General features: G+C 35.2%; 2 protein-coding genes across 8 annotated transcripts; both read left to right on the forward strand.

Annotated features, from left to right (window-relative positions):
* Positions 1-6394: 6394 nt before the first annotated feature.
* Positions 6395-36713, forward strand: LOC110660366 (secretory carrier-associated membrane protein 4). Of its 7 annotated transcripts, none has more exons than XM_058137314.1 (13): positions 6395-6586; positions 8997-9107; positions 9195-9257; positions 9470-9503; positions 9615-9737; positions 13678-13740; positions 13837-13930; positions 16561-16606; positions 16701-16768; positions 16907-16955; positions 22882-22947; positions 26058-26127; positions 27352-27973. In XM_058137314.1, exons 1-12 carry the CDS (start codon positions 6527-6529, stop codon positions 26097-26099), a joined length of 819 nt encoding a protein of 272 aa, XP_057993297.1. In that variant the 5' UTR covers positions 6395-6526; the 3' UTR covers positions 26100-26127; positions 27352-27973. The 7 variants fall into 7 exon arrangements, with proteins under 7 accessions (XP_057993297.1, XP_021674351.2, XP_021674352.2 ...); XM_021818659.2 differs by lacking the exon at positions 27352-27973 and adding an exon at positions 26305-26623; XM_021818660.2 differs by lacking the exon at positions 27352-27973 and adding an exon at positions 26357-26623.
* LOC131174021 (uncharacterized) lies at positions 33526-35249 on the forward strand. The gene is made up of 3 exons (XM_058137049.1): positions 33526-33773; positions 33864-34095; positions 35205-35249. The coding sequence occupies exons 1-3, from the start codon at positions 33526-33528 to the stop codon at positions 35247-35249; spliced, it is 525 nt and encodes a 174-aa protein (XP_057993032.1).
* Positions 36714-72089: the final 35376 nt, after the last annotated feature.

The raw sequence follows: 72089 nt of genomic DNA on the forward strand, positions 1-72089 counted from the left end.
TCCTCTACTAGTGATGGATTTCGATGTAATCTTAGGGATGGATTGGTTGGCAACTCATTATGCCACTTTAGACTGCAGGAACAAAAAGGTGTATTTTCACATACCTGGTGTGGAAGAGTTTAGTTTTGATGGTGACAGGAGCGTGGCTCCATATAATTTGGTGTCAGTAATTAGTGCTAGAAAAATGTTGAGGCGCGGATGTCAAGGGTATTTAGCATTGGTAAGAGATATATATGTAGAGGGTGTCAATATGGAAAATATTCCTGTTGTTAGAGAATTCATGGATGTCTTTCCTGAGGAGCTTCTAGGGTTGCCACTGGAAAGGGAAATAGAGTTCTGCATTGATATTGTGCCGGGTACAAATCCCATATCAATGCTGCCTTACAGGATGGCGCCAGCAGAATTGAAAGAGCTAAAGGAGCAACTACAGGAGCTTTTGGACAAGGGTTTTATACGTCCGAGCACTTCACCCTGGGGTACTCCTGTTCTATTTGTGAGAAAGAAGGATGGGTCATTGAGGTTGTGTATCGACTACAGACAGCTGAATAAGGTGACTGTGAAGAACAAGTATCCACTTCCTCGGATCGATGATTTGTTTGATCAGCTCCAAGGGGCCAGATTCTTTTCCAAGATAGACCTGCGATCAGGCTACCATCAGTTGAGAATCAGGAATGAGGACGTGTTCAAAACGGCATTCAGGACAAGATATGGTCATTATGAGTTCTTAGTGATGTCTTTTGGACTCACTAATGCACCAGCAGCCTTCATGGACTTGATGAATAGGGTGTTCAAGCCGTTTTTGGACCGTTTTGTCATCGTATTCATAGATGACATTTTGGTATGCTCTCGGACTGAGGAGGAACACTTGTGGCACTTGAGGATGGTGTTGCAGACTTTGAGGGAGCAACAGCTATATGCCAAATTTTTAAATTGTGAATTTTGGCTAGAAAGCATCTCATTCTTGGGACACGTGGTTTCTAGTGAAGGTATTCAAGTGGATCCCATGAAAATTGAAGCTGTAATTGATTGGCTTAGGCCTACAACAGTCACTGAGGTGCGAAGTTTTCTGGGTCTGGCTGGCTACTATAGGCGATTTGTGCAAGATTTTTCCAGGATAGCGGCTCCCCTAACTAAGTTAACACGGAAGAATGTTCCATTCATTTGGACAGATGACTGTGAGAAGAGTTTCCATAAGCTTAAGAAGTGTCTAACCACCACCCCTATGTTGACACTACCTATGAGTGGTGAAGGATACACCGTGTACTGTGACGCCTCCAGAGTTGGCCTAGGGTGTGTTTTGATGCAAAATGGAAAAGTAGTGGCTTATGCTTCAAGACAGCTAAAGAGGCATGAGCAAAACTACCCCACCCATGATTTGGAAATGGTGGCTGTAGTCTTTGCACTAAAAATCTGGAGACACTACCTGTATGGTGAAGTGTGCGAGATATACACCGACCACAAGAGTTTGAATTACATCTTCCAACAGAGGGACTTGAACTTGAGACAGAGGAGATGGATGGAGCTTCTGAAAGACTATGATTGCACCATCCAGTACCACCCTGGGAAGGCCAATGTAGTAGCAGATGCTTTGAGCAGAAAACTTCTGGTAGTTTGGTGCACATTTCAGCAGAGAAAAGACCGTTGATTCAGGAAATAGATGAGTTGATGGATCAAGGTTTAATCCAAGATCTTTCAGATGACGGGGTATTGTTGGCTCATTTTTCAGTGAGGCCAGACTTGCGAGACAGAGTCAGAGTTTCCCAGCACAGAGACCAACAATTGATGAAGATCATAGAAAGAGTACAACAAGGTGAAGGTGGTGAGTTTGGATTTGCCAATGATGGCGCCCTAGTGCAAGGTTCTAAGTTATGTGTGCCCGATGTGGACAATCTCAGAGATAAAATCATGCGAGAGGCACACTATACACTGTACAGTGTCCACCAAGGCTCCACCAAGATGTACCATGATGTGAAGGATAGCTATTGGTGGAATGGCATGAAGAGAGACATAACAGACTTTGTGTCCAAGTGCTTGACTTGTCAGAAGGTGAAGTTTGAACATTAGAGACCGTCAGGGAAGCTGCAAGAGCTCCCTATCCCAGAATGGAAGTGGAAAATGATTACTATAGATTTTGTGACTGGGTTGCCTCGTACCACGCGAGGATATGATTCGATATGAGTAATTGTAGACCGTCTAACCAAATCAGCTCACTTCTTGCCTGTGAAGACTACATATTTTGTGGCACAGTACGCCCGACTCTACATTCAAGAAATAGTCAGATTACATGGAGTTCCGGCTTCCATAATATCTGACAGAGGGCCCCAGTTCACTTCTCAGTTTTGGAGAAAGTTGCAGGAGGCACTTAGCACACAGTTGAACTTTAGTATGGCTTTCCAACCTCAGACAGATGGACAGTCCGAAAGGACAATCCAAACACTGGAAGATATGCTTCGCATGAGTGTTTTGGATTTTGGAGGTCAATGGGATGATCAACTAGCTTTGGTGGAGTTTGCCTACAACAACAGTTACCATTCCAGCATAGGGATGGCACCCTATGAGGCACTATATGGAAGAAAGTGTAGGTCTCCTCTATGTTGGACAGAAATGGGAGAAGCGAAGGTGCATGATGTAGACCTAGTGCAGTACACTTCAGAGGTAGTTCCTTTAATCAGGGAACGATTAAAAACAGCTCTCAATAGGCAGAAGAGTTATGCAGACCCCAGACGGAGGGATGTGGAGTTTGCAGTAGGCGACTATGTATTCCTGAAGGTTTCTCCAATGAAGGGAGTCATGAGATTTGGAAAGAAGGGCAAATTGGTACCTCAGTATATTGGACCTTTTGAGGTTATTGATAGAGTTGGAGCAGTTGCCTAACGGTTGGAGCTACCACCCAACCTTTTTCATGTTCATCCTGTGTTTCACATCTCCATGCTCATGAAATACATTACAGATTCTTCTCATGTACTACAGCCGGATGTAATAGAACTTGACATTTGAGGAGCAACCTGTAGCCATAGTGGACTACCAAGTGAGACAGCTAAGATCAAAACAGATCCCTATAGTTAAGGTTTTGTGGAGGAGTCAGTCAGTGGAAGAGTGCACCTGGGAGTCAGAACGGGACATGCGTAGCAAGTACCCTTATCTGTTCAATGTGTAATCATGTACTTTATTCTGCCTTGTGTAAAATTTGAGAACGAATTTTCTGTAAGGGGGGAAGAATGTAACACCCCAAAAATTTTAAATTTATTATTTTATGAGTGATATTGATATTTTAATTTTATTTAAATTTTAAGAAAATTATTTGAGATTTTTCAGATTTTAAAAATTAGGTTCGATTTTCCGAAAATATAACCTTTGATGATTTTTAAAAAATTAATTTAAAGACTACGTGGCAAAACTAAAAATATATTTGGAGTCTACGAATTTTTCTGAGTTTTCTAAAATTTTTTTGAAATTTTTGGACCTCGTTTTCGATCCAAAGGCAGAGTAAAAATTCAAAATTTTGTATTCTGAATCGAACCGGTCGAATCGAACCGGACTGGATCGGACCGGTCGAATCGGACCGGCCTTCTTCTTCCTTTTTCTTCCTCTCTCGCGCGCGTTTCTCCTCCTCTCTTCCTCTCCCGTTTTCTCTCTCCTCCCTCCTCCCCTTGCCCCGCCGCCGCCTCCTCCCCAGCCACCCCAGCTCACCGGGGCGCCGCCCCACCCCTTCCCCACGGCCGGCCGACGCCCCAGGCTGCCGGAAAACGCGTGCGAACGCCCCCTTACGCGGGTGCGACTTTTCGTCTTCCGAGCCGAAATCCGGCCACCAATCGAATCGGGTCTTGTGTCTAAATCCATCTACTCGTCGAGAGCTTTCCATAGACACCAAGAACACCGAAATCCATCAAGCGGTTTGTCCAATTTTTGCTCGGGAAGTTTTAGCCCATTGTGACTTTTGGGCTAAATTTCTCGCAAACTGTGAACCCCACGAGAAAACCGAGAGTACTAGAGCGCTCCACTCGTCGAGAGCTTCGTGATGATATAAATTTCAAATTTTTTCGACAACGTTTTTCGGTGGGTCCCACGGAACTTCGCAGAGTTTTTCCGAGTATTTAATGAGCTTAGAAAATTTCGTAAAATTTATGTACTAACCCCCGTGTTGTAGGTTTCGTGTAGGTATCTTCAATTCGCGGAAATTCGACAGTTGTCCGGGTCTGTGAATTTCCGGCCAGACAGATCGGCTGCAGGAAAAAAATCTCCGAATTGAATCGAGGTTTTGGCTACCCCACCATTGTCAGACGTCCCGAGCGCGTCCCCTGAGTCGGAATCGGCAAAGGAAACCCGAATATTGCTTTTTCGTAATTTTCTAGTGCTTAAATAGGATTAAAAATTCATAAAATATTCGTGATAGTTCAGAAAATTATGATTCTTTTTACAATAGCCTAGTAATATTGCTAAGGACCGCGGGGCAAAGTTTTAGAATTTTTAGAGCTTATTTGGGCAGTTTTTGCAAAAATGATCAATTATAAGGACTAAATTGAAATTTTACATATTATGATGGATGACTAATTTGATGGGCCCAGGAGGGGCTGTGTGATGTGATTGAGTTGTGGATATATGGATTGTGAATATAGAAGTGTGTTTTGAGCCCTTTTGCAGGTTGGGTAGGTCCTAGGTATAGGGGAGACTCTGCCGGATTTTCGGCACAACTTAGGACGAATTTGGTCTTTTATTGATTTGTATTGAGTCAATTGTATTAAATAATTGTAATATAATAGTGAGCCGGGAAAGCCTTCTTCCTCCGCCCAGCCGCCACAGTGATCGCTGTCAAGTCTGTGAGTAAAATATTAATTTTAATTGTAATTTCGATATTATTATATGTTTAAGCATGCCCATGCATCACTTATATGTATGTATCTATGTAGTTAAACTCTAGGCATGTTTTATGTTGCATTCATAACTGTTAAAGTGCCATGGATGTTGTTGTGGTAATTTAGAGTAGTGTATGTGTGTTGGCGTGCGTGTGATGTGGTGTGTACTATGGATAGGACGAGTAGTCACGGCTTGAGATCTTCGCTGGGACCCGATCCTTCGGGGGTAGTCACGGCTTGAGTTATTCGCTGGGACCCCGATTTGGTTTATTAAGCGAAAGTCCGGCTTGAGTTCTTCGCTGGCACCAGGTTGGATTTAAGAGAGCTGTATAGGGATCAACTCCCATATATTATGATTGATATTACTGGGTGTGTGAGTGCTCCAAATTACCTTTTTGCTGTTATGATGTGAATTTGTTGCTGATGTTGCATTTTACTCTACAGGATGCATTAGTTTTAGATAGTTATAGAGATTATGGTTAAAATTGATATTTTACTATCTGAGTCGAACGCTCACTACTGTTCAATATTTTTCCAGGCCACAGGAGGATATTTTTGAGGTTAACCTGCTTTTCTCCCTCGCAGGTCATCTATTTATGTTTATGTAATTTTATAAACTTCTAGAATTTCTGCATGTATTGGAAATATTCATGTGAATTGGGTTTGTAATATAAATTGCTATTTTAGACCTGTAAACTTATTATTCTATGCATGTTGATGGACTGGATGAGGGAGCAGGGCTCCCATTTATTTTATATTGTTATGAGTATGTGGAGGGTGAGCTGAGCTCCCCAATTGATATATATTGTGTTTACAGGTCGGGTGAGTCAAAAAATCCCCGTTGAAGGGTCCATTTTATGGCCGGACTCTGTCCGGTTGAATTCTTGAAATTGGGCCCAAATGGGCCTTAGAGTTGGATTAATGAATAGTTAGGCTTACTACGGGCCTCGGGGGTTTTAGGCTGGCCCAGGTCCTAATGCCGGTCCGGCTCATAGATTGGGTCGTGACACGAATCTAGGAATTTCCAGAATTTTCAAGTAAAAAACCTGCAAAATCCTTCTCCCATCAATACCCAAACTCACTACAAAGTTTCAAAACTCACCTAAAACACTTAATAATAAAAAACATAAAATTAATAGGCTTAAAAATGAAAATTTCCAATTTATTATCGATAGTATCGCGAGGTGTACCGACTTGTTTGCTACAGACGAGAGTATTGAAACATTTAAAAGGCCTTTATTCTTAATTTTGGTAATTTATCGGCTTCCAACTTAAATTTCTATGCAATTTTGTAAAAGCCTTTTAAAGTAGCTTCACCAGTGGGAAGCTTAAAACCCTCCACGAACCGAGAAATTACAAGAGCACCTGTCCATCGGGTGACAGCAATCATGACGTGGTAGTAGTCACTTGAAGCACCAAACGCTGTGCCGCCCACAGATACGGCCACTCCAAGCAAACCAGCAAAAGTGTAACAAATTGAATTTCGAGGGGCAAATGAGGAATAAAAAAATTCCAATTCATATCCCGCGTTAAATACAAGCCAAGAGAAAAATACAGAAAAGACCACTGCCCAGGCGCCACTGTCTCACTCTCTCTCTCTCTCTCTCAACTGTTGCGTTCAATTTGGCAAAATTTGGTGCAATTTTTAGGGATCTGAAGAAAAAGCAGAGAGCATGAGTCGGTACCATCGCGATCCTAATCCATTTGATGAAGAAGAGGTCAATCCCTTCTCGGTAATTTTCTCTTCCATCTTTGGTCCTCTCAGATCTATCTATAATTTAATTTCGGTGTTCGATTTCAGTGTTGTAATGGTTTTGTTTATTGATCTGGATCTAGAAAACTATTTGATGCATTTCAATTTTTAAATTTAATTATGTGATTAGATTAAGGTGGTATTTGGTTTGGATTCCTGTTAATTTGCTTTTCTCTAAATGCTTGGAATGTGATATAAATTGATTAAGATGAAAATGCTCATAGTTTCAATAAAAATAATTGATTTTTCCCTCAACCAATTTTAAATTGTTGTCAAGGAATTTTTTTGTGTGGGACTTTGGTCCAAAGTGACAATTATAGTAATTAATAACAGATTTTAAATATAAGGATATAATGTTAATCTTATTTTTCTAAATATCATAATGTTTTCAAAATTAAATGATGTAATTTTGTAATGTCAACTGAACACATTTTTGATACATTCTGAGGAATCTCATTCTCTAGTAAGTGAGAGAGCAAACTAAAGGTTGCTTTATACAACTCCTTTATCTTTTTGGGTTTCTCTTGTTTTCTTTGTTGTTGTTGTGGTTGTTTTTTAAACGCTACAAATTCTCAAGATAAGTGAAGTGGATTATTTTGGCTTTGTAAAGCTCAAGATATGTATGCTTGTGCTTGGTTGAATACCCACTGAAATTTTATGAGATTTACATTTTAGTCCTTTTTATTATTTTTTTTCAATGCTTTCATTTTAAGAACTTAGTTCTTACAAAGTTTGCACCCTTGCTTTTAAACAGTATACCTTTTTTTTGTGTTTCCTTCTTTTTCTTCCTTTTCTTTTTAGTAAATGCCTTTTGCACCATTAACCCTTTTCTTTTCTTTTTTTTTTTAAAAAAAAAAAAAAAACTCTGCTTCCTGTTCTGTTTGACTTAGCATTTCATTTTGTCATAGTTGATATATACTCATGAAGTTGTTGTGTGGAGGATAAATAATAAATTGATTTTATTTTTTCCTGATAAGTATGATAAGTAGCTGTGTAAAAGTGGAGTGTATAGCTGTAGCACTGCTCTATGTTTCCTTTTATTTGGACAGCCAAGAGACAAGGATTCCTAAGATATTAGATTTCTGTGTCCTGCATACAATGAAATTTGCTAAGATGCTTCTCAACTGTATTTAATCCTTTGTTCGGATTCAATGCAAAAGTCGCCATCCATTTGGCAGCCCTTTTTACCTTATGTACCGAAAATATTCCAATCTGCAGTCTATATTTAGCAATTAGTTAAACACTGTTGAAGAGGGAAGGGTAAGGGAAGGAAAGGCGCGGAAGCGGGGAGGGGAGGAGTAAATCTTTACTTCGTTGTGTTTGGGAAGTTAAAAATTAGATAAGAAGGGATAGAGAAGGGAATTGTTTAATTTTGTTTGAATAGGTGGGAAGAAATGAGATTTTAATTATAAAAAAAAGATAATGGTAAAAGGGGAAAAAGAGTAAGTAGGTTATTCCTTCCAATTAGGTGAATTTTTTTACTTCCCAAATCGTGTGTAATAGATTTTACCCTGTAGAAGAGGATGGTTTCCTTCTTTCTTCTTCCCCTTTCTAAAATTTTGAAACCAAACAAGAGAGGATGTGGATTCCCATTTATTCCTCATAATCAAGCTTCTAGGCATGTTAGTATGACTGCTTAATGGAGAGTATAACAACAAATACTTAAAAGGTCAGCATAACTTTTTTTACATAAAAACCATTTTGGAAAATTTAATTTTTTTACTTGTTTGAAGTGGGATTTAAAGGATTGGGGTTTCGATCTAGTTAACTTAATTTTGCCTTAAGTGGGATGCCAAATTAATATGATGGTTTATTAGACACTAATTTTTGGAGGGGTTTTTAAGTATCTGCCATATCAAATGAATTTTAGAAGTTTTCTGTTGGCCTACCTGACCTATACTAGCAAATTTGGTTACTGAAGGTCATAATGTTAATATTTTGAGGTAATTAATGTCATTTTCTAAGAGTCTTATTTAATTCAGAAATTGAATGAAATTTTATTGGATGCAGATAATTTGAAACTTGGAATGGTGAACCTTGCTTCTGTCCTCTGTGAGGTACTGAGGTTACAGGGTAATCTTGAAAAAGGGAAATGTCGCCTAGAATACCTTAGCTAACTGTAATTTGGTTACTACGATGATTTTGAATACCGTGAACTTATTTTATGGATACTGCAAAAATGGATGTATACTCAGAGCTGTGTCTGATTAGGCTGACGTCTGTTTTCCATATGCCATTGATCAAATTGCATCTTCCTAGATCATAGCTGACTGCTTTTGTATGATTTGTAGTTTTTATATATATGTGTGTGTTAGCACACCCAAGCCTATGTTTTCTATTGTTCATGTTTCATTGTGCCCAGTGATGCCACTTACTGAGGATCTTTGCAGAATGGTGCTACTGCTCCTGGATCAAAGACGCGTATACCTCCTTTGGGACCTGAACCTGTTGGATTTGGACACAATGATGCAACAGTGGATATTCCACTTGATACAATGAATGTAATTAAGTTGCTCTTTCCTCTTCATTATCCTATTTTTACATTCTTTCATGAGCTTCTGATTTCTGCATTCTATTAAATAATACAGGATCCAAAGAAGAAGCAGAAAGAGCTTGCAGCTTGGGAAGCTGATCTTAAAAGGAGGGAAAAGGTTATTTTTCAATTCCATAATGAAGCAAATAAGCAAGCTTATCATGTGATTTATTATCTTGTAAATATTGTTTTCGTTGCTGTATGATGAGCATGAATTGCTGCCTGATTGTGAGTGTCTTAAATAGTTGTTGCCTTCACTTTGTAAGATACTTTTTATGTGCAACCTTTAAATCTGGTATTGAGTTTTACGCTTTGCTTTGTCCTCTCCAGGAAATCAAAAGGAGAGAAGATGCTGTTGCAAAAGGTAAGCAATAACATTGGAACCTGCAAGATTTGTTGTTTATATGGTTGTCCATATATGGTCTTTTGCAATGTTTAGTTGCTTATTGTTTTTGTCTTCAACTCCTCCTATCAGCCGGTGTTCCCGCGGATGATAAAAATTGGCCTCCAATTTTTCCCATAATCCATCATGATATAGCGAATGAAATTCCCATTCATGCTCAAAGGCTACAGTATTTGGCTTTTGCAAGTTGGTTAGGTATGAGATTGTGGTTTTCTCCTTGGATGAAAGTTTAGTAATGATATTTTTGTGCTAAAAATTTCCTCCATGGAATCATATGGTTCTTTTTGGAAGTATCAATTTGCAAATTCAAGTTTTGATTTCTAAGTTGTTGTTGTTTTTTTTCTTTATTTTATTTATTTGTTTATTTATTTTTCCGCATTGAGGTAGAGGATAATGTTTTCAAGAGATGGATCTTTGTTTAGGGTTCTGGAACATTTGATTTCATGGCTACCTAGTCTGCATATTGTTGTTTTAAATAATAGCCGTTCATTTGTGTAATGGCCATGTAAAGGTAATATGTTACTATGTAACCCATTGTTTATTATGGGGCAAAAAAAAAAAATTAAAATAATGGTAATGACCAATATATAAAGTCTTTTCAAACTTAAATGCTCCAATATTTTACCATTATTTTAAAAATGATTTTTATGCTTCTCTCTTAGATTTTATTCATGAAACTCCTAGTTCTGTATAACTTTGAAGATCCAACCTGATTGTGCTTGCCAAGAGATAGGTCAAAAGCGACACCTTTTAGGCTATTTAGGTTTTTTGCTCTCTCTCTTTTTTTTTTTACGTTTTTATTTTTTTATTTTTTTTTAGCGTCAATTGTTTCCAGTCTAATTGTGATTGGTTGTGTGAATTGTTTTTATAATTTTTACAAGAGTTAAAGTGTACACCTTCAATGGTTGTTGAGAGTTGTGATGCTAAGTCCTTGTTTGTCACTTCAATTCATTTCATTCTTGCTTTACATTTCTTCTCAACTTCATGACTTGGATGCTCATTCATTCATGCCATGTTCTTTTTTTTCGGTGCGCACAATACATGACAAACTTATACTTAACCTTACCTTACCTTACCTTACCTAAGCTTTTCCTTAATGGATGTGACTTTCACCGTTTGTGAGTGTACATCTTTTACATGTATTCATACCATCTTTGATGTGTGCATATTTCTTAACAAAATGCAGTTTAAAAATACAATTCTTCAGGTTCTTTTACCTTTCTGCAAATTGTTTTATGAATCACAGCATTCCTTTTGTTGGTGATGTGAAAAGGCTGAATTTTTAATGCTTTTAGTATGCTTTCTGACTTGATTGATTAAGGATTAATTAGTAATAATGAAATGAGATGGAAGGAAACTGAAATTGCATTCCTTCTGTTTGAATCCCATCTTAGGTAAAGAATGGATGCTAAAGTTTCTGTTGTTTGAGTTACCATTATCAAGCCCTTACTAATTTCTAATGTTCATAACTTCAGAAAATAAGGGAATACTCGTAATATGAAAATATTTTGTTATGATTAAGGAAGTAGAGTAGTTAGTAAGTTGTGAAGGGAAATATAAGAATTAATAGAAAGGGAGGAAGTAGGTATAGAACTGTTAGAAAATCTGTTGTAATCAGTGAGTGTGTCTGTTACAGTTATATAAGGGGACCAAGTATAAAATAGGAAAAGTACTTGTATTTCTCATTTAAAAATCAAATACAAAGAGTTAGCTCTCTTCTTGTCTATATTCTTTCTAAATTATCTCCCCCTTCTTCTTTTCTGAACCAAGTCTTTTTCTAGCTTCCTTTCTCTGTTTCTGGATTAAGTGTAGGTCTGATACATAACAAATTGGTATCAGAGCATGGTTCCGAGTGGGCTTTAGCTAAAAAATTGTTCATTTGAGTTGCACTTAGGCCAGAATCAAGTTTCTTTATGATCTCTCTCTCTTCTTTCCCTCTAAATTTCTTCCCCTTCTTCCTTCTTACCCTGAATTTTCTTCTTCCCTTTCTTTCCCTACTGCTTCTTGCTCTGTTTCTTCTTCTCAGCAGAACCTTGTTTCTGCTCTTTTTCTTCTGAGAATCCAAATTCCCTTCTCGTTCTCTGCCTTTCGTTTTTTTTTTCTTTACTCCTTGAAATATAGATTTCTTTCTCTCAATATTTCTTTCTTCCTTTTCTAATTTTTCCTGTCCCAAGAACCCTGAAATTAGGGTTTCTTCCTTCAAATTTGGAAACCCATCTTTCTTCCTCAAATTTCTAGTTCTTTTCTTGAAATTTTCCATTATTTTCTTGAAATTCTTCTCTATTCTTGATTTTTCTTCAATCTTTTCTTTTCTTCTATTCTTTCTCTTTGTTACCAATTATTAGCTTTGAAACTCTGTTAGGGTTTCAGATTTGATATGTGGAGAGATTGATTCAATTTTCTGCTCTTGTGAGTTGGAAATATGACTAGATCTGTGATAGTAAGTCAAGAAATGGTTAGGATTGCTGAGCTAGAAGAAAAGATGAGGGATTTCCGAGAAGTGTATCGGGGCCTAAAGGAGGAAGTGAAGAAAACTTCTTTGGAACTCAATTTTTTTAGGAAAGAATTTTGAGCCTTTATGAATATTATGATGAAAGATAAGGGTAAAGAAGTCTGCAGCAATGAGGATGAATTGGCCAGATCTGAGAACAAGGTTTTTGAAAACAGAGGACTGTTGCCTACTTATTTAATTTTCATTCAAAGGATGAAGCTGGAAGAGCCAAATGAAGACCAAGATGCCTCAAGTGAAGTTTTCAATAAGAATGGCAAGGACACTAAGACGGAACATGATTTCATGCTAATGCATTTAGTGTGAGTGAGGATTCTAAGGAGGAAAACACTGAAGAGGGTGATGAGGGGGAAGCAGATTATGCAAGGGAAAAACAGGAGTTGAATATGAAATGAAAGTCCTTTGTTCAATGGCACAAAGGATGATTTTGCCTCAGTTAGAAATGGAAGAAGTGTTTGAGCATAAAATTGCAATATTAGAGATTCAAGTTGCATAACCCAAAGAAATGTTGGATTGGAAAATATCATTGGAGATTAAAGCTGCACAACCCACAGTCTGTAAACCTGAAATCTCTTGCAGCTATGGGGATGGATTGAGCTTACTAATTCAAGAGGACCATGATTTTGAGTTCTATTCTTGTGTTTTCCTAATTTCCATGGAGGATAAATGGGAAAAATCAAGAAGGCTGAAGAAGAAATTAATCTTTAAGGGAGCTACATATATAATTCTTGAAGAAGATTGAATTTGAAAGATGGAGAAGGTAGAAAAAAAAAGGCAAATATGAAGAACTAGTTCTAGTATGCCGTATTTTAGATTTGCACATTAAGATTCAGTATAGGTCCTAGTAGTAGCATGTGGTCTATAATTGTAATATGTTTTTGCTGATTGTTGTTTCTTCCATCATTCTTGAGGTCAAGAATGATTTCAAGGAGTAGGGAATGTTATGATTATGGAAGTAGACTAGTTAGTGAGCTGTGAGGGGAAATATAAGAATTTATAGAGAGGGAGGAAGTAGTTAGAGAACTGTTAGAGAATCTGTTGTAATAAGCTGAGTGTGTCTGTGACAGTTATAGGAGGGGAACGAGTATAAAATATAGGAAAAGCACCTTTATTGCTCATTCAAGAATCAAATACAAAGAGTTATCTCTCTTCTTCTCTATTCTCTCTAAATTTTCTCTCCTTTCTCCTTTTCTCAACCAAGTCTCTTTCTAGCTTCCTTTCTCTGTTTCTGGATGAAGTGCAGGTCTGATACATAACATATTTCTTTTCATTTACATTGTTTTTACTTCATTCTGAAGGACATTATAATTGTCCTGTTTTCCCTTGACATCTTTCCTTCCTATTTTTGTAGTCAAATAGTGGATATTATTGCTGGTGCTTTATTGCTGTTGTTAAAGTTTCTGTTGTTTGAGGTGATCATTGTGAAATGTGGGTTGTCTGGTGCTTTATTGCTGTTGTTTTGTGGTAGCGACATCATGCATCTTGCTATTTGGTGCATTGTTCTCTTGTCGAATCACTGGTTATATAATTTTATTTGAGATTTGTTTAAAGGTTTTTTCGGTTCTCATATTAGCTCACAACTACTATGCAGTAATTACTTGCCTTCTTCTCTTTCTGCATTTGCAGGTATTGTTCTTTGTCTTTTCTTTAATGTAATTGCTGTGCTGGTGAATTGGATTAGAGGCGGGGGTAAGCTTTTTCAGTTGCAGCAGCATATTCTTGATAAGTAAATCTTCCAGGATTGCCATGCAATTTGAATTATCTGATGGGGATCATATTATGCAGGAGTCAAAATTTTTCTCCTTGCATCAATCTATGCTCTATCTGGCATTCCTATGTCATATGTGTTATGGTATAGGCCTCTTTATCGTGCAATGAGGCAAGTGTTTAGTAATCCTTTCTTTATTTTTATATGATTTATAGTGTCCAAAGATATTGTGCTATCATAATCTATACGGAGCAAAAAATAGAAAAGGAGATTGTTGCCATGAATGAAAGGGAAAGTTAAAATGGTCAGGCTAGGATTTATTGATACCATAACCTGACATTGTCATACAAGTTTATTATAAAAAAGAAATGGAAGTCATTGGTTCTTCACCATGTGTGCTTTTTCTATGAGCTTTATGCCCATCTCGAGTTGGGAAATTTGCAGAAAACTTATTATGGCATTCACTATTAATGCCACCTTCTTTCTATTCACTATTGTAATTGATTTCCTCCTGTCTGATGCCTAGGATTGGAAAAATAGTGTTTCTTAGTTGAACATGCCATATGAAAGTGGCTACAGGAAATGGTACTGAAACTGTGGTAGAATATATAATTGTGTTATGCTGTGCCTGCTAGCCCAATTATTAGTCTTTGCATTAGGAGATAATTGTTCCATCCTGATTTCAAATTGCACAACTTCAGGCTTCAGCAGTTTCAGTGCAAGCTCTAATGACATTTTATGGTGTGGGAATTTGGGGATTCTGCTTAATCATTAAAAGTAGAGTAACCTCACCAATGCAACAAGACTTGTCTTCTTCATTTGTTTGTCATTTAAAAACTTAAAATCTTAAGAGCTTCTTCATTTAAATTAGCAACAATTCCAAGATGAGTAATTTTCTGAATAAACCCTAAATATTGATTTTGTTATGAGATCATCATATTTGGTTTTTCTTGTTTCTGTTAAGCCAGGGTCTGTCTTTTATCCGACCAGTAGTGGTGTATATGGGTAAATTGATACATGTGATCAAGGTTGCTAGACTTGCTTTTTTTAACTTAAAAGATTAAATTTTGTGTGTGCGTGTGTTCGAACATTCAAAACGATATAGCCTAGCTTTCAGTCACATTGTTAAACATGATATTTCAATTTAGGGAAAATTACTATATAGTCTATCGATTATGTTAAAATTAATGACTTGGCCTCGTATTTTAAAAAATACATGATTTAATCCCTCACATTTGATTCCGTTGACTATTGGGTCTTTCCTTCCATTTTTGTCAATTTAATCGCAAGAGACTAAAAGGTGGTTAATGAGGGACAAAAGTGTTAATAATTGTAAAAACTTAGGGACAAAAATGTTCATAATGTTAAAAACTAAGGGATGGTGTAAAGTTGAAAAAAAATAGATGAAGGGATGAAAGTGTGTGACGGAATCACAATTTAGGGACTAACTAATGTGTTTTTCAAAGTATGTGGACTAAGTCATTAATTTTGATATATTATAGTGACTAAATAGTAATTTCCCCTTCAATTTATCTTGTTCCTTTAGTAGCTTCTTCACTCATTGAGGGGGATTAATGAACTAGCTAGGTTAGAAGTGGATGATGACAGTAGATGCTTAAGGAAATGAATGGGTTAAAAATATTATTAGAAATTATAATCAGGCTATGTTGTCAAAGGGGAAAAAAACCATGTATTATATTTGAGACAAACAGATCAATCCACATCCACAATAATAACATAAGCTTCACAAAGTTTGATTAAAGTTGCGAAAGTTAAAAACCACATGTCATCACTGAATCTTTTTCTTAGTTTCTAGCATTTTATGTTTCCCCAATTTTTATTTTTCCTTTTTAAAGAAAGAAATCAATCAAGGCCATTTAAAATGAATCCTTTACCCAGAATACCTAAAGTTCATTTTTTTAAAATGAAACAACCAAATTTGGTAAAAGACTAGAACCAAAATAGTAGGGAGAGAGAGAGAGAGAGAGAGAGAGAGAGAGAGAGAGAGAGAAAGAGAGAGAGAGGATGTACTTACCAGAAATTATTGATACTGCTGCTTCTGTTTTTGATCAGAGATGCCAAAATAGCGAAGAACTAAAATCCCCATTTGAAATCCCTAGCTATAGCATTTAGTTACTTTGGTAGGTGGAACTCAAGATACGAAGTTGAAAGAGGTACCTAATCATTTATCATTCTATAAGCAAACCACTCTATTTAAATAAATAAAAAAGAATTAGGTTTTTGATTTTAGACTTCAAAAGCACCTTAGAATCCTGAGTGCATGGCTAAATAAAAACCTAAAATGGCAATGTTTGGACATGCTAAATTAGCGATGGACTTGCTTGCAAATGATTTTACTAACTCAAAGATTTTACCTTGACTGATCTGATTTTGTGTCTCTGTTGAAACATTTATGTGGATTTAACTTGTAGACTTGTAAAATTTTATGAGGTAATGCAAGTATAACAGCAATACATCTGCTAGCAATCTGTGGCGTCATACAGTATTCTAAACTTATTTTTTTTGGTAGTGATATAAGTAATTTTAATTAGTTTATATCTAAATGCAAATGTTTTTCTTCGCATGAATTAGGATTTACCATGCTGAGGTGATGTCAACTAGGAAAATGCTAAACCTTATAGAATTCTTTAAATATTCCTAAATAATAGTATAATTCCTAATAATAGAAATACTCTTTCCAATTTTACAACGAAAAATTAAATCAAAATAATTTCTAATTCTAGTCTTCCTTGGCTGCATCATGATGTTTCTTAAAATGGCTCTTTACTTTAAACCTGCAGGACAGATAGTGCATTGAAGTTTGGCTGGTTCTTCCTATTCTACCTAGTGAGTTTTATCCACTGCCGTAATTGGCTAATGCATCAATCTTCTGATCATTGGATTTTCCTGGTTACCTTTTAATGAGTATGCTCCAATGCAGCTTCACATTGGGTTCTGTATATTTGCTGCTATTGCTCCTCCAATTGTCTTCCATGGGAAGTCATTAACGTAAGTTTTAAATGTTGCAGTTTGCATTACATTTGGATAAACTTATGAAAAGTTAACCATAATTAATAATTTATCTCAATTGATTGCGACCAATTGTTTTCTGCACGCTAATTTTTGTTTTTTTGTTTCCAATTGCAGCGGCATACTTCCTGCATTTGATCTCATCTCTGACCATTTGTTGGTTGGGGTAAGTTGGAATTGTTCGCACTCACACATATATGTATATTTTTCTCTATTTTATTATCACTGCAGCATTTCAAATTTCATAATATAGGGTTATGGTGAACCACCTAAATTTTTATATTTTCTTGTAAAGGACTTATAAGTCATCATTGATCATTCATTACTATATTTTCAAAGATCAGAAAGTTCATCTTTCAAAATATTTTTATTTTTGCCAGAATGTTATTATTGTATTTATGATTGCCACAATACAATAAGGTTTCTTTGATCATCCTTTCTTTTTCGCCTACTTTTTAATGGAAGTTCTTCCATTTCTCAAAAGAGTTAATTTTCTTATTTGTGTTGGTAGTTTAAATGAACAATGAATGCCTATGCTTTCATTGTCACCCTTGGTTTTCAAGGATTATTATGACATCAATTCGAGAATATGGTGGTCATAATTATGCTTGTGTAATTTGTAGTTCAGGAATAGTTATGTTCGTTTAAATAGTGTAATTTGTACCTTTTAAGGGCTGAAGTAGGTATATTTGTAGGTATGAGATTTACCCAACTAAGGGTTGCTATTGGTGTTAGTTTAAGGTTGCCAGAACCCGTAGTAAGTCTAAAACATGGCAAAAACATTTCTTTGTTTCATTTAAACTAAAACCCAAAGCAACTCATGAACAACTATACTTTAGCATTTCCATTGTAACATAAATCCTTTCATTTAAAAAGGAGCTTTGAATTTTGAGCCTTATAAAAACATTCATAAATGCTAAAGTATAGTTCATCCATTCATATATAATCATGAAAGAGTGCTTAGGGTTTAAGGCAAACATACAAGCTATTCTGTTCTTGTATATTACATGCTTATGATAAATTGAAGCTAAGCCCAATAATTAACAGTTTACAATTACAAGTCCATTACAAAGTTCTCAAGTCATACACTAAAACTTGCTAGACCACTGCAACTTTCTAGCCTTTCTGTTAATATCTCTAATCCTGCAACACTTCATCTATGGTTTAAGAGAAAGGGGTCAGCTTTGGAAAGCTCAATGAGTAGGCTAACAATTATTCATTATTAATTTCATTCATCTCATACATTGGAAAGCATACAACTCAACTCAACTCAACTCAACTAAGCCTTTATCCCAAAAATTTGGGGTCGGCTATATGGATTCGCTTTTTCCACTCTGAACGATTTTGGGTTAAATCCTCAGAAATGTTTAATGCTTCTAAGTCATGCTGTACTACTCTACTCCAAGTCAATTTAGGTCTACCCCTTTTTTTCTTTCTATCCTCTAGCCTAATGTGCTCTACTTGTCTAACTGGAGCCTCCGTATGTCTACGCTTCACATGACCAAACCACCTCAATCTCCCTTCTCTCAACTTATCTTCAATTGGCACCACTCCTACCTTTTCTCTAATACTTTCATTACGGATTTTATCTAGTCTAGTATGGCCACTCATCCACCTTAACATTCTCATCTCTGCAACTCTTATCTTAGATGCATACGACTCTTTCAGTGCCCAACACTCACTACCATATAGCATAGCTATGGTCAGACGGTAAAATTTTCCTTTTAATTTATTGGGAATCTTACGATCACATAAAACTACAGACGCACGTCTCCACTTCAACCATCCGGCTTTAATCCTATGACTAACATCCTCCTCACATCCCCCATCTACTTGAAGAACTGAGCCTAGATATTTAAAGTGATTACTTTGGGACAATGCCACTCCATTCAAACTAACTTCTTCCTTATCACCAGTTTGGCCTTCACTGAACTTGCAATGCATGTATTCTGTCTTCGTTCTACTTAACTTAAAACCCTTTGACTCTAGAGTACTTCTCCAAAGTTCTAGCTTCCTATTGACTCCTTCTTGTGTCTCATCTATCAGAACAATATCATCCGCAAACATCATGCACCAAGGAATAATCTCTGGTATATGTTTCATATAAAACTAAAGTAAAAAGGTAAGGGCTTATGGCTGATCCTTGGTGTAATCCAATTGAGATCGGAAAATCTCTTGTGTCCCCTCCGCACAATAGTAGTTGCTCCTTCATACATATCTTTCAATACTTGTATGTACCTAATAGATACCCTCTTTTGTTCTAACGCATTCCATAAGACCTCTCTTGGAACACTATCATAAGCCTTCTCCAAATCAATAAAAACCATGTGTAGATCTTTCTTCCCATCTCTATATTTCTCCATCAAGCTTCTAATGAGAAAGATCGCTTCCATAGTTGAACGACAGTGCATGAAACCAAATTGATTGAGAGAGATAGAAGTATCATGACGTAGTCGATGCTCCACAACTCTCTCCCACAACTTCATAGTATGGCTCATGAGTTTAATTCCCCTATAGTTTGAGCAACTCTGTATGTCTCCCTTATTTTTAAAAATAGGTACTAAAATACTCTTCCTCCATTCATCAGGCATTTTCTTTGAGTTTAGAATCTTATTAAATAATTTAGTTAACCATGCCACTCCCATATCTCCCAAATACTTCCACACTTCAATTGGTATTTCATCGGGTCCACAGGCTTTACCTACTTTCATTCTCTTAAGTGCTTCCTTTACTTCTAAAGATCTAATCCTTCTAGTATAATTTACATTCTTTTCTATTGTTCTATAATCTATATTCACGCTATTTCCATTTTGACTATTATTAAAGAGATCATTAAAATAATTTCTCCATCTTTCTTTAATGTCCTCATCTTTCACCAACACTTTTCCTTCTTTATCCTTAATGCACCTAACTTGATTGAGATCTTGACATTTCCTTTCTCTACTCCTTGCTAATCTATAAATATCTTTCTCCCTTCTTTAGTTCCAAGTTTCTCATATAACTTTTCAAAGGCTGTGCTCTTGCTTGGCTAATCGCCTTTTGCCTCTTTCTTTGCTATCTTGTACTTCATATGCCTCATTATTATCACATTTAGGTAATTTCTTATACCATTCCCTTTTTCTCTTCAACGCCTTTTGTACTTCCTCATTCCACCACCATCTCTCTTTGAGGGTGGTCCATGTCCTTTAGACTCCCCAAGTACTTTTCTAGCTACTTCTCTAATCTTTGATGCCATCTGTATCCACATATCATTGGCCTCCATATCTAGCTTCCATACTTCGGACTCAAGAAGCTCATTTTTGAACGTCACTTGCTTTACTCCTTTGAACTCCCACCACTTTGTTCGAGCTACACTATTTCTTCTGACCTTACTTGAATTGTTCCTAAACTTGACATCCAAGACCACCAACCTATGTTGACTTGTTAAAGCCTCTCCTGGAATGACCTTGCAATCCTTGCATAGAGCTCTATTTGTCTTCCTGGTTAAGAGGAAGTCGATTTGACTTCTATGTTGCCCACTTTTGAAAGTCACTAAATGTGACTCTCTTTTTATAAAGTAGGTATTTGCTAGTATTAGGTCGTATGCCATAGCAAAATCCAGGATGCTTTTTCACTCCTCATTTCAAAACCAAAACCTCCATGAACATTCTCATAACCTTGCCTATCACTTCCTACATGTCCATTCAAATCTCCACCAATGAAAACATTCTCTTCATTCGGTATGCTTTGCATTAAATCATCCATATCTTCCCAAAACCTTTGTTTACTCTCACTGTCTAGTCCTATTTGTGGGGCATAAGCACTAACTATATTTATTGTTTCTCCGTCTAGTACTAGCTTTACTAGTATAATTCTATCTCCTACTCTTTTCACAGCTACTACTGCGTCTTTCAATGTCCTGTCTATGATTATACCCACTCCGTTCTTGTTTCTCTCCTTTCCGGTAAACCACAATTTGTACCCTGAATTACCCACTTCCTTACTTTTCTCTCCTATCCATTTAGTCTCCTGAATGCAAGCAATATTCACCCTTCTCCTTTCCAAGGTATCCACAAGCTCCATTAATTTTCCTGTAAGTGATCCAACATTCCAAGTACCAACCCTGATCCTCCTCCTATCCTGCTCCTTCCTAATTGGTCTCCTTCTATGATATCTTCTATTATTTTCTATGTCTATCTTGTGTTCTGCTCCACTATTTGTTCTATTATCTGTCCTATGGACTAACTTCTTTACCCACACCCGTCCATGATGTGGGAACCCTTGCTCACTTAACACCACACCAGGGCGCCGGCATGGCGCGTCGCTTTCGGATTGGAAAGCATAAAGTATATAATTTTATACATTACAAACAATTCACATAAGATATACTTGTCACTAATGATTTCTCATAACCAATTTGCTCGGTTCATAAAGATACTCCGTAGGACTTTCTCTTATTACATATTATAATCAATATGCTGGCTCATAAAGAAACTCTTCAAGACTTCCTCCATCATAAATAGTGAGTTAGGGGCTTATTAGGCGTTTTATGGTCTTATCATATCATATCATGCATGATAATATCATATTCATATCATAGAGAAAATCAGTGGGTCATCAAACATTTATCGAGCATCAACAACTAATCATACAATAATGTAGTATATTCGCGTTTTAACTTCAAGTGCCTTCGGAAGGCAGTGGTTACTTTGGCTGCCGAAATAATGGTTCAGCAACTGAGCCTGGGAATTTACGGAATTCCCAATCCGCATTCTGCAGCTAAAAAACAAACCAAAACTTGACCACAATACTTTCTAAGCTTCCTAAACATTATGCAACTATACTGCTTGATACACATCCTATTGATAGACTCATAGTCACTTAAAATTTCAACATGCATTCACAAATTCCTTAAAATCCCTAACAATTTCTCAATCCATCATCAAAGTTTTAAACAATTAAAACTCAATTTCAAATGCATAAAACTTCTATTCAACACATGTATTCTAACTCTTAACATTACAACTAACTTTCAGAAACCTAAAATATAACATGCGTCAACCAAGAACAACCTAAATTTGTTACATGCATAAGCTAATTGACAAAGACCCATTCGACCCATTCTTTTTGAAAAGTTAAAACCTTGTACTTTTCTTTGCTTAAGCATATCAAATCAAGCTATGAAGGGAAGATTTATCTCAACTGCATATGCAAAAGAAATCGTTTACCTCTTTGAAGCTTTGACTCCTATACTTGAGATTTAAAATTTATACACTTCCCTTTGGAAAGACTTTAACTTTCACTTAACTCTAGCACAAAAGAAATCATTTAAAATTATCTAAATTTACTCAAGAAGAGAAAATCACATAAGAGAGTTAAAGTTTGAAGTGTAAACTATACCTGAATAGAGAAAAATGGAGAACTTTTTTATTCAATTTTCGTCTATATAGGTCTATAAATACTCATGTTACCCGAGGGGCTTTTGTTAGCCGCAAGTTCTTTCTTCTCTTCCATATTTAACTCTAAAATCTCAAGTCTCAACCTTCTAAGCCTTCTAACAAACACTTATAACACACTTAAAACTCTTACCACTATTCCACTATCCGCAAAACCCTAAGTTTCACCGGAAATTCCAATTATCGGCAGAAATTCCAGCATTAAAAATGATGGATGTAACAAGAATCATTTTCAATACAGGGAACAAAAATAGTTACTATTGGATCATCTAGCGTTAGTCAACAATTATTTAGGTACAAAATGCTCTTGACAAGGTATTATATTTCCTGATTCATGCCAATGTCTTAAATTGTTTTTCTTGTTAATTTACTTATTGTATTTGAGGCTGATTGTGGGAGATTGAGTTCAACATCTTCAAGTTGGAAATTTGAATTTCTTTATTATTGTGATTTTAGAAGATACAAGCAATGCATTTGGAAAATAATATAGTATAAATTTAAATTTATGGTTATCATTAAGTATGCTGTCATATGGGTTTATTTGGGGCATAAGATCATTTTGTAGGTTCACTGGGGACATAAGATCATTTGGTTTGGTTTCTTCTATAAGGCTTTTGAATGTTCAGGTCCAACTAATGTTTTTTGTTTATCATGCAGATTTTCTACTTGGTTGGTTTCGGCTTGTTTTGCTTAGAATCTCTTCTTAGCTTGTGGGTTCTTCAGGTTAGATGCTAAACTTTTATATAATCTTTTGAATATCTATCATGACTGTCCCACCCATTAGCACATGTTGAACAGAAATCATAGTTTACACCATCTTACCAAATCAATTATAAAGATTAGATTAGGGAGTTGATTAGTATTGTCTTCACTTGGTTATGATTTCTGGCCATTTCAGTTCAAGAGGTAGATAAAAGTTTGTTCATTTCTTTACCTAGTAGGGAAATGGTATATCATCTTTCCTTTGTAGAGTTGTTTTGTATTTGAATTATTTGCTTGTGGGGAGTTTATAATACATGAATTTTACTTTTGTGGATTTTTCTTAAAATTTTTCCCCCTTCTTGATTTTGACCAAAATGAGTTGCAATCATGGAAGAATCAATATAAATATTGCATTAGCAAGTGTAGTGGGTTGTGTATATGCAACTATGTTTTTGTGTATTCCTTTTATAACTTGAGTTCTAATGGATTTTTTTTTTCCCCTTTGTTTAAAGCTATAGCGTCTAGTGGCCTCTCTTTTAAGCTTATATTTGGTTTGTTACTTCGAGTAGATTTATAAATAAAGGGGGTTGCTAGCCGATTATGTAAAAGCATGATTTTTGTATCAAATAATTTATAATTTATTAAATGATCTTAATATTTTTATTTAATTTTTTAAATTATTATTTATTTGTAAGATTTATGTCTAAATAATTTAATGGGTCCATGAATAGAAAACTATTTAGTTAAATATATTTGTTAAACTGCAAATTTGAATAATTATGCTAAGTTTGAAAATAAAAGTGTTGGTGAAAGATGAGGATATTAAAGAAAGAGAAATTATTTTGATGATCTCTTTAATAATAGTCAAAATGGTAATAGCGTGAATATAGACTACAGAGCAATAGAAAAAAATGTGAATTATACTAGAATGATTAGATTTTTAGAAGTAAAGGAAACACTTAAGAGAATGAAATTGGATAAAGCCTGTGGACCCGATGGAATACCAATTGAAGTGTGAAAGTGTTTGGGAGATATAAGAGTGACATGGTTAACTAAATTGTTTAATAAGATTCTAAATTCAAAGAAAATGCTTGATGAATGGAGGAGTATTTTAGTACCTATTTTTAAAAATAAGAGAGACATACAGAGTTGCTTAAACTATAGGGGAATTAAACTCATGACTCATACTATGAAGTTGTGGGAGAGAGTTATGAAACATCGACTACGTCATGATACTTCTATCTCTCCCAATCAATTTGGCTTCATGCCTGGTCGTTCAACTATGGAAGCGATCTTTCTCATCAGAAGCTTGATGGAGAAATATAGAGATGCGAGGAAAGATTTACACATGGTTTTTATCGATTTGGAGAAGGCTTATGATAGTGTTCCAAGAGATGTCTTATGGAGAGTGTTAGAACAAAAGGGAGTATCTATTAGGTACATAAAACATGTATGAAGGAGCAACTATTATTGTGCGCACAATGGGAGGGGACGAGATTTTCCTGTCTTAGTTGGATTCAGCTGTAAGTCCTTACCTTTTTACATTAGTTTTAGATGAATTAACGAATCATATACAAGAGAGTATCCCTTGGTGCATGATGTTTGCGGATGATGTAGTTATGATGGATGAGACGCAAGAAGGAGTTAATAGAAAGCTAGAGCTTTGGAGAAGTATTCTAGAGTCAAAGAGTTTTAAGTTAAGTAGAACGAAGACAGAATACATACATTGCAAGTTCAGTGAAGGCCGAACTAGTGATAGGGAAGGAGTTAGTTTGGATGGAGTGATACTGTCCCAAAGTAATCACCTTAAATATCTCGGCTCAGTCCTTCAAGTAGATGGGGGATGTGAGGAGGATGTTAGTCATAGGATTAAAGCCGGATGGTTGAAGTGGAGACGTGCTATGGGAGTTTTATGTGATCGCAAGATTCCCAATAAGTTGAAAGGAAAATTTTATTGTACAGCCATACGACCGGCTATATTATACGGTAGTGAGTGTTGGGCACTGAAGGAGTCATACATGTCTAAGATAAGAGTTGCGGAGATGAGAATGTTAAGGTGGATGAATGGCCATATTAGATTAGATAAAGTCCGTAATGAGAGTATTGGAGAAAATGTAAGAGTGGTACCAATTGAGAATAAGTTGAGAGAAGGGAGATTGAGATGGTTTGGTAATGTGAAATGTAGACATACGGAGGCTCCAGTTAGACAAGTAGAGCACATTAGGGTAGATGATAGAAAGAAAAGAAGGGGTAGACCTAAACTGACTTGGAGGAGAGTAGTACAACATGAGCTAGAAGCATTACACATATCGTTTAGAGTGGTTTAGAGTGGAGAAAGAAAATCCATATAGCCGACTCCAAATTTTTGGGATAAAGGATTAGTTGAGTTGAGTTGTATGCTAAGTTTGAAAATAAAAATTTCATAATAGTACATGTGAATTTCTGCTGTTTCTAAGCTTCTAATTCTCAAATCAACTCAAAACAAATCATAATGAGTCTAACCTGCAAGCTGTCCTATTCACATCCCCATATATTCTCATTAATTCATGTATAAATTTTTTAATTTTAAATTCATGGCTCATGAGAGCTGAAAGAGTTAGAATTATATGTGGCCGCTCCCCTGCAAATCCCTTGAAAGGAAGTGCACGATGCATTTGAAGGTTTCTTTTACACAACTTATTTGCAAGTTGGTATGAATGCTGAAACTTATATATTGAAAATTTATAGAGGAAAAGGGGGATGGGGTGTTGGGTTTTGAACCTGGAGCTCCTGCTGTAACTGGCAAACATTTGATCACTTGGCTACTAGCCAAGAAGCTCCGTAGAAACTATTTTGCTATATTTTATGTGTTCCTTGAACATGTTTGTGAAATTACAGCTACCTTGTTATTATTGTTGTGTTGGTTACTATTAGTCCAATATTAGACAGTATTGTCTTGCTCAACTTGCTCTGTACCCAGTTCACAACTGTGGTCACTGTTTAAAATATGATTGGACATCCCTACGTGCTCTTAAAAGGATTCCAATGTATCAATATTTGCTTGGATAGCCATACAATAACAAGACAATTTGAATGCGCATTGTTGGATTTATATAAATGTCTTTGACATTGTCATGTTTATATCTGTGCAGAAAATTTACATGTATTTCAGAGGGCATAAAGGAGACAATTAAGGTTCCGTGATCCAAATTCAGATTTTAGGTATTGCTGTGCCTTGTTGTGGTTTCGGTATATTCTTATCATGTCAATTCTTGTTGTGATGATTGTTTCAAGTTTATACAATTAGACTGCTTAGTGTAATATAGGAATTAATCTATTCAACTTAAACATGAAGATTTGTTATCGTTAATTTTGTTATTATGTAATATTGCATTGTAGCAATAAAGTTTTTTTAAAGTTCTTGGAGGTTGGAGCTTCTGTTGAATTGCAGTGTCAAGTATCCATTGCAAAAATACGGAGTAGTTTTAAGCACCTAAGACCTGAATTTCTACCTGCCTGCCATCCAAGGCGTTGATCATAATTTATTAAGATACATGGTTTTTAAGCAGGCAGGATCCTTGTGTTGTTTTCAAGGAACTGTGGAATTAAAGGCCTTAAGTCAGAAATCTCTAATTTGATCCAATTAAAACTACTTGTATCTTATGGATGTGATTCAAATTTAATTTAGTTATAAATATTATATACTTTGTATGGATTATTTAATTTCAATAATATATGCATTTTAATTATGTTGGTGAAATTGGTTGGATCTAGTCATATGTAATGTCCATATATTTGGTTTTCATTCGACTGGATTTTTAAATGTTTTTAAACAGTCGGTTAATGACAGTTATTAATAAATATCACCGTCAAATGTTCAACATAGAGAGGCGAAGCTAATCATTGTTTTGCAGTCAACCATTAGCTGATTCATTAATTCTGTATTTCCTATCTTATTGCCTTAATCTGTCTGATTGTCTAAGAAATTTGAAACTTGTCCTGAACCTTGAACATATAGGATATGTTTTAGATTTAAATGTTCCTGGTCCCTTATCTCCAGAGGCCACTCAAGAGGAACATAAAACTTTGGACAAGTGGAAGGAGCATGATATGAGAGCTAAGTGTTACATGCTTGCTTCCATGAGTAATGAGTTATAGAAACAGCATGAGAACATGCAGAGTGCGAGTGAGATCCTTCTTCACCTACAAGAGTTGTATGGTGAGCACAGTAGGAATGCTAGATATGAGATATCTAGGTAGCTGTTCCGCATGAGGATGTCTGAGGGACAAAATGTTGGGGATCATGTGCAGAAGATGATTCGGCTAATTGAGCAGCTGGAACATCTTGACTTCAACATGGATTTCTAACTACAGACGGATTTGATCCTTCAGTCCCTTCCTGAGTCTTTTGGGAATTTTGTGACAAATTTTCATATGACTAAACAGGAATGCACCTTAGCTGGTTTACTCAACATGCTGGTTATTGCCCAAAAGAATATACCGGACAATAAAGGAAAAGAGGTAGCTTTGATTGCATCTTCTTCTACTGGAAAGTCCAACAAGAAGAAGGGCAATAAGAAAAAGAAATCTCAGATTCTTGGTCCTTCCAAGAAAATAGCTAAATAGAAAGGGAAGACTAAAGCTGATGGAGGCAAAGGAAAGTGTTTCCACTGTTAGAAGGATGGGCATTGGAAAAGGAATTGTCCAGAGTATCTTGTTTCTCTGAAGCACAAGAAGGATAAACTTTCGAAAGATATGTCCATATCTTGTTATTTAGATTCTGATGATACTCATAGTTCATCTACAGCTTGGGTTTTAGATACTGGTATCACTTCTCACATTTCTAATGATATGCAGGAACTAGCAAATAGTAGCAGCTTGCATTCTCGAGATGTTAGACTTCGGATTGGCAATAACTCAACTGTTAAAACTTTAGCCATAGGATCTAAATCTTTTTACATGTCTGGACATGTTTTGTGTTTGAATAATATTTTATATGTATCTGATGCTTTTAAGAACATCATTTCTATATCTAGTTTGACTAGAAATGGCTATGAATTTCAGTTCACAGATGATGTTTGCAATATTTATTTTAGAAATAAATATGTTGGTTCGGGTTATATGAATAATGGTCTTTATTATTTGGATAATAATGACAAACACAAAATGAATGCAAGTGATCTAAATAAATGCAATGCCATGGTGAAAAACAACTCTAGTTCAAAATATGTTTGGCACTTAAGGTTATGTCATGTTGCAGAAGATAGGATGGCAAAATTGGAGAAAATGGGGATTCTATCCTTATTGGGCTCTGAGCCTACTCCAACTTGTGAACCTTGCCTTTAAGGCAAAATGACTAGATTACCCTTTGTTGGACAAGGGCTAAGGGCTGAAAATATTTTGGAGCTAATACATAGTGATGTATGTGGTCCATTTAAGGAAATAGCTAGAGGCGATTTTCATTACTTTATTACCTTTACTGGTGATAAATCAAGGTTTGGGTATTTGTATTTGATGAAATACAAACATGAATCTTTTGAAAAGTTTAAAGAATTTAAATCTGAAGTAGAAAATCAAACAGGAAAGAGTATTAAAGCTCTTCGATCAAATTGTGGAAGTGAATATTTGAGTACTGAATTTGATGAATACTTGAGAGAGCATGGCATTGTTTCCCAGCTGACTCCTCCAGGAACACCACAGCTGAATGGTGTTTCTGAAAGGAGAAATCGTACTCTATTAGATATGGTACGTAGTATGATGAGCTGTATTGATATGCCAATCTCCTTTTGGGGATTTGCATTAGAATCAGCTTTGTTTATTCTGAATAGGATTCCATCAAAATCAGTTTCTTCCACACCTTATGAGATATGACATGGAAGAAAATCAAGTCTTAAGCATGTTAAGATTTAGGGTTGTCCAGCTTATATCAAAAAGCTAAACATTGATAAATTAGAAACCAGATCAGAAAATGGTCGATTTGTTAGATATCCAAAAGATAGTTTTGGATATTATTTTTATTTGCCTACATCACAAAAGGTTGTGGTCAATAGAGATGCTACATTTCTTGAACAACAGTTTGTTCAAGAAGGAGGTAAAGGAAGGTAAATAGAGTTAGAATTGGAGAATTCTGACCAACCAACAGATCAGATGGATATAGATCCATCTAGTCAACCTACACCTATTGATGAAACATCTACAGCTATTCCTTATAGAACAACCAAGGTATCTCACCCACTAGTGAGATATGGTTTCCTTCATGATGAAGAACAAGAGTTGTCTACTCATGAAGAAGTAGATCATGGAGATGGCCCACTTACCTATGAAAAAGTTATATCAGATATAGACTCTTCAAAATGGATTGATGCTATGAAATCCGAGATTGATTCCATATATAAGAATCAAGTTTGGGATCTTGTTGACCCATCTAAAGGTATTGTACCTATAGGGAACAAATGGGTTTTCAAGAAGAAAATTGGTTTTGATGGAAAGGTAGAGACCTATAAGGCAAGGCTAGTAGCGAAAAGGTTTCGCCAAAGGCAAAGAATCGACTATGAGGAGACTTGCTCGCCTGTTGTCATGCTTAAATCAATTAGGATTCTATTAGCAATAGTTGCATATTATGATTATGAGATTTGGTAGATGGATGTCAAAATAGCTTTTCTCAATGGATACATTGAAGAAAACATTTTCATGGAACAACCTAGGGGTTTTGAATCCCAAGATGGTTCCAAGGTATACAAGCTAAAGCGATCCATTTATGGGTTGAAGCAAGCTTCGAGGAGTTGGAACATCCGTTTTGATGAAGCCATTAAATCATTTGATTTTATAAAAAATGAGGATGAGTCATGTGTATATAAGAAGGTTAGTGACTGTGCTATCACTTTCCTTGTCTTATATGTGGATAATATACTGTTGATGGGTAATGACACAGGTATGTTGACAACTGTAAATGTATGGTTGTCGAATACATTCTCCATGAAAGACTTAAGGGAGGCAACCTATATTCTTGGGATTCACATCTATAGAGATAGAGTGAAAAGAATAATTGGTCTATCCCAAAGTCTATACTTGGAAAAGGTGTTAAAGATGTTTAACATGCTTGATTCCAAGAGAGGATTGTTACCAGTGAGACATGGTATTCACCTTTCTAAAGATGTCTCCAAAGACACCTGAAGCAAGAGATAAGATGGTCAGGATTCGATATGCTTCGGCTATTGGAAGTTTAATGTATGCAATGTTGTGTACTAGGTTGGATATCGCATATGCTGTTAGTTTGACTAGTAGGTATCAATCCAATCCAGGTTTGGAACACTAGATAGCTGTCAAGAATATCCTTAAGTACTTGAGAAGAACTAAGGATTTATTCTTGATCTATGGAGGTGGAGACTTGCAATTGGATGGTTATACTGATTCTGATTTCTAATCAGATATCGATGATAGAAAGTCTACCTTTGGGTATGTGTTCATTTGTAATGGAGGTGCAGTCAGTTAGAAGAGTTCCAAACAGAGCACGACTACAGATTCCACTACCGAAATTTGAGTATATTCTTTGCATCGAGATCTTTGCAAAGGAAGTCTTGGATAAAGAAGTTCGTGATGAACTTGCAGTAGTTCCTTCCATTGAGTCGCGGTTCCACTACACTGTGACAACAATGAAGCGATCATCTGAGCTAAGGAACCAAGGTCTCACCAGAAATCCAAACACATAGAAAGGCGCTACCACATTATCAGAGAAATAGTTGGACGAGGCGATGTAGCCATGCAGAAAATAGCATCAGCTGAAAATTCAGTTAATCCAGTCACTAAGCTTATGTCACAGACTTAGCTAGACCGACATCTTGAGAAGATGGGTCTAAGAAATTGTAATGAATGGCTCTAGTGCTAGTGGGAGATTGTTAGTAGTATGCCATAGAGCATATCATTTAGTATGTATTTTGTACATGTTTTTATTAATAAAAGACATTTCCACTTTTGTGTTTACATAATATATTTATGTGTAATAGAAAAGGTCCATTGATATTTTGTTAGAAATTCTATTATTAAGTTGTTAAAAATATAAGTGACAGTATTTCTAGTACAAAGTATCATAAATAGGTTCACAATCGAGGATACTTCATAATTAGGACATGACTTATCCAGAAAGATTGTATTCATGTTTGTTTTCAAGTTATTTATATGAGATATAAATAAAATAAAATGGTGAGTCTCATGCCATATAACAGACATGATAGGCACTTATACATGATAAGTAGGCCGAACCAGTGACACTTATGACAAGCACATGGAGTTTACTCTTGTCAATGCATTGTCATAAATCATATCAGTGCATATAATCTTTAGACCTGAGATAACACAGTTATCTTGTATATAGGTGGTTTGAGTTTGATACTGCTTTCATACTTGTACTATGTATGGGTATATGGGCATGTGTTGGCTCCTACTAGTTTTATATAGAGGTAGGTGTTGATCAAGATGGAATCTATTCCTCTAAGTAAAAAGGGATAAAATCCTATGTTCATTTAATTGTTTTTGATGTTTCAAGTTCCTGGCCAGGACAGATAAATTTAATCAGAAAAGAGTTTCTGATGAGAAAATCTTTTTAATTAAGAACTGGAATTAAAAGAGAACATAATATTCATAGCAAATGGAGTTTGACATAAACAATGACTCCAGCTTGAGTTGGGATTTTGTAACAGAGAGATTCTAGTGCATGGTAACATATGATTATAGGTTCATTTAAGGTAAACCTTATTACTAATTGGGTGGCCATGGCATGCTATGCTAGGTGTTAACTATGGTCTATGAGGTACATAAAATGATTTAGAGAAATTATTTATGGTAAGAAACAGTTCTGCTGATATTAAGAGTTGATATCATATCTCATTGCCAATTAGTGATGAGCCTAGTAAGTCACACAAATACACAAGTTATCACCTAATTAAATATGATTTAATTAATTAATTAAAGAGTTTAATTGATTAATTAAATAAGTTTGGTTTGCAATTAGATTGCAAAGTCCCTAGCATGACTTGAAGCCAAATCTAAGTTATTGGATGTATAGTATAAGTTAAATTTATATTTAAAGTGTTTAAATATGAATTTAATTAATGAGAAATTAATTAATAAAGATTAATTAATTGATTTATATTTGATATAAATTGATTAGAGGAAGACAAATAATTATTTTGGGTTGAGAACTCAAAATTAAGACACATGGGCTTTTTGGTCATTTCATAGGGTGACATGTGGCACCATGAGATGGTGACACTTAGTATTACACATAAGCCTGCCAAATATTTTTTAATCATGTAAGATGATTAAAATTAAGATTAAATATAGGTTTAATACTTGGCACAATGTGATTGGGTCAATTAAACCTAGAACCAATCAGAGGGTGACATGTGGCAAGAGTTTAATGTGTCAATCTAGCTATATAAGTATTGTTATGAAAAAGAAAACAACACAACCAGTAGCTATCCTCTTTCTGCCGCCACCCAAAGGCTCCTCTCCCTCTCTTCTTCTTCATCTCTCATCAATTCCAAGAGATTAGCAAACAATCTCTTAAATTAAAAATACTAGAAATTATTTCTAGAGTCCTGTTTACACCTTTAACCACTTAAAAGGCAAAACTTGATTTTCTAATTAATAGAAAAAGCTTTAGAAGCTGTTCAAGGGCTGCCATAGTTGAACTTGGTGTGGACAAGCTAGAGGGACGACATCTGGTGTCCTAAAAACGCATTTGAAAGGCACAAATACACTGCAGTGCATTAAGAAGTTAGTGTATTTGTTCTCGATCTAATCTAGGGTTCTAAAATTAATCTGATTAATTTTAAAATCTTAAATGGCAAATGCAGATCCAAAAACATATTAAAAGAGTTTTAATATGTTGTTTATCATTGAAATCAAATAGATAAAAATAAATCTTACATGATGCATGTGACCCTAGGTGAAAATTTTTGAATTCAATTGTGTAAACTTGTGTTTTTTATTCTTTTGCTCCTTCACTTACCACCCACAACAAGATGCTTGCAAATCAAATTGCTCAGCAAGCAACCTCTTCAAGTAAAGTTGCTGGTAAACTGCCTAGTCAACCAGAGATGAACCCAAAGGAGCATTGTAAGGTAGCTACATTGAGAAGTGGAAGAATTTTAGAACAATCAGAGGAAGTGCCAAAAGGGGAAACCTTTAAAAAATCTAAAAGCCAAACAGACAAGAAAGAGGAAGAAGCCAAGAAGGATCAAGAGGAGGAAACTGGGAAGAAACAGAAGCTATCAAAGCCATATCAGCCTCTTCTACCTTTTTCTTAGAGATTCCAAAAAGCCAAATTGGATAAGCAGTTTGGGAAGTTTTTAGAAGTTTTATAGAAATTTTATATCAACATTCCCTTCACCGAAACACTCTCTCAGATGCCATCCTACACCAAATTCCTTAAAGAAATTCTGTCAAAGAAAAAAAAGCTGGAAGACTATGAGACTGTTGTTTTAACAGAGGAATGCAACGCCATATTGCAAAACAAACTGCCTCCAAAGCTAAAGGATCCAAGACGCTTTTTCATATCTTGTCTCATTGGTGACAAGAAAATAGACAAGGACCTATGCGACCTTGGGGCAAGTGAGTTTAATGCCTTTGTCAATATGCCAAAAGCTAGAAGTCGGAGAACTAAAACCCACAACAATTTCATTGCAACTGGCTGACCGGTTCGTTAAATATCCTATGGGAATACTTGAGAACATTCCTATCAAGGTGGGCAAATTCTTTATTCCAGTTGATTTTGTTATCCTTCAGATGGAAAAGGATGTTCAAATCCCCATCATTTTGGGAAGACCTTTCTTGGCAACCGCCGGAGCAATCATAGACGTAAAAAACGGGTGACTGACTCTCAAGGTAGGGGATGAAGAAGTGGAATTCAACTTGTTTAACACAATGAAGCATAAATTCGAACCTGATGAATGCCTTAGAGTTGACATAGTTGACAAGCAAGTTGAGGAAGAATTTCATAAGACCCATCCTGAAGATCCCCTTGAAGCATGCATTGTGTACAGCCACACAGCGAATGATAAGAACACAGAAATAGCTGCCTGTGCACAATATTTAGCAACTCATCCACTCCTACCCTTGGCTCAAGCTTTCAAGGTAGAGGAGCTGAAGGAGGAACAAACCAAAAGCAATCAGGAGAAAAATTCTGAACAGGTAAAACTCAAACCTCTTCCCTCTATGCTAAGGTACGTATTCCTGGACTCAAATTCTGAATATCCTATTATTATTAATGCCAATCTATTTGAAATAGAAGAGGGAAAATTGCTAAGAGTGCTAAGGACACATAGCAAGAACATAAGGTATAAAATAGAAGACCTGGAAGGGATTCATCCTTCCATTTGCATGCATAGGATACCTATGGAAGAAAATAGTAAACCCACTATTGAACATCAAAGAAGACTTAACTCAAACATGAAAAAAGTAGTGAAAAAGGAAATTTTGAAATTATTAGATGCAGGTATTATATACCCGATCTTTGATAGTAAATGAATTAGTCCAGTGCATGTAGTACCTAAAAAAGGTAGGACAATTGTCATTCAAAATGCAAATGATGAATTAATCACCACTAGGGTGGTTACTAGTTGGCATATGTGTATAGATTATAGGAAATTAAATAGTACCACCAGAAAAAACCAATTTTCTCTTCCTTTCATAGACCAAATGTTGGAAAGATTAGTAACACATTCCTACTTCTGCTACCTAGATGGGTATTCGAGATTCTTTCAAATCCCTATTCACCCAGAAGACCAAGAAAAGACCATATTCACATGCCCTTACGGAACATATGCATATAGAAGAATGCCCTTTAGTCTTTGTAATACCTCTGCTACTTTTTAAAAATACATGATGGCTATTTTTTCTGATTATATTGAAAATATCATGGAAGTTTTTATGGATGATTTTTTTATTTATGGCACCACTTTTGATGATTGCTTAGCTAACCTATCCAAAGTGTTGCAAAGATGTGAAGAATCAAACCTAGTCCTAAATTGGAAAAAATGCCACTTCATAGTAAGAGAAGGCATAGTTCTTGGTCACCTAATATCAGAAAGAGGGATTGAAGTTGACAAGGCGAAAGTTGAAATCATTGAAAAGATGCTACCACCAACATCAGTCAAAGGAGTACGGAGCTTTTTGAGACATGCAGGCTTCTACAGAAGATTCATCAAAGATTTTTCCAAAATAGATAAACCATTGACAAATTTATTAAGTCAAGATGTTCCCTTTGATTTTGATGAAAATTGCTTTGTTTCTTTTAATAGGATAAAAGAAGCCTTGATCTCAACACCCATTATGCAACCACCTGATTGAGAGCTACCATTTGAAATCATGTGCGATGCTAGTGATTATACTGTGGGAGCAGTACTTGGACAAAGGAAAGATAAAAAGCTCTATGCCATCTATTACACCAGCAAGACACTTGATAACGCACAAATCAATTATGCTACCACAAAAAGGAATTTCTAACAGTAGTGTTTGTAATTGACAAATTCAGATCTTACTTAATTGGGTCAAAAGTCAATGTATTCACAGATCATGTTGCCATCCGGTACCTTTTGAACAAGAAGGCGGCGAAACTAAGGCCGATTCGATGGATTTTACTCCTGTAAGAATTTAACGTTGAAATCAAGGACAAAAAGGGATTCGAAAATATAGTAGCTGACCATCTCTCTAGGCTTAAACTGGAATACACAGGAGGCATCGAGGATTTGCTAATTGATGATTCATTTCCCGATGAGTAATTATTAGCCTTATCCCTAGTTCCTTGGTATGTTGATTTTGTGAATTTTCATGTGTGTAGGGTTTTACCACCTAACATGACTTATCAGCAAAAGAAGAAATTTCTACATGATGTGTGATACTATACATGGGAGGAACCTCTGCTATACAAGAGATGCAATGACGGGTTGATAAGACGATGCATATCGGAAGAGGATATAAAGAGTATTCTCCAGCACTGTCATTCATCACCATATGGGGGACACTTTGGCACCATAAAAACAGCAACTAAAATTTTACAAGCAGGGTTTTACTGGCCTAACCTGTTTAAGGATGTGAGATCCTTCGTGTTAGCTTGTGATCAATGTCAAAGAACAGGTAACATTTTCAGAAGGAATGAAATGCCACTGCATGGTATACTCGAGGTAGAAATATTTGATGTGTGTGGGGGATATATTTCATAGGCCCATTCCCCTCTTCTTTTGGAAACAAGTATATTTTGGTTGGTGTTGATTACATGTCAAAACGGGTAGAAGGAATAGTCACGCCAACCAACGATGCCATTCTGCCCTGATATAACAACAAGCCATCATCATTCACAGATGATACACTTGTATTATATAGATGTTTTTAAGTATATTTGTATAATATTTCATAGCATTTAGAATAATAATCTCATGCATAGCCATTAATTTCATTAACTTATGTAAATTCCATTATCAAGCTCTAAATTCTATATTTTCTACATCATTTCAGGTATTTGGGTGAAGTTCACGAGCATAGGAGTGCGGAAGAAAACTTGGAAAGTGAAGGAACGAAAGCATGTTGATTAGTTCATTGGAGCATTGAATTTCAAAAGTTTTCTTCTAGGGTTACATGCATCATGCCACATCTCTTATGTGCCTAATTAATTTCAATGCTCAATTGTATATTAAAACACTTTTAATATGTATTAGGATCTATGTTTGCCATTCAAGATTGTGAATTAACAAATTAATTCATTTAAAACCCTAGTTTAAAAGAGGAGATAGAGCATTAACCTCTTTGATGCACTATGGATGTAATTGGCACCTTTAGGAAGTACCTAAGACTCCAAGTGTTGTCCCTCTAGCTTGTTCACACTAAGATCACCAATGGGCAGCCCCCAATTTGCTTCTCAAGCCTTTGCCAACCAATTATAAATTAGATTCTTACCTTTAGAGAGATTATATGTGTGTATAGGACACTAGAAATAATTTCTAGTAATTTTAATTCAAACAAAACAATTGATTTCTCTTTGAATTGATGAGAAAAGAAGAAGAGAAGAGAGAAAAGATATGTGGCAATACCTTTAGAGAGAAATAAGAGTGAGGGTTTATTTTTTTTTCTTTTCCCTTTTATAATTATGTCATCACTTAAAACCCTTGTCACATGTCATCAACACATTGCATCTAAATTTTAATTGACTTAATCACATTAGCCAAGTGTCAAAGCTAGACTTATATGGTGATACATGATAGTCTTACATGATAGGAAGACAAATGACAAGCTTATATGGTGCCATGTGCCACCATCCCACGGTGCCACATATCACCCTGTGAAATGATCAAATTACCCTTATGTTTTAATTTTGAGTTCTCAAACCAAAATCATTATTTCTTATCTTTTAATTAATTTATATCAAATATAAATTAATTGATTAATCTCTATTAATTAATTTCTCACAATTAAATTCATATTTAAATACTTTAAATATAAATTTAACTTGTACTATACATCTAATAACCTAGATTTTGTTTCAAGTTATGCTAGGGACTTTGCAATCTTATTGCAAATTAAATCTATTTAATTAATCAATTAAACTATTTAATTAATCAATTAAATCACATTTAACTTGGTGATTAACTTGTGTATGTGTGACTCATTATGCTCATCATTAATTGACAATGAGATATGATATTAACTCTTAATATCATCAGACTCTTTCTTACCATGAATGATTTCTCTAAATCATTTTAAGCACCTCATAGACCATAGTTAACACCTAGCACAGCATGCCATGGTCACCCAATCAGTAATAAAGAATACCTTAAATGAACCTATAATCATATGTTACCAGGCACTAGAATCTCTCTGTTACAAAATCTCAATTCGAGCTGGAATTATGGTTTATGTTAAACCCCATTTGCTATGAATATTATGTTCTTTTTTAATTCCAATTCTTGATTAATTAGATTTTCCTGTCAGAAACTCTTTTTTAACTAAATCTCTCTATCCTGGCCAGGAACTTGAAACATCAAGAATAATTAAATGAACATAGGACTTTATCCCTATTTGCTTAGGGTAGCAGATTCCATTTTGATCAACACCTACCTCCATATATAACTAGTAGGAACCAACACATGCCCATATACCCATACACAGTACAAGTATGAAAGAAGTATCAAACTCAAACCACTTATACACTGTCACACCTTACCCCTCTGTAAGGCATAACATGATCCCGTAGAATAACTAATGAACTACCGAACTTCACCTACTGATAACTCATTAAGTACCCTACAAGGGATTTTAAAACAATTTTCTTATTTTTGACAAGTGGTGAGCATTTTCTAATAAGTACTTAAAACATTTAGTTAAATTAAATCTAGTTGGAAATTTTAGCCCATTTTCTTTTTCCGCAAATTTTATAAAAATTTTGACAGAGTTCCCTCTGTATTTTGAGAAAACAGTTCTTCAAATACCTGTAAAAAGCACTTCTAAAAATTTTTCTCAACAACTGTTTTAATTTCACAATCAACTCAATCCATTTCTCAAGTTCAAAATTCAATAATCCTCAATATACTAGCAATACATTTCATTCAAATTAATTAAAATAGTTTCATTCATATTTCATTAGGAACAAAACAATTTAGATACATCCTTATAAAATTTACATTAAGAGAGTTTCAAACTACAATATATATATTACAATTTTATACAAACTTTGTACAAGCTGCTCAAGACCGATTTTACATGTCCATACAATTACGTGCAATACATACATCAAAATGAATATTTACAGTCAGCGTATAAATTATACCCGATAACTTCTAGCAGGTGGCTCCCCTGTCCTCAGCAGCTCAATCTGCTGTTCCTCTAGTCTCTATATCTGCGACAGCATAACAAGCTATCGTTGAGTGGTGAACTCAGTGGTGCACAAACTAATAATTTAAAACTTAATACAATTTATGCTTGACAATTCATAACAAATAGAATTTTAAAATTTCTAGATTCTTCAAAATCCATGACCTTCAGAAATCAACATTTTCATTTATGCAATTTATTCATTCGAATAACATTTTGATCAAATAGTAACTATTTATTTACATTTCTTTTAAATTCCGAGACAATGCAAAAATTTTTGAATCATTAACAAATTATTTATTTTAATTACAATTTATCAAATTATGCATAATTTAAAGGGCATTGCCAACAATACACACAGTCGAACCCATGACCCAAAATTCGAATAGATGCCGTGTTGTACACCACGACATTTCACATTCTCCCAATAACCGAGGCTAAAAGGGAGAAACAAAGACTAGCTAGTATATATGAGTACTCATTCACATCATTCCCCAACTGGCAAGCCAGAGAGGAAGAAACTCGCCCCATCAAGTGGAGGAGTTATCTCACTAGACAAGCTAATGAGAATTCACAACATATTTTGTCACGTCAACTGTGGTTTCAAATCATATTCAAAACAATTTTTATTTACAAAGTGTTTACAAATCATCAGCATATTTAATCATCATAAATTCATGTTCAAGGTTGGCAACACATCAAACTTAATATTTACAATCATCAAAGCAATGCAATAAATCCTTAAATGCATAAGAAAATTTATATTCAAATTATACAATTTCATTCAATAAGTTAAAATTCTCAACACAACAAAAATCATGAATCATATAATAATTTATTTCAAATCAATTTGGAATTGAAAAAAAGAAACAACAAAAGAGTTAGTTGTGCACAAATCTCAAATGAGTCGCCTGTTGGCCTTGACTCGACTCATCGGGTTCTGTCCCGGTATTCTTTTCCACTGAAACACATAATTTTGTAGTGTTTCAGTACCATAATTTAACATAAATCCAAAATAAATTTAACTTCACTTTTACCTAGCTCTAACGTGCTAAATTTGACGTTCTTGAAATTTTGTGTTTCGAGTTACTATTCACTGCACTATTCAAGTCAAATTGTTGACTTTTAAGGCTTAATAGAAATGGGAACTCCAACTTCACCCACATACCACATTTTGGCCATTAAACTTGTTGGTTTTTGTCATTTTCTCAAAGCTTAAGTCATTTTGGCAAAATTGCCAATTTTCGGTTTTGGTGCTCCGAAGTTGCACTGTTCCATTGGTCAATCTACTGTTGGAATTTGGCAAAACTTCCTTCATAGAAAATGTTCCTTATTGTCTTAAGTGTATTCTCAATTTTGGATCACCCCAATCGGAGTTTTGTAGCTCAAGTTATGGCCAAAATACAATTACTGTTCACGTCCACTGTTCATGCTGAGATTTTAGTTCTGGCAGATTTTTGGTCCAACTTTGTTCAGTAATTTGATCAAGTTAAGTTCATAATTTGGTCTATTTTTCTTCATATGAAATGTTCTACTATGTCTTAGGTTTCCATCGGTTTAAGAATCGCCTAAATCAGAGTTTTCTAAAGAGAGTTATAGCCATTGGAACTTTACTGCTCAATGGCAATTCTGCAAAATCGCAGGTATAGTAACTCCACTTTGCTCAATAATTTGACTAGGTTAATGGCATAATTTGGGATGGTGTTCTTCATGAAAGTTTTAGGTCTATATCTTATTTAATTTCTGATAAAATTTTAGGTCAATTTGACCTTCCTAGCTCGAGTTATGACCAAATGAACGATTCTTGTTCATTTGGTCGATTTAATGCGATGTGACTGCTCTCATTTCACTTTGGTCAATTGGTTCACCAAGTTTTAGTCAGTTCTTGGGCATGGTTCCTTAATGAAAATTGTGTCATTTTATGTCTATTTTCATCCCCAATTGGTGGCATATCAATTGGGTTTGTAAAATTTCCGTTTTGGTCCTTCAAAGTGGGTTTGGTCATCTTGCCCAGTGCATGACCATTTGACCTACGAATTTGGTTTTCATTCCAACAATTCCCACACATCTATTTTGGTCATTATTGACCATTTTTCATTTCACAATAGGTCAAACATGCCATTTACTCATTTCTTACATTTTTTGTTCACAAACCCTAAGTCCCAAAACCCTAACTCACTAAGTTGTTTCATTTAATCAATTCAATGCCTATATACATGCTTCTTTAACTCTATCAAGCTCATATACACCTTTAAGTCCATCAAATTCATGCACACACATCAAAACCCTAGCTAGATGAGTTTTGCTTTAATCCTCCAACAATTAATTTCTTTTCATTTTAAGTTTATTTACAAGCTCAATAAGTTAGAAATGTAAGAATCAAACTCAAATTATCAAATTTGATTACTAACCTTTTATATAGAATTTCCAAGTCTTTATTTCTTCAATTTTTCCTTTTCTTTCTTGCTCCAATCTTCTTTTCAAGACTCAAAGACAAGGTTTAACATGAGGAACTAGGAAAATTTATGGTGTAATTTATGGTTTTAAAAGCTTAAATATAAGCTTTAATGGTGGAAAAATAAAAAGAAAGGGAGAGGAGAGCTTGGAAGATGAGTGTTTTCTATTTTTTTTTCTTTTCTTTTTCTTTTATATCTTTAGTCTTATGGAAGACCACAAAAGCTAATTTAATAAATAATTTAATTAATTTATTTATGGCATCATGCATGAGGTCATGCATGATGTCATCACCCTTGACTTTTCCATTTTTTTTTATTTTTTTATTTTACTATTAATTCTTTAATTTAATTCTCGATTCCGAAATTTTCTTTTCTCCGTTTTTATTTGACAGTTAGGTCAGGAGTCAGCTCTCGGGGTCAATTGACCAAATTGCCCCTCGCTGGTTCATCCCGGTTTGTAAATAATCCAATATTTCTTCCGGCTCCCTGACCTAATTATTTGACTGACTTAACAGTTCTTTTTCGTGATTTTCTCTTTTCCACTGTGTTCATAAGGGTCCTAAGGACCGCACGTCACTTTACGGTTGAAATTTGAGTTTAAAAGCGACTTGTGATCGTTCCCAAGGAGGTCACCCATCGCTGTGACTCTCGGCTCGTTTAACTTCTTCTGTTCTGTTTTTCTTATTTATACTCAACTAATTGAACATTACTAATTATTTGTGTTTATAGCTTCTCTAATTGACTTAAGTGTGGTTCTAATCCCCTTAATTGTCCGGGTCGACACCGGAACAGTGAAATCTACTAGGCTATGCAAATGGGGGTGTTACATACACAAGATAACTGTGTTATCTCAAGTCTAAAGATTATATGCACTGATATGATATATGAAAATGCATTGACAAGAGTAAACTCCATGTGCTTGTTATATGCGTCACTGGTTCAGCCCACTTATCATGTATAAGTGCCTATCATGTTTGTTATATGGCATGAGACTGACCATTCCATCTTATTTATATGTCATATCAATACCTTGGGAACAAACATGATTACAATCTTTCAGGATAAGTCATGTCCTTATTGTGAAGTATCCTCGATTGTGAATCAATTTATGATACTTTGTGCTAGAAATATTATCACTCATATTCTTTACAACTGAAGAATAGAATTTCTAACAAAATATCAATGGACCTTTTCTATTACACATAAATACATTATGTAAATGGAAAAGTGAAATTTCCTTTTATTAATAAAATATGTACAAGATACATACTAAATGATATGCTCTAGGGCATACTACTAAAATCTCCCACTAGCACTAGAGCCATTCATTACAATATCTTAGATCCATCTTCTCAAGATGTTGGTATAACTGAGCTTGTGACATAGGCTTCGTGAATGAATCAGATGAATTTTCAACTGATGCTCTTTTCTACATGGCTACATCGCCTCGCCCAACTATTTTTTTGATAATGTGGTAGTGTGTCACATTCTACCCCTCCGTAAGGCATAATATGATCCCGTAGCACACCTAATGAATTACTGTACTTCGCCTACCGATAACTCATTAAATATACTACAAGGGATTTTAAAACAATTTTCGTTCTGTAACACCCTCCCTGTATCAACTCCGTACATTCTACTGTTTCGGTGACCGGTGTCGGTCTGGACAGCTAAAACGTCCGGAAAAATATTTAAACTAAAGTCAGAAATCATAAATAACTTAAATATTAATAAGAAAAATTTAGTAAAAATTTTAGAAATAAAATACAACCGAGTTAAACGAGCCGGTGCCCTAGCGATGGGTAACCCAGAGGCAAGTTGCGGTTTTCGCAACTAGGAGCCCTAGACCCAGGGAAAAAATTATAAAATAATTTTTGGGACTCCAGAGAAGGGTTATTGAGGTTCCCATGGCATTAGAATGCCAAGAAAATACCTAGAAAAAGTTTTCAATCGGTACAGACAATTTTGACCCGTTAAGCCAAACGGAGGGCATTTTGGTCATTTCGCCTTCAGAGGTGATTTTTGACTGACTTGTCCAGTTAAGTAAATAATTATTATGACCTAAAATGTGAATAAATATTGCTAAAAATTGAATTGAAATTAAGTAGAAAAGAAAAGAAAAGAAAAGAAAAATGAAATAAAATGCCAAATATGACATAGTATGATGTCATTTAAAAAGCCTTATCCAATCATAATAAAACAATCAATTAATTAAGTAATAAAAGAGACTAAATGAAGACCAAAAGGACCAAAACCCAGCAGCCTCCCTCCTCATCCTCTTACCAGCCGAAACCCTTGCACACCCAAACCTCCATTGACAAGCTCATTTCCTTCCTTATTTCACCTTAAACCCTAGACACCTTTCACTAAAAACTTGTCTATACCTCTTGGGAAGTGTTTGGCAGCCAAGAAAAGGAAAGAAAGTGAAGTTTTGAGCTTGGGAAAAATTCTGCCACTTAAAGGTTAGTGCACTATATACCTAAACCTCTTTAATTTCATGAATAGGGACTTGAACTTAGTAAGAAAATGTAATTTAAATGAACAAAACTCATGTGTATGTGTACATGAATTTCGGCTGCCCTATTGAAGGAATAGGAATGAGTGTTTTGTTGGACTTAGAGTGAATTAGAAATGTTTTTAAGATATATAGATACATGGATAATAAATTGGTATGCTAACTAAGGCATTTTGTAGAAAACATAATGTGAAGCTAGGGTTTTGAGAAGTGAAAATTTGGCTTGGCTTAGGAAATTGTTAGAGAACATTTTAATGGTCAATTAGTGACCATTTTAGGTAAGTTGACCATAATATGGACTGAAAAATAGCATGACAAAGAGAATGACTATGCTGCCTAGGGACAGCAGCAATGGTGACTGAGATTCCAGTCCAATTAGACAGCCATAACTTTGGTTGTGTTGGTCCAATTGGTGTTTGGCCAATTGGACATGAAACTAGGCTTGTAATGGCACATTTTTGCTGAAGAAACCATGCCCAAAAGACCAAAGCAAGAGGAACAAAAGTTGGCCCCAATCCGGATACCCTGCAACAGCATCTGCAGAAATGACCAAATGAACAGTAACTGTTCATTTGGCCATAACTCACTGTAGATATGGTCAATTGACCTGAAATTTTTACAGCAACAAGTTAAGACATAGACAAACAACTTTCATGAAGAAACCTACCCTAAATTATGGCCAGAACCTAACCCAAATGGCAATCACAGTCACTGTTCATGGTACTGTAGATTTGGTAATTCTGCAGTTTTGGAAATCCGGCCAGCTGTGGTTTTTGGACCATATCTGGAGCTACAAAACTCCAAATGGAGTGATTCAAAAAAGGAAATTTAACTAGACAAAATAAGGAACAACTTTCATGTTTGTCATTTCTTCAAATTCCCACTGCAACAGTGCTTAATGGAACAGTAAACTTATGCTTCAAAAACTGAAATTTTCTGCCCTCTTGGTTTTAAGTTAGAAATGGTAATGGTGACCAATTCTAACAAGTTTTAAATGTAAAATGTGGTATATTGGGAGTGCCAAAGTCAATGTATATATTTTCTATCCAAAAGTCAACATTTTTGTTGACCAATGAGGTGAATAGTAACACCAAAACTTGAAATTCACAAATTGAAGAATTTAAAAGTTTCAAATACCCTAGTATACCTAACAAGATTGGTTTGGATAGTTTGGCATGCCAATAGGGTTCGATTAGCGATCGCACATGGCAATATGCCGTTATGTGATTTTATGGCTTACAGCCATTCTGACCTTGTATTGAAATTTGGCCTTGTGCCTGATGTATTCTGAGTAGTTAGCTATTACATTGCACACCGGAGATGCATATGTGACCGATGGTGTGACGACGAGGTACTAGATACCCGATGCCGTTACCGTTTATCGATCCGATGCGTCTAGTGTAGGTTACTTGGGGCAACCAAATGAATAAAAGTGGACAAAGTTAATGATATATAAATTCAAAACAAATAAAACATATACACTCACTACATATTTATTTTCTTGCTATTTCTTTTATTTTATTATTGCACCACTAAGCATTATTGCTTAGCGCGTTACTTTTGCCACGCGTAGGTACTGGAGATACAGATCGTGAGCTCGATGAACCGCAGATCGGTGAGTCCATCCTGCGATTCATGCGATGTCCGTGTCACCTTAACTTCTGCAGTGCATTGGTAGGACGCTAGGTGTCATTTTGGTGATTTGTAATTAAATTTTATTTTCTCATATGTATTTAGATTATGTAATGTATTTAGATGTTCATGTAAATGATGAAAACGGTGTTTGTAAATGGAAAAGTAAATGTTTATTTGTGATTTATATGTGATCATCACATGTGATGGATGATTGAGAACTAAAATTGAAATGTTGTTGAGATCTTGATATTGAGATTTTGTTGATGAATTGAAGTTGGGATTGTTTGGAAATTATTTGGAAGTGTTTTTAACAGGTTCCGAAGAACTGTTTTCTCCATTTTTAGCTGATACTCTGCCGGATTTTCTTTAAAATTTTCGGAACCTCAAATAAATTATGATTTCAATAAATGACTTAAATGAGTTATCTTTCGCAAATTATATTAAAAAACATGATATAAATTAATTAAGGTATATTAGAGTGTGCCGGTACACCGTGTGGCATTACTTACTCGGGTATACTGTACACGGGTAAGGGGTGTCACACGTTCATTTTGAAAGTGGTGGGTAAATTTTTCACAGATATTAAAAACCTTTATTTGACACTAAGTCATAAATCAAATTTTTGGATATTTAAAATCCCCGTAATTTTTACAAAAATTTCGGCAGAGTATCGGCTGTATTTTGAGAAAATAAATCTTCAAAACCTGCAAAGAAAAACACTCCTAATATTTTTACTTAACCACCACTCCAATACAAATCATTTTCATATCCCCATTCAATGCAATTAACTCAATCCAATTTTTTTTTAAGCCATACTTAGCATAAAGAAAACCATATGGATTTCAAAACTCAGGAAGAAATTTGGATATTACAATAATTTGCATTTTAATTATATACCCAAAATAATATTACAAAAGTTTTTGTATAACTGCTCAAATAAATTACATACATATAATTACATGCATACATCAAAACCTATGTACAAGGGTATACCTATGATATACTTAGAGCTAATCTGAATGTGTCTTCAAGGCGTAGCTACATAAAATCTCACTCAGTTGCTCTATCTTTACTTTCACCTGCGATAGCATACAAAGATATCATTGAGTGGTGAACTCAGTGGTGCAAAACTATAATTTAAAACATAGTACAATATACCTTAAGAAAATTATAGCAAAGAATTTAAAAATCTGGATATTCATCAATTTCTAAAAATCAAAATATTCGTTGCCAATAAATCATTTGTTAAAATGACTTTGAGCAAGAAATTCAATTTATCAAATCACAACTGAACATTTAAAGTAATTCCAGCAATTATGGAAATAAGGATTAATTCCAATAAAATCAATTATGCATAAATCCCATTTGAAATCGAAATTCTTTACTATTCAAAAACCATTCTTTATCTCACTAATTATGCAAGACTAATCCGTAAGGGCTATCTTCAGGGTGATTGTAACTCTCTATGGTTGGGGAGATCGAATCGAGATTCTAACTCCCTATAGTCGGGGAGGTTGAATTATCGTGCACAGTACACAACACAATAATGAAACTTCCGAAAGGGCCAATGAAAAACTTAAATCTAACCTCTAATAAGAGGAGAATCTAAGCCTGTGCACATACCATGGTATTCAAAACAAAACAAAGCTAACTCCATTGTCTCCTCAACAAATGAGAGAGATGGGTAATAACCTAGTCAAGCATCTATAGTGAGATATAAAACAATATCATGAATCTCAGCACAATTCAATTCAATGTCAATTCCAATATCCAATAATTTTTATGCTCATCACAATTCAAAACATATTTTCTCACAATTTTTCCAAAACTAATTTATTCAATCCACAACAATGCTTAATAATTGTTGAAATATCATTTCACAAAGCTAAATTCATACATACTATAACAATTTCAATAATCATTGAATTAAATTCAATACTTGATAAACATAATATATAAGGAAAATAACATCATTTGATATGAAATATTCAGAACAAAATCAATTAAAAACTAGTTGTGCACAAACCTTTTATGAGTCGCCTCTTGGCCTTGAGTGTTTCTTTCTCATTTTCAGTGTCTTTTCTAACTAAAACACACAATTTAAAGTGTTTCAGTACTTGTTTAAATTATTTCAAATAAGAAATTCTAAAAATTAAATTTTTATTGGTTACAATTTATTTCACTAGTCAACCTATAATGTTGAATTTTCATACACACTAGGTGGCTTGATTTTAATGTTATCAATATGTCATATTTTACATTCCTCAATGTTGGTATATGTTGTCAATTTCATTTCAAAGCTTATTATATTTTATTGTAATTTTTTAGATTTTTGTACATTATATTGACCTAGCTGAATAACCTAGTTCTCTCAATTTCTGGGTTCTGGTCAAAATTACAATCTTGTAGGTCTATGTCTTATTGAACTTTTGGCACTAATTTTAGGTCATTTGGAGTTTTCTGGACCAAGTTATGGTCATTTTGCTAATGCTGGACAAATTGTACTTATATTACAAACTTATGTCATTTTTAGGTCATTTCCAATTCTGGCAGGTTTTGTAACTGAACTTGGGCAAGCAAATTAACTTACTTAAGGTCATTTTTGGGCTTTGGTATCTTCATAAGAGTTGTAACTCTATGTCTAAGCTTTCCAATGGTATAAATATAAGGTCATTTGCACCTGTTTTGAATGAGTTATGGCCAAAATACTGGCTACTGTTCAAATGGTCAATTTTTAGGTTTGCAAGGTTGCAAATCCGGATTAGGTCAGTTTTAGTGTCACTTTTCGGACAGAATTTAGGTATGCTTCCAACATAAAAGTTTGCACATTTTGTGTCTAGTTTCACCTCCAATTGGCCTCATACAAATTGGGATGACACATTTAGGGTTATAGGCTCAATTGCATACTGCCCTTTACATTTTCCTCAAACACCAATTCAAATGCACATTCAACTTGTTCTAGCTTACTTTCCATACCTAATTCTGATTTTATACATTATCATATTCATCAATCACTTTACATTAAAGTCAATTTGGGTAGAATACAATTACCTTTAATACACCAAATATAATCCTAATTCACAAAGTCCAATTCTAACAATGTATACACAAACACTTCTAAATATTACATATAACCTCCAATACTAAATTACATACATATTCATCAATCCTTAATACCACAATTCATCAAACAACTTCATGAAATTATGCACTCTTCATGGAACCAAAAGGCTGCCGAAATGCTCCAAATTACCAAAGTCTTCACAATTTCATTCAACCCTCAAATCAAATACTCAAACACACATAAACATAGAATTAATTTACTAACACATCAAATTATTCTAATCAACTATAATTCCCATCAAATTCATATAAGAACAAACCTCTTACCTTTCACTTCCATGGCAGCCCAAAATTGGATATATCAATAACTCCTCAAAACTTTAAAATTTCTTCACCAAATCACTTATCTCAATCTAAACATAAATTTTACTCGAGAAAAACTTTAAAATTTCTTCAGCAAATCACTTATCTCAAACTAAACATAGACTTTACTCGAGAAAGGAAGGAGTTTGGACACTTACCTCTTTTGGAGCTTGCACAAATCTTCACCAAAACTCTTCTTTCTTGTTCCCAATATGTTGCCCAAGTTGTGTAGAATAACTTTAGTGAAGGAACTTTAAGAAATGGAAGCTTGGATCATGGAGAGGGAAAGCTTGGTTGGGACGTCCATGGAGTTTTCTTTTAAGAGAGAAACGCAATTTGGCAAAGGTGGTAAATTAAGGTTGAAGATGATGAATGAAGTGTTGTCCTCATGCTTATATAGTGCTAATTAGTGCCCCATTAACCTTTAATTAACATTAAAATATCCATATAATTAAACTTTAATTATCTTAAGTTTTATCCCTTAATTCCTTTTATGTATTCTATATATTTGACTTCTAATTTTATGGAATTTTCAAAATTTAACACTACTAATTTTTCATGGACATTTAGGTCAAAAGTCAACTCTAGGTATCAATTGACCAAAATGCCCCTCTTCGGATTGTATTTTGAATTTTTCGATATTACCGATTAATTCCTTGTACCGCCGATTCCTTTAATTTTTATTTTCATTTACACTACCTTACTACTTTTTCATTGACATTTCCAATGTCAATTACACATCAGTAGACCTCTAATTAGATCTCGAAAATATTTTCCTGGGTTCCCCATAATCTAGGGCTAGTCAACGGTCCCTGCCATAACTTCTCGGTGCAGTCACCCATCGCTATAGTTTCAGCTCGTTTAACCTAGTTTCATTTCCTCTCTTTTATTTTTCTTAATTTTTCTTGCATTTTCTTATCTTATATTTCATCATTTTATGTCTTCTCAATATCATTTAAGTGTAGTTCCAAACATCCTAGCTATTCGGACAAGCACTGATCACCAAAACAGTGATTTGCACAGGACTATGCATATAGGGGCGTTACAAAGCGCCTTTTTATGTGTTTGGATTTCTGGTGAGACCGGGATTCCTTAGCCTGTATGACTGCTCCATTGTTGTCACAGTAGAGTGGAACTGCTGACTCAATGGAAGGAACTACTGCAAGTTCTGTCACGAACATCTTTATCCAAACAACATCTTTTGCAGCATCTCATGTAGCAATATACTCAGCCTCTGTAGTGGAATCAGCAGTCGTACTCTGTTTAGAACTCTTCCAACTAACTGCACCTCCATTATAAATGAACACAAACCCAAAGGTAGATCTTCTATCATCGATATTTGATTGGAAATCAGAATCAGTATAACCATTCAATTGCAAGTCACCATCTCCATGAATCAAGAATAAATCCTTACTTCTTCTCAAGTACTTAAGGATGTTCTTGACAGCTATCCAGTGTTCCAAACCTGGATTGGATTAAAACCCTGCTAGTCATACTAATAGCATGTGTGATATCCGGCCTAGTACACATCATTGCATACATTAAACTTCCAATAGCCGAAGCATATGGAATCCTGGCCATTTTATCTCTTTCTTCAGGTATCTTTGGAGACATCTCTTTAGAAAGGTAGATACCATGTCTTACTAGCAACAATCCTCTCTTAGAATCAAGCATGTTAAACCTCTTTAACACATTTTCCAAGTATAGACTTTAGGATAAACCAATAATCCTCTCTATAGATGCGAATTCTAAGAATATAGGTTGCCTCCCCTAAGTCTTTCATGGAGAATGTATTTGACAACTACACCTTTACAGCTGTCAACATACCTATGTCATTACCTATCAACAGAATATTATCCACATATAAGACAAGAAAAGTGATAGCACTATCACTAACCTTCTTATATACACATGGTTCATCCATATTTTTTATAAAACCAAATGACTTAATGGCTTCATCAAAATGGATGTTTCAACTCCTCGAAGTTTGTTTCAACCCATAAATGGATTGCTTTAGCTTGCATACCTTGGAACCATCTTAGGATTCAAAACTCCTAGGTTATTCCATGAAAATATTTTCTTAAATGTATCTATTGAGAAAAGCTGTTTTGACATCCATATGCCAAATCTCATAATCATAGTATGCAGCTATTGCTAATAGAATCCTAATTGATTTAAGTATTGCAACAGGCGAGAAAATCTCCTCATAGTCGATTCCTTGCCTTTAACAAAACCCTTTCGCTACTAGCATTACTTTATAGGTCTCTACCTTTCCATCAGAATCAATTTTCTTCTTGAAAACCCATTTATTCTGTAACACCCCTAAGTTCGGTAGTGCGTTCTGCTGTTCCGGTGACCAGTGCTGTCCGGACAGCTAGGATGCCTAGAACTTCACTTTGACATGAGTGAGGAGACATAAAATAATGAAATATAAGAAAAGAAAATACAAGAAAAAACAAAGGAAAAATAATAGCAAAGAAATGTGATCAAGTTAAGCGAGCCGGGAAACCTAACGATGGGTGACCGCATCGGGAAGTCACGGCGTGGACCGTTGACTAGCTCTGCGATCATGGAACCACGGAAAATATTTTTAGGACTTAAATAGACCCTTATAGAAGAATAAATATCATTAGAAAGATCAAAGAAAAATTAAATAATTAGTACAAAGAAAAGTGAGAAATCGAAAAACAGACAAAACCCGGTGTTACCGAAAAATCGGGAATGCAACCCGAATAGGGGCATTATGGTCATTTGACATCCTGAATTATCTTTTGACCTAAATGTCCATTAAAAATAAATAATATTACACTTAGAAAATGAAATGAAAAATTTATTTGGTGGTACCTAAAGTAAATAATAGAAATTAAGGGGTTAATGTGGAATAAAGGGAAATTAAGCTTATTATATGATTTAAACTTAGTTAGTGGACCACTAGGGATTTAATTAAACATAAAAATGCTGATGTAAGTCCACTATACCCATCAGAATGTTCATCTTCTTCATTGTACCAAAGTTGCCAAATTGAAGGATGAGAGAAACCTCCATGGGCGTTTTGCATGAGCTCACTTAACCTCTCCATTTTCAACTCCAATCACTTAGGTTCCTTCATGAAAAATGGTCTACTCATCACAAGGAAGAGTTTGATACCAAATTTGAGAAGTTTAAGCAAGGTTTAACAAGCTCCAACCATAAGGTAAGTTAGCATTTTTGAAGATGGCTTTGTTAAATTTTGAGTGCATGTTATGGGTGTTGGATTTGTGAAGAAAATTTTTGAGTTTGAAGAGTTATTGTTGTGTTCATTTTGGACAGCCATGTAGTCATGTATTTGATGAGATAATTGTGCATATATTTGATGGGAAATGATGTTGGTTATGGTGATTTAATAACCTAGTGAATTACTTCATATGTGTATGGTGATTTTTGCACTTGGATGGGAATTGATGAATTGTAGGACACTTTGGTGTTGAAGAACATTTTCAGCAACCTTGGAACTCTTGGATAAGTATATGTGTTCATGAAGATATGGGCAGAATTGTGGCATTAAGGATAGATGGATATGTATATGAAATTGTTGTGTAAAGTGTATGTAAAAACTAGTAATGTTTATGTGTATGTGTAATTGTATTTGGACTTTGGAAATTAGAATTATATTTGGTGTGTTGAGGATAATTGTAATCTGCCCAAAGTGATGTTAATGTAAAGTGGAATATGTTTTTGGTAATGTACCAAAACAGATTTGGTAGGGAAGTAAACATATTGCAAGGTAAGTGTGTGATTGATGTGTGTTTAAGCAAGGTAACTAAGGGCAGTGTACATTTTAGCCAATAAGTTTAAATGTGTAATCTCAATTGGTATGAGACCAATTGGAGGTGGAACTAGGCACAAAATATGCCAACTTTCATTGAGAAAACATACCAAAATTCTGCTTGCAAGGTGACCTAAGAAAATGACCAATTCGGATTAGGTGCAATTAGGACCTGAAAAATGACCAATTGGGCAGCAGTGAGTGTTTAGGCCATAACTCACTCAAAACAGGTCCAATTGACCTGAAATTTTAACCATGAATAGTTAAGACCCATACCTACAAGTCTTATGAAGACAAAAAAACCCAGAAATGACCAGAAGCAAGTCAAAAAGCTTGCACAATTTCGGGTCCAAAAACTGGCCGAACCAAAGTTGACCAAATTGACCTAAAATTGACCTAATTTGATGCCATTTGACCAGCAATAGTGTAATGACCATAACTTGGTCTACTTAACTCGGATTGACCTGAAATTTTGCCCCGCTTGCAATAAGACATAGATCTACAAGTTTGTAGTTTTGACCGAAATACGAAAACCGAGGAAACTAGGTCGTCCGGCAAGGTCAAACTAGTATCCCGAAATCCAGCAATTTGCAATAAAATGCAAGAAACCGCAATATACATAGAATTGAGTTTGGTAACACGTACCAAACCTAAAACCCTATCGAATGTGACATATTAATGACACTAAAACCTAATTTACCTAAAACGCATCGAGGGTCGGTATATTAGGTGATTAAGCAAATAAAGGTATTCAGTGAATTGTTTATCGAACATTATCGTTAGAGGCAAATTAATTTAGCACTGAAACACTTCAAATTGTGTTTCTCAGTTAACAAGGACTCAGCAAAAGGGAAAGAAATACTGAGTCAAGACCAAAAGACAAATATCAGAGGTTTGTGCACAACAACTATTTCTTTTGAATTATTTTCAATTGAAATAAATATTGAATATTTGTATATTATTGTTTTAAATTGTGAAAATGTATTTGAATGAATATTTATTGCTTGAAAAGCATTGTAAATGATTTGAAACTGTGAGAAATTGTTTGAATGACATTGATGGATACTTATTGATTTAAAAGCATTGGAAATGGTTTGAAACCACAGCTATCATGTATATTGATTGTATTCCTCATTACCTTGTCTAGTGGGACGAATTGAATTCCTTCTCTGGCTGAAGTGTTGAGGTGTGTGCTTGTTGAGGACGAATTGGATGAGTACTCATATTTTTGCTAGCTAGCTATGTTATTCCTCATTAGTCATCGACTTTTGGGACGAATTGAATACCTCATTAGCCATTGGCTTTTGGGACGAATTGAACTATGGATCATGATTAAGCTGTGTGTGATTTATTGATATGTATTGTGAGATTGTGAGATTGTGAAATGGATTTAAACTCTCATTGACGTATACTGTCTTTTGAATTCAAACATGATCTAACTTATGAAAATTATTGTGATATTGACAAATGGAGTTTAAATTCTTGTTGACAATTACTGTCTTGAATTTAACTATGATTTTAAGTATCCACTATTTACATGACTTATGAATTGTGATTTAAATTGTATTTGGTTAATGTTGTGCACTACTGAGACATTGTCTCAGCGATAGTTTTTTCTTTGTCGCAGTAGAGAGAGACGGACAGGCGTGAACTAAGGTTGCTAGTACATCCAATGAGGATTACACAGTATAATGAGTATACCAATATTTTGCATTTGTACTGTAATGTATGACACTGTATGTACATTTTGTTTTTGGTTTTGAGCAGTTGTAAATTAAAATTGTACATTGGAGTTGTAAAGTAAATTATGAGATATTTTGACTTGTAAAAATTGTATTATATTTCCTTATCTCAGACTTTGAAAAATTTCAATGGAATTGAGTTGATAAATTGTTGTGTTGAGAAATGTATTGGAGTTGAGATTTGAAAAATTATTGAAGTGTCTTTTTACAGGTTTTCTGAAGAACTGTTTTATCCAAAATACTGATGGCACTCTGCCAAAATTTTTACAGAAATTCCAAATAAACCAAATGAGTTAGTTGTTTCACTTAAGTTCACCAAAGTCTTTAACACCTGTAAATAGTGCTCACCACTGTAAAAGAAGTAAGAAAAGTTTTTAAAATCCCTTGTAGTGTACTTAATGGGTTATCAGTAGACGGAGTTGGTAATTCATTAGGTATACTACGGGATCATGTTATGCCTTACAGAGGGGTAGGGTGTGACATGTTTTAGTGGTATCAGAGCAAAGTTTTTAAATTCTGTTTTCACCTGTTATTTGATTATTCTTTCTTCATAGTACAACTGCTCAATATCATTGTTTGATACATACAGTACATTACAGTATAAATATGCACTAACGAGAGTAAATATCCTTGTGTTATTTGTTCAGGAGATCTAAAATCCTCGCATTGAATATGGAAGAGGCTGATCGTTCAGTCGATCAATCTATTGAGGCTGAGGTGCAAGGGGATGGCCCAGGCCTACAAAATGTTAGTGGTTCAGCAGCACGGCCCTGCGATCTGCGATTTCTGCTCGATTCGCTCGTGAGATGGTGCAATGTTTCAACAAATGGCTGGCAATGTACCTACTCAAGTTCCAATACAGACACCAGTGGTACAACCACAGTCTCCTGCGAGGCAGTATTATAAATTGATGAAATATGGGGCTACAGAGTTCAAAGGGACAGTAGATCCTCTAGAAGCTGAACAGTGGTTAGAAAGGATGGATAGGGTATTCAAGAAGCTACATTGTACAGAGGAGCTCAGATTCGAATACTCAGTATCCTTGCTACAGGGGGATGCTTATGATTGGTGGAAAACCATTCCCCACAGTCTGGTGGAACCTGCAGTGCTAACATGGAATGACTTTCTCAGGGAATTCAGACAGAAATATGTCCCTGATGCTTAGGTGGACCAGAAGCTGCAAGAGTTCCTAAGTCTAAAACAGGGGAATAGATCAGTGGCTGAGTATGAAAGAGAATTTTCCCGCCTTAGCCATTATGCAGTGAGTCTACTCTCTACCAGCAGGGAAAGATGCAAGGGGTTTGAAACTGGCTTGAAGCCCAGTATCAGAGTACAAGTGATCGGCTTCAAACACACTAACTTCTCTGAACTTGTTTCTCAAGCCCTAGAGTTGGAAAGAGTTGAGTTTGAGACTGCTCCAGAGAAAAAGAGATCAGAGAAGACAGAGAAAGAGGGAAAATCGGTGAAACGAGTTCCGGTGGTCATCTTTGGAAGAGGAAGAACTATGGGGACATGGCGGAGGTGGCAAGAAATGCAGTAGGGGAAGATATTCGGGCAGAGACCTCCCTATCTGGTCGTGAGTACAGAGGTTCCTACCCTCCCGCCAATGTGAGACATGTGGAAAAAATCATGGTGGGACTGCTACAAGGCTATTGGAGCTGTTATAGCTGTGGAGGCACAGGACACTTTGCCAAGGACTGCACTCAGATGTCGCGAGTTGGACCACCTCCTACTACTGCGGAAGGGTCGGTTCAAAGCCACTGTCACCGAAGTTCACAACCACCTAGCAGAGGTAGAGGCGGGGTAGAGGTAGCCAGTGACAGCCAAGGCACAGTAAAACATTCAGAGCAAGATAGTGCTTCAGTCAGAGTCTATGCCATGAGACAAAGGGAAGAGGCAGAGACATCTGATGTTGTGGCTGGTACCTTCTCAACTTTTAACCAAAATGTATTTGTGTTATTTGATCCGGGCTCTACCCATTCTTATGTGAGTGCTAGCATCATTGATTGCATTGCTGTTCCATGTACAAAAATGGACTTTGAGGTGCTAGTAATGAGTCCACTAGGACAGGAAGTCAGGGTTAATAGAATGTATAGAGATTGTCCTTTGGTGATCCAAGGACACACTTTTCTGTCTGATTTCATTGAAATGCCCTTCAGAGATTAGGATATCATCTTGGGCATGGATTGGTTAGCTAGGCATCATGCCATGATTGATTGTAGGCTGAAGACAGTCACTTTTTGCCTTCCTCAGTACAGTGATGTGGTAATACAAGGGGAGAGGCAGTTATTGCCATCAAACATCATTTCGGCTGCACTAGCCAGAAAAATGATCAGAAAGGGGTGTGAAGCCTATTTGGCACATGTGGTAGACACCCAAGTGGGGAGTCCAGCGTTGAAGGACATCTCTACAGTACATGACTTTCCAGATGTGTTTCCTGATGAATTGCCAGGATTACCTCCGGAAAGAGAAGTGCAGTTTGAAATTAATGTTATGCCTGGTGTGGATCCAATCTCCATAACGCCATACAGAATGGCACCAGCAGAGTTGAAGGAGTTGAAGATACAATTGCAAGAACTACTTGAAAAGGGCTTCATCCGCCTTAGTGTGTCACCTTGGGGAGCACCAGTGTTGTTTGTTAAGAAGAAGGATGGTACTCTTCGCTTATGCATTCACTACCGGCAGTTGAATAAGGTGACAATAAAGAACAGATATCCATTGCCTCGCATTGATGACCTGTTTGATCAGTTGAAGGGTGCAGCTGTATTCTCCAAAATTGATTTGCGATTTGGTTATTATCAGTTGAAGGTGCAAGAGCAGAGTATTCCAAAAACTGCTTTCAGAACTCGATATGGCCACTATGAGTTCTTAGTAATGCCATTCGGGTTAACAAATGCTCCAGCTGCTTTTATGGATCTGATGAACACTATTTTCAGATCATATCTTGATCAATTTGTGGTGGTGTTTATTGATGACATTTTGATATATTCAAGGAATATAGAAGAGCATAGTGAACATCTGCGGATTATCTTGAGACTTTAAGGAGAAACTTTATACGCCAAGTTGTCGAAATGTGAATTTTGGCTGAAAGAAATCTCCTTTTTGGGACATGTTGTGTCAGCTGAAGGGATCAAGGTAGATTCCAGCAAGGTAGAAGCTATCCTTAATTGGAAGCCGCCTAGGAACATCACAGAAATTCACAGTTTTCTAAGTTTAGCTGGATATTACCGTCGGTTTGTGAAGGGATTTTCTATGTTATCTTCTCCACTGACCAAGCTGCTTCGGAAAGATGTAAAATTTCAGTGGACAGATAAATGTCAGCAGAGTTTTAATGAGTTGAAGAGGTGCTTAACTGAAGCTCCAGTTCTCACTTTACCTACTCCGGGTAAAGAATATACAGTTTATAGTGATGCTTCTCACAATGGGTTAGGTCTTGATGCAAGATCGGAATGTCATTGCTTATGCATCACGCCAGCTGAAACCGCATGAGAGGAATTACCCAACACATGACCTGGAGTTAGCAGCTATTGTTTTTGCTCTGAAGATCTGGAGACACTATTTGTATGGGGAGAAATGCTACATTTACACAGATCACAAGAGCTTAAAGTACTTAGACACCCAGAAGGAATTGAATTTGAGGCAGAGGAGATGGTTAGAACTCATTAAAGACTATGATTGCTTAATAGACTATCAGCTAGGGAAAGCAAATGTGGTGGCTGACACCTTAAGTCGCAAGACTATGGCAAATCTCAGAGTTTCTCCTATGTCCATGGTATATGAGTTGAAAGCACAACATGCCAGTGTAGAGATTGATGATGAGGGACAGACAGTAGTTGCTTGGCATGTACAGCCAGTGTTGATTGATCAGATCAGAATGGCTGCTCAGAGTGATGAAAAGTATCAGAAGCTACTGAAAGAAGTCCAGCAGGGCAAGAAACCTGAATTCTCTGTGAGAGATGATGGTTTATTGCTACATCAGGGCAGAATGTGCGTTCCTAGTGATGTGGAATTGAGACAGATCATTTTGAAGGAAGCACATGAATCTCCTTTTGCTATGCACCCTGGTGGAACTAAAATGTACAGAGGGTTGAAAGAGCATTACTGGTGGATGGGCATGAAAAGAGATATAGCTGAATTTGTTTCCAAATGCCTAACTTGTCAGCAAGTAAAGGCAGAACATCAAGTTCCAGCTGGTTTGTTACATCCTTTGTCGATGCAGTGGAAATGGGAACGAATAACTATGGATTTTGTTACAGGACTTCCAAAGACACAGAGTAGTCATGATGCAGTATGGGTTATAATTGACAGATTGACCAAGTCTGCTCACTTTTTGCCAGTTCGGATGGACTATAGCCTGGAAAGATTGGCCAGATTGTACATATATGAGATTATAAAATTGCATGGAGTGCCAGTATCAATTGTGTCTGACAGAGATCCTAGGTTCACTTCTAGATTCTGGGGTAGTCTTCAGAGAGTCCTAGGAACTAGATTGAACTTCAGCACAACATTCCACCCAGACATGATGGCGATGCGAAAGGGTTATTCAGATATTGGAGGATATGCTACGGACTTGTGTGATTGAATTTGAAGGTAGTTGGGATACACACTTGCCTTTGATTGAGTTTGCTTATAACAACAGCTACCAATCAAGCATTGGGATGCCTCCATATGAAGCATTGTATGGCAGGAAGTGCAGAACTCCTTTATGTTGGGATGAGGTAGGTGAAAGGAAGATGATTGGGCCAGAAATTGTCCAGCAGACAGAGGAAAAGATCAGATTGATTAGAGATAGACTCAAGGCTGCATCAGACTGTCAGAAGTCCTATGTTGATCTGAAGAGAAGAGATATTGAGTATGCAGTGGGTGATAAGGTATTCCTCAAAGTTTCTCCTTGGAAGAGAATTATGAGATTTGGCAGAAAGGGGAAACTGAGTCCTCGTTTCATCGGACCATATGAGGTTCTGGAAAGAGTGGGTCCTTTGGCATATCGGTTGGCATTACCTCCAGAGTTAGCAAGGATACACAGTGTCTTCCATGTGTCCATGTTAAGGAGGTACAGATCTGACCCATCTCATGTACTATCAGTTGAATAGATTGAAGTAAATCCAGACCTCTCATATGAGGAAGAACCCATAAAAATTCTGGCTTATGAGGTGAAACAGCTGAGGAACAAACAGATACACCTGGTTAAAGTGCTGTGGAACCATCATTCAGGCCAGGAAGCTACTTGGGAACGTGAAGAGGATATAAGGAGACAGCACCCACAGCTGTTCAGAGACTAATGCTGAGTAAAATTTGAGACGAAATTTATTTAAGGAGAGAATTGTAACACCCTAAGTTCGGTAGTGCGTTATTGCTCATTAGGTGACCGATCTTTGTCCGGACAGCTAGGATGCCTAGAACTACACTTTGACATGAGTGAGGAGACATAAAATAATGAAATACAAGAAAAGAAAATACAAGAAAAAACAAAGGAAAAATAATAGCAAAGAAATGTGATCAAGTTAAGCGAGCCGGGAAACCTAACGATGGGTGACCGCACCGGGAAGTCACGGCGTGGACCGTTGACTAGCCCTGATCGCGGGAACCACGAAAAATATTTTTAGGACTTAAATAGACCCTTATAGAAGAATAAATATCATTAGAAAGATCAAAGAAAAATTAAATAATTAGTACAAAGAAAAGTGAGAAATCGAAAAACAGATAAAACCGATTATTCAGAAAAATCGAATGCAACTGAGCAGGCATTATGGTCATTTGACATCCCGAATTATCTTTTGACCTAAATTTCCATTAAAAATAAATAATATTACACTTAGAAAATGAAATGAAAAATTTATTTGGTGGTACCTAAAGTAAATAGTAGAAATTAAGGGGTTAATGTGGAATAAAGGGAAATTAAGCTTATTATATGATTTAAACTTAGTTAGTGGACCACTAGGGATTTAATTAAACATAAAAATGCTGATGTACTTATCCAAGAGTTCCAAGGCTGTCGAAAATGTTCTTCAACACCAAAGTGTCCTACAATTCATCAATTCCCATCCAAGTGCAAAAATCACCATACACATATGAAGTAATTCACTAGGTTATTAAATCACCATAACCAACATCATTTCCCATCAAATATATGCACAATTATCTCATCAAATACATGACTACATGGCTGTCCAAAATGAACACAACAATAACTCTTCAAACTCAAAAATTTTCTTCACAAATCCAACACCCATAACATGCACACAAAATTTAACAAAGCCATCTTCAAAAATGCTAACTTACCTTATGGTTGGAGCTTGTTAAACCTTGCTTAAACTTCTCAAATTTGGTATCAAACTCTTCCTTGTGATGAGTAGACCATTTTTCCACTATACCCATCAGAATGTTCATCTTCTTCATTGTACCAAAGTTGCCGAATTGAAGGATGAGAGAAACCTCCATGGGCGTTTTGCATGAGCTCACTTAACCTCTCCATTTTCAACTCCAATCACTTAGGTTCCTTCATGAAAAATGGTCTACTCATCACAAGGAAGAGTTTGATACCAAATTTGAGAAGTTTAAGCAAGGTTTAACAAGCTCCAACCATAAGGTAAGTTAGCATTTTTGAAGATGGCTTTGTTAAATTTTGAGTGCATGTTATGGGTGTTGGATTTGTGAAGAAAATTTTTGAGTTTGAAGAGTTATTGTTGTGTTCATTTTGGACAGCCATGTAGTCATGTATTTGATGAGATAATTGTGCATATATTTGATGGGAAATGATGTTGGTTATGGTGATTTAATAACCTAGTGAATTACTTCATATGTGTATGGTGATTTTTGCACTTGGATGGGAATTGATGAATTGTAGGACACTTTGGTGTTGAAGAACATTTTCAGCAACCTTGGAACTCTTGGATAAGTATATGTGTTCATGAAGATATGGGCAGAATTGTGGCATTAAGGATAGATGGATATGTATATGAAATTGTTGTGTAAAGTGTATGTAAAAACTAGTAATGTTTATGTGTATGTGTAATTGTATTTGGACTTTGGAAATTAGAATTATATTTGGTGTGTTGAGGATAATTGTAATCTGCCCAAAGTGATGTTAATGTAAAGTGGAATATGTTTTTGGTAATGTACCAAAACAGATTTGGTAGGGAAGTAAACATATTGCAAGGTAAGTGTGTGATTGATGTGTGTTTAAGCAAGGTAACTAAGGGCAGTGTACATTTTAGCCAATAAGTTTAAATGTGTAATCTCAATTGGTATGAGACCAATTGGAGGTGGAACTAGGCACAAAATATGCCAACTTTCATTGAGAAAACATACCAAAATTCTGCTTGCAAGGTGACCTAAGAAAATGACCAATTCGGATTAGGTGCAATTAGGACCTGAAAAATGACCAATTGGGCAGCAGTGAGTGTTTAGGCCATAACTCACTCAAAATAGGTCCAATTGACCTGAAATTTTAACCATGAATAGTTAAGACCCATACCTACAAGTCTTATGAAGACAACAAAACCCAGAAATGACCAGAAGCAAGTCAAAAAGCTTGCACAATTTCGGCTCCAAAAACTGGCCGAACCAAAGTTGACCAAATTGACCTAAAATTGACCTAATTTGATGCCATTTGACCAGCAATAGTGTAATGACCATAACTTGGTCTACTTAACTAGGATTGACCTGAAATTTTGCCCCGCGTGCAATAAGACATAGATCCACAAGTTTGTAGTTTTGACCGAAATACGAAAACCGAGGGAACTAGGTCGTCCGGCTAGGTCGAACTAGTATCCCGAAATCCAGCAATTTGCAATAAAATGCAAGAAAACGCAATATACATAGAATTGAGTTTGGTAACACGTACCAAACCTAAAACCCTATCGAATGTGACATATTAATGACACTAAAACCTAATTTACCTAAAACGCATCGAGGGTCGGTATATTAGGTGATTAAGCAAATAAAGGTATTCAGTGAATTGTTTATCGAACATTATCGTTAGAGGCAAATTAATTTAGCACTGAAACACTTCAAATTGTGTTTCTCAGTTAACAAGGACTCAGCAAAAGGGAAAGAAATACTGAGTCAAGACCAGGAGACAAATATCAGAGGTTTGTGCACAACAACTATTTCTTTTGAATTATTTTCAATTGAAATAAATATTGAATATTTGTATATTATTGTTTTAAATTGTGGAAATGTATTTGAATGAATATTTATTGCTTGAAAAGCATTGTAAATGATTTGAAACTGTGAGAAATTGTTTGAATGATATTGATGGATACTTATTGATTTAAAAGCATTGGAAATGGTTTGAAACCACAGCTATCATGTATATTGATTGTATTCCTCATTAGCTTGTCTAGTGGGACGAATTGAATTCTTTCTCTGGCTGAAGTGTTGAGGTGTGTGCCTGTTGAGGACGAATTGGATGAGTACACATATTTTTGCTAGCTAGCTATGTTATTCCTCATTAGTCATCGACTTTTGGGACGAATTGAATACCTCATTAGCCATTGGCTTTTGGGACGAATTGAACTATGGATCATGATTAAGCTGTGTGTGATTTATTGATATGTATTGTGAGATTGTGAAATGGATTTAAACTCTCATTGACATATACTGTCTTTTGAATTCAAACATGATCTAACTTATGAAAATTATTGTGATATTGACAAATGGAGTTTAAATTCTTGTTGACAATTACTGTCTTGAATTTAACTATGATTTTAAGTATCCACTATTTACATGACTTATGAATTGTGATTTAAATTGTATTTGGTTAATGTTGTGCACCACTGAGACATTGTCTCAGCGATAGTTTTTTATTGCTGTCGCAGGTAGAGAGACGGACAGGGCAGCAGACTAGGCTGCTAGTACATCCAGCGAGGGATTACCTGGTATAATGAGTATACCAATATTTTGCATTTGTACTGTAATGTATGACACTGTATGTACATTTTGTTTTTGGTTTTGAGCAGTTGTAAATTAAAATTGTACATTGGAGTTGTAAAGTAAATTATGAGATATTTTGACTTGTAAAAATTGTATTATATTTCTTTATCTCAGACTTTGAAAAATTTCTATGGAATTGAGTTGATAAATTGTTGTGTTGAGAAATGTATTGGAGTTGAGATTTGAAAAGTTATTGAAGTGTCTTTTTACAGGTTTTCTAAAGAACTGTTTTATCCAAAATACAGATGGCACTCTGCCAAAATTTTTACAGAAATTCCAAATAAACCAAATGAGTTAGTTGTTTCACTTAAGTTCACCAAAGTCTTTAACACCTGTAAATTGTGCTCACCGCTGTAAAAGAAGTAAGAAAAGTTTTTAAAGTCCCTTGTAGTGTACTTAATGGGTTATCAGTAGACGGAGTTGGTAATTCATTAGGTATACTACGGCATCATGTTATGCCTTACAGAGGGGTAAGGTGTGACATATTCCCTATGGGTACAATACCTTTAGGTGGGTCAACAAGATCCCAAACTTGATTCTTATACATGGAATCAATTTCGGATTTCATAGCTTCAATCCATTTTGAAGAGTCTATATCTGATATAGCTTCTTCATAGGTAAGTGGATCATCTCCATGATCTACTTCTTCATGAGTAAATAACTCTTGTTTATCCTCATGAAGAAAACTGTATCTCATTAGTGGTTGTGATATTCTGGTTGATCTGCAAGGAATAACTGTAGATGTTTCATCAATAGGTGTAGGTTGACTAGATAGATCTATATCCATTTGATCTGTTGGTTGGTCAGAATTCTGTAATTCTAACTTTATTTTCCTTCCTTTACCTCCTTCTCGAATAAACTATTATTCAAGAAATGTGGCATCTCTACTTATCATAACCTTTTGTGATGTAGGCAAATAAAAATAATATCCAAAAATCTCTTTTGGATATCTAACAAATCGACATTTTTCTGATCTAGTTTTTAATTTATTAGTTTTTAGCTTTTTTATATAAGCTGGACAACCCCTAATCTTAGCATGCTTAAGACTTGATTTTCTTTCATGTCATATCTCATAAGGTGTGGAAGATACTAATTTTGATGGAATCCTATTCAGAATATGCAAAGCTGATTCTAATGCAAATAACCAAAAGGAGATTGGCATATCAGTATAGCTCATCATACTACGTACCATATCTAATAGAGTATGATTTCTCCTTTCAGATACACCATTTAGCTATGACGTTCCTAGAGGAGTCAGCTGGGAAACAATGCTATGCTCTTTCAAGTATTCTTCAAATTCAGTACTCAAGTATTCACATCCATGATCTGATCGAAGAGTTTTAATACTTTTTCTTATTTGATTTTCTACTTCAGATTTAAATTCTTTGAACTTTTCAAAGGATTCATGTTTGTATTTCATCAAATACAAATACCCAAACCTTGATTTATCATCAGTAAAGGTAATAAAGTAATGAAAACCGCCTCTAGCCATTTCCTTAAATGGACTACATACATTACTATGTATTAGCTCCAAAATATTTTTAGCTCTTAGTCCTTGTCCAAAAAAAGGTGATCTAGTCATTTTGCCTTGAAGGCAGGATTCACAAGTTGGAGTAGGTTCAGAATCCAATGAGAATAAAACCCCCATTTTCTCCAGTTTTGCAATCCTATCTTCTGCAGCATGACCTAATCTTAAGTGCTAAATATATTTTGAACTTGAATTGATTTTCATCATGGAATTGCATTCTTTTAGATTGCATGCATTCAATTTGTGTTTATCATTATTATCCAAATAATAAAGACTATCATGTATATAACCCGAGCCAACATATTTATTTTCAAAATAAATATTGCAAACATCATTTGTGAACTGAAATTCATAACCATTTCTAGTCAAACTAGATATAGAATTGATGTTTTTAAAAGTATCAGGTACATACAAAATATTATTCAAACACAAAACATGTCCAATATTTAAAAAAATTTAGATCCTATGGCTAAAGCTTCAACAGTTGAGCCATCGCCAATCCGGAGTCTAACATCTTGAGCATGCAAGCTGCTACTGTTTGCTAGTTCCTGCATATCATAAGAAATGTGAGAACTGGCACCAATATCTAAAACTCAAGCTGTAGATGAACTATGAGCATCATCAGCATCTAAATAACAAGATATAGACATACAAGATATAGACATACCTTCTAAAGGTGTATCCTTCTTGTCCTTCAGAGAAACAAGATACTCTGAGCAGTTCCTTTTCCAGTGCCCATCCTTCTAGCAGTGGAAACACTTTCCTTTGCCTCCATCAGCTTTGGTCTTCCATTTTAGTTTGGCTATCTTCTTGGAAGGTTCTGAAACTTGAGGTTTCTTTTTCTTATTGCCCTTCTTCTTGTTGGACTTTCCAGCAGAAGAAGATGCAATCAAAGCTATCTCTTTTCCTTTATTGCCCAGCATATTCTTTTGGGCAATAATAAGCATGTTAAGTAAACCAGCCAAGGTGTATTCCTGCTTAGTCATATGGAAATTTGTCACAAAATTCTCAAATGACTCAGGAAGGGACTGAAGGATCAAATTCGTCTGTAGTTAGAAATCCATGTGAAAGTCAAGATGTTCTAGCTGCTCAATAAGCTGAATCATCTTGTGGACATGATCCTCAATATTCTGTCCCTCAGACATCCTCATACGGAATAGCTGTCTAGATATCTCATACCTAGCATTCCTGCTGTGCTCACCATACAACTCTTACAGGTGAAGGAGGATCTCACATTCATATTGCATATTTTCATGTTGCTTCTACAACTCATTACTCATAGAAGCAAGCATGTAACTCTTGGCTCTCATATCATGCTCTTTCCACTTGTCCAAAGTGTCATGTTCCTCTTGAGTGGCCTCTGAAGGCAAGGGACCAAGAACCTTTGAGTCTAGAACATATCTAATACATTCTAGGTTTAGGATAAGTTTTAAATTTCTTAGCCAATAAGAAAAATTAGGTCCCGTCAACCTATTATGATCAAGTATGCTTGCAAGGATATTGGATGGTTATTCTTGTAGAAAATAACTAGATTAATTAGTAAATGCATCAAGTAATTAATCAAAATGATTATGGTCTTTTAATCAAATTGGTTCTCCCACTAACTTAGCGAATCCTACACTACCAAAGTAGGAAAAAGAAATCTTAGTTGGATGAATTTCTAGTGGGTGATTGAATTCTTATAGTCTTATTGATCATCCTCAGGCACATCCATTATTGGAATTATAATAAATTGTAAGTGAGCAACTCTTTGCCCATCACATCTCATGTGAGGTTCAATCATTTACCTAGCCTCTAATACTCAAAATCTCAGGCACATCCATTATTGACTTATCTTGCATTAGTTATGTTGATCCCATTGAGCCAGTAAACATGCAAATAATTTTAATGTCCTCAGGCACATCCATTATTGGCCACCAAACCATTTACATATTTACAACATCTCATGCTTAACAATTATTCTTAATAAAATCTCTTAAATTAATTGCATCATATGCAAGTATTTAAAATTTCTTAAAATAATTGCCTCAATGGAGGGCCCATGATATAATTACCTTAATGATACAATTTCCAACTTAATCATTTGTTTGGAAGATTTAGTGGTTGGCTTAATTACTATTATGGTCTTACTTTGCACATTATCCAATTAGCATGCATATATCATATACTTGCATACATTCCCATACATCTCATGCATACATGGATAAACATGTAATATGGTATGATCATGGACTTTCTAAGGGATTCAATTCTGAGCCACCAAGAATTGAATCAGGGCATTCCTAGGTGCATTTCATTCATTCATTTTACAAGAGTTGCTGAAGGAATACATAATCAACACTTGACCTTGAATTCCTCCCACTGGTCCCACCAATGCTCTTGACCTCCTTGATCTTCTTGCAATCCAATTACATTGTAATCCTTGGCATACCAAGGCAAATTTACAAGAATATAGTCTTTAAAATCCTCAAATAAATGAAATTACAACTCAAAATTATTACAACATTTATAATATATGCCACCAAAATAAAATTAATTATTTTACAATCCAAAGGAAAATAAAAGAAGTAAATCCAATCACATTGGTCTTTTATTGTCCATGATCATCCATCATGCATATTAAAATTTAACAATTATTTAAAACATACATACTAAAATTAAATTGAATATCTCATATTCAAATAAAAAATTCAGATTTGAATATCATTCAAACAAATTTAAAAATTCAGATTTGAATCTCATTCAAATAATTGAATCAAAATTTAATTGTATGATTAAAATTCTTAATTAAACATTTTAATTAGATGTGGGCTTAATCATGGGCCTCAAAAATATACAACAATTGTACATTGAACCCAAATAACCATGCGCACCATTTGGGGTAACCCAAACCATGCACACCATTGGTGCACAAAGCATGCCGCCACATATATCATTCCAACCAGCAATGAATCAATCAAAATTTGGTTAAATCACACAATTAAATATCATATTAAACAATCTAAATGACAAATATAGTGACTCTGATACCAATTGAAGGAGCGAAAGCAAGTTGATTAGTTCATTAGAGCATTGAATTTCAAAATTTTTTTTTTAGGGTTACTAATTAATTTCAATGTTTAATTGCATATTAGGTCATTAAGTCACTTAAACCCTATGTCACATGTCGCTATCACATTGCATCTTATTTTTAATTGACTCAATCACATTAAGCCAAGTGTCAAAGCTAAACTTAATATTGACTTTTATCATCTTACATGATAGGAAGACAAATGGCAAGCTAATATGGTGCCACATGTTAACTCAAAATCATTATTTCTCCTCTTCTAATCAATTTATATCAAATATAAATTAATTAATCTCCATTAATTAATTTCTCACAATTAAATTCATATTTAAACACTTTAAATATAAATTTAACTTATACTATACATTCAATAACCTAGATTTGGTTTCAAGCTATGCTAGGGACTTTGCAATCTTATTGCAAACCAAACTTATTTAATTAATCAATTAAACTCTTTAATTAATCAATTAAATCATATTTAACTTGGTGATTAACTTGTGTATGTGTGTGACTTACTAGGCTCATCACTAATTGGCAATGAGATATGATATAAACTTTTAATATCATCAGAACTCTTTCTTACCATAAATAATTTCTCTAAATCATTTTAGGCATCTCATAGATCATGGTTGACACCTAGCATAGCGTGCCATGGCCACCCAATCATAATAAGGAATACCTTAAATGAACATTTAATCATATGTTACCATGTACTAAAATCTCTCTGTTACAAAATCCCAATTCGAGTTGGAGTCATGGTTTATGTCAAACCCCATTTGCTATGAATATTATGTTCTCTTTTAATTCCAGTTCTTGATTAATTAGATTTTCTTGTCAGAAACTCTTTTCTGACTAAATCTGTCTATCCTGGCTAGGAACTTGAAACATCAAGAACAATTAAATGAACATAGGACTTTATCCCTATTTACTTAGGACAACAGATTCCATCTTGATTAACACCTACCTCCATATATAACTAATAGGAGCCAACACATGCCCATATACCCATACACAGTACAAGTATGAAAGCAGTATCAAACTCAAACCACCTATATACAAGATAACTGTGTTATCTCAGGTCTAAAGATTATATGCATTGATATGATATATGACAATGCATTGACAAGAGTAAACTCCATGTGCTTGTTATATGCGTCACTGGTTTGGCCTACTTATCATGTATAAGTGCCTATCATGTTTATTATATGGCATGAGACTCACCATTCCATCTTATTTATATATCATATGAATACCTTGGGAACAAACATGAATACAATCTTTCTGGATAAGTCATGTCCTGTGTGAAGTATCCTCGATTGTGAACCAATTTATGATACTTTGTGCTAGAAATACTGTCACTCATATTCTTAACAACTTAAGAATAGAATTTATAACAAAATACCAATGGACCTTTTCTATTACACATAAATGCATTATGTAAATGGAAAAGTGAAATTGTCTTTTATTAATAAAATATGTACAAGATACATACTAAATGATATGCTCTAGGGTATACTACTAACACTAACCAATATTCCACTTCTAAGGGGTTTACTGTACCCTTAAACTCGACAGCCCCATATTTCATTAACTTGTCATACTGTCTGGCTGGGAGTGGTGCGTGCACTGGAGGTGCTTGTACTAGAGCTTGGACTGGTATATTGCCTGCCATTTGTTGAAATATTGAAGCCATCTGCTTAGCGAACTGAGCAAGAAACTGCATAGACAGGATTAGTGCAGCTGACCCACTAGCATTCTAAGAAGTTGGGGCCTCTCCCTATATCTCAGCTACTACTGATTGCTCTACTGTGTGATCCCCGTCTTCCATAATGAATCACAAGGAATTATACTCCTTGGGCAACCAACACAAGAAGATTTCCCTCCATTAGTCCATATTCATGATGTAATGCACTATATGTATCAATTAATGACAATTGAGTGGTTGTACTTTTCAAAATATTTCAAATATGAAAACCAAAGCTCTGATACCACTTAAACATATCACACCTTACCCCTGTATAAGGTATAATATGATCTCGTAGTATACCTAATTAATTACTGAACTATACCTACTGATAACCCATTGAATATACTACAAGGGCTTTTAAATGGATCATAGCATTTTATTTTATTATTTTTTTTTATTTTGCAGAAAAACTACATGATGATGGTTAAAACTTTAGAAAAACCCAAAATTTACAACCTGTTGAAAACGTAATATAAATCAAGTAAAAGATATTCTTCAATCCATTTCACAAGCATAATACTAATTCATTCATGTTTCAAGTAAACATTTGATTTCAAATTTTACATTCATTAGAGATAATAAACTTAGTATTACAACAATTACATTTACATAAGTCTCAAAATAATATTACAAATATTTACAATCTCAAAATATTATGGCAATGTAATGCTTTTTATACAACTGCTCAATGTCCGTACAACCATACATATAGCTACAAAATACATCAAAAGGAATTACAGGGGTATACCTAATATATATACCCACAATCAACTTAAAAGCTGCTCCAAAGTCTCTCGCTCAGCAGCATTCTCCTTTCCCTTACCTGCGACAGCATATATAAGCTATCGCCGAGTATATCACTCAGTGGTGCACAACTAATAATTTTAAAATTTAAAATAAAGCACAACTTGTTAAGATATAACAAATCACATTTTTCATAATCATGAAAACATCATAATAATTGCTAAGTCCCTGACAACCATTTATTGAAATCACCTTTCAATTAAGAAATCATATTTCACAAATCACAATTCATGAATTACAAAGCATAAGTGTTACCAACAAAAATACACAATTTAGACCATGATACAAAATTTCATGATCAATGCCATGTTGTACACCACGACAAAGCAAATCAACCTCACTAACCTTTATTAATGAGGGAAAGGCTAGCTAGCTAATGAGTACTCATATAGTCTCACCAAACTAACCGTTATTAATGGGGGACATAATCAAAGTCAATTATCAAATTGCAAATAGCCGTTACTACTGGAGAATTACTATCATGCTAACTATGGATTTAAACAAATTTTCAAGAGTTTCTCAATCAATAATCACATTTGCAAAATAATAAATAAATTCAAATCATCATAAAATTCATAAAGGGTTGGCAACACACAATTATCTCAAATGTAATGGAAAAACCTTATCTCATTCATATAAAGCTCATTCAAAACAATTTCAAGTTAAAAACAAAGAAGGAAGTTAGTTGTGCACAAACCTTCAATGATCTCTTTTCTCTTTACTTACTTCTCCTTGTCCGTCCCAACGTCTTTTTCTACTGAAAACACACAAGTAAAATGTTTCAATACTCATCTCAACTATTGCCAAGTACTCATTACATGAATGTCTAATGCATCACTAAGTTAGCTTTGCAATTTCAATGAGTTTTGGTTTTCTGGACAGCTTAGAACTTTGATCTTTGAACTCAATTTTTTTTACGTAGTTCCAATCATAATTTGGTGAGGTGCCTTCATGAAATTTATTCCTTTTGGTCTCAGTTTTAGTTTCCTTTTTGAATCACCTAATTTGGAGTTTTGTAGGCAACCCTGCAGATTTCATGTTTTTAGAATTTTATCCAATTTTACATCTAACATCCGGGCCTCTTATGTTCATAATTTGATCTAGCTCCTTAAACCAATATTGTAGGCCTTTATCTTAGGTTTCTAAATCATTTTGAATAACTCCAATTGGAGTTTTTTAGAGAAATTTATGACCTGATAACCATGCTAGGGTCATAAGGCCATTTAGCTAAATTGCAGGAAATCCAGCTTATGCATGCCTAATTTCTCTAACAATTTCCCTAAGTTGCCCTAAGATCTAGGTTTTGGTCAAAACACAAAAGTTGTAATTCTATCCGTTATAAGCATTTTGGCTTTGGAATAACTGCATTTTCAATTTTGTAGCCCAAGTTATGGCAATTTTGCCATAACTGGTCAGATGGCCATTTTCCAGAATTTCCAGGTTTGTCCATGCTTAGGCAGATTTGTTGACCCTAAATTTCTTAGCAATTTAGTTGAGTTAAGTTCATAATTTAAACTTAAGTTCCCATATGAAATATTCTACTATGTTTTAGGTTTTCATCGGTTCAAGAATCATCTAAATTGGAGTTTTCTAGAGTGAGTTATGACAATTTTAAAAATACTGTTTACGTGGTCATTCTGCCAGGTTCTAAATTTCCACCT

This window comes from Hevea brasiliensis, chromosome 15 (genome assembly GCF_030052815.1).
Source record: "Hevea brasiliensis isolate MT/VB/25A 57/8 chromosome 15, ASM3005281v1, whole genome shotgun sequence".
In the NCBI taxonomy this organism is placed as follows: Eukaryota; Viridiplantae; Streptophyta; class Magnoliopsida; order Malpighiales; family Euphorbiaceae; genus Hevea; species Hevea brasiliensis.

Bases quoted from the DNA above. Each gene is read 5' to 3' on its own strand.
- LOC110660366 (XM_058137314.1), top strand. From the start codon at position 6,527: ATGAGTCGGTACCATCGCGATCCTAATCCATTTGATGAAGAAGAGGTC. The intron at 16,607-16,700 runs GTGAGTTTTATC...GCTCCAATGCAG, and splicing joins GGTTCTTCCTATTCTACCTA to CTTCACATTGGGTTCTGTAT. The intron at 16,956-22,881 runs GTAAGTTGGAAT...TTTATCATGCAG, and splicing joins CTGACCATTTGTTGGTTGGG to ATTTTCTACTTGGTTGGTTT.
- LOC131174021 (XM_058137049.1), top strand. From the start codon at position 33,526: ATGCCTTTGTCAATATGCCAAAAGCTAGAAGTCGGAGAACTAAAACCC. The intron at 33,774-33,863 runs GTGACTGACTCT...TGAATGCCTTAG, and splicing joins ATCATAGACGTAAAAAACGG to AGTTGACATAGTTGACAAGC. The intron at 34,096-35,204 runs GTAAAACTCAAA...TTCTTTTAATAG, and splicing joins AGGAGAAAAATTCTGAACAG to GATAAAAGAAGCCTTGATCT.